At 47.5% G+C, this 72,089-nt stretch overlaps 1 protein-coding gene, 1 long non-coding RNA gene, 1 other non-coding gene and 1 pseudogene across 3 annotated transcripts; 2 read left to right on the plus strand and 2 right to left on the minus strand.

Annotated features, from left to right (window-relative positions):
• The first annotated feature begins 23,132 nt into the window (after nt 1-23,132).
• Nucleotides 23,133-25,536, plus strand: LOC125511193 (L-type lectin-domain containing receptor kinase SIT2 pseudogene; annotated as a pseudogene).
• Nucleotides 25,537-25,629: 93 nt separating this feature from the next.
• LOC125511194 (D-xylose-proton symporter-like 3, chloroplastic) lies at nt 25,630-30,455 on the minus strand. Its single transcript, XM_048676497.2, has 14 exons — nt 29,876-30,455; nt 29,662-29,759; nt 29,030-29,108; nt 28,893-28,952; nt 28,691-28,757; nt 28,475-28,599; nt 28,175-28,276; nt 27,695-28,069; nt 27,116-27,163; nt 26,927-26,989; nt 26,775-26,855; nt 26,371-26,469; nt 26,153-26,290; nt 25,630-25,993 (listed from the first exon to the last, which is right to left on the minus strand). The coding sequence occupies exons 1-14, from the start codon at nt 30,104-30,106 to the stop codon at nt 25,856-25,858; spliced, it is 1,704 nt and encodes a 567-aa protein (XP_048532454.1). The 5' UTR covers nt 30,107-30,455; the 3' UTR covers nt 25,630-25,855.
• On the minus strand, nt 30,303-30,462 carry LOC125511929 (U1 spliceosomal RNA). The gene has a single exon (XR_007285197.2). It is a non-coding gene; the product is annotated as a U1 spliceosomal RNA (small nuclear RNA).
• Nucleotides 30,463-30,464: 2 nt separating this feature from the next.
• On the plus strand, nt 30,465-32,447 carry LOC147973557 (uncharacterized). Its single transcript, XR_015602953.1, has 3 exons — nt 30,465-30,752; nt 31,290-32,058; nt 32,175-32,447. It is a non-coding gene; the product is annotated as an uncharacterized LOC147973557 (long non-coding RNA).
• Nucleotides 32,448-72,089: the final 39,642 nt, after the last annotated feature.

Genomic DNA, 72,089 nt, shown 5'->3' on the forward strand with positions numbered 1-72,089 from the left:
TCCGGGGTGTTACACTATATAAACCGAAGGGGATAGTCCGGAAAGGACACCACATATACTCATTACCATATTCATAGGCTAGACTTCTAGGGTTTAGCCATGACGATCTCGTGGTAGATCAACTCTTGTAATACTCATATTCATCAAGATCAATCAAGCATGAAGTAGGGTATTACCTCCATAGACAGGGCCCGAACCTGGGTAAACATCGTGTCCCCCGTCTCCTGTTACCATCGATCCTAGACGCACAGTTCGGGACCCCCTACCCGAGATCCGCCAGTTTTGACACCGACATTGGTGCTTTCATTGAGAGTTCCACTGTGCCGTCGACAAAATGTTTGATGGCCCCTTCAATCGTCAATAATGACATTGTCCAAAGAGGAACCTTCCTCCCCAGACAGATCTTCGTATTCAGCGGCTTCGTACTACGGGCCAACTCGCTTGGCCATCTGGAGCAGATCGACAGCTACGCCCCTGGCCATCGGGTCAGATTCGGAAGCTTGAATTACGTCGCGGACATCCGTGGAGATTTGATATTTGACGGATTCGAGACCGCGGCAACCGCTTCCCATCGCCTCGATGAACATGGCTTAAACCTGTCATCGGGTCGCATCCAGGAGATAGCTCCTGTAGCAGCTCTGGCCTTAAACCCGGAGCAGATCAAGTCGCCCGAAGATGGGAAGCTCGACTCCATCACAGGGGCTACCGATTCCGTGGCGCTGGAGCCGCACGCAGATTCCACTTCATACGGTATCTGTATCAACGGTACCTCGGACTCGCCTTCGATGTCAAACTCCGAACCCTGCGAGCCTGCGTATACCGAACTCGATCGGTTATCGATCTTCAAGTTCGGCGCGGCGGATGTCTTCCAACACTCGCCCATGGGTGACATACTAAAGTCGCTAAAAAACCTATCCCTGCCAGACGACCCATTGCCGAACTATGTTCGGTTCGAACTTTCGGCGGACGATGGAGAATTCTGTTACCCACCCGCCACCCACTTTGTAGCCACTGTTATAGACCTAACCAACATGCCCGACCCCCTGCTCCGAAGACATCGACGGTATGGACGATGATGAGGAGCAAGGCCAGAGCTTACTACCCGCTCGACCCGGGATGACCACTTCCTGGTATGACGTGTGTATGATAGACACACCTTACGGCGCTCGCGAGGATGACAAGGAGGATCTGGTCGAGAATAAACCGCCTGGTACACAGCCTGGACACCGGTGCCTTAGGTCACATCGCCCAAGAGAAAACACTGCCAGCACCAAAGAAGACGATACTCCGGACAACAAAAACCCTGTTGAGGTAGAATCCGAGCAGGGGGAACAGGAAGGCGGGCAAGACAGCTCTGATGAGCAGACCACATATGGGGACTCGGAGGACAGCAATTATCTCCCACTCTCCGAGGAAGAGGAGATCCTTGGCAACGAGGATTTTATCATGCCCAAGGAACGTCTCGAGCAAGAGCACTTTAAACGCCGGCTTATAGCCACTGCAAGGAGCCTAAGAAAGAAGCAGTTGCAGCTTCAAGCAAGCCAAGATTTGCTCAATGATAGATGGACCAAGGTCTTGGCCACCGAGGAATACGGCCTCAGCAGCCCACTAAAAAGTCACCCCAAGAATAGGTGGCTCCGTCAATATGATGGCAGGGCGATGGAACCCATACCACCATCAAACAATGCGGTGGGCCAACCACAATTCGGTCCAGACAAAGCAGCAGCCCAAGCAGAGCACCATACCAACCCATCCGGACGTCAAAAAACAGCTCGGGGGAATACCCGTGATATCAACCAAGACACGGAGGGTAGAACAGGACGCACAAGATCGATGTACAGATCATGAAGATATACCCCGACCGACGATGATGGTCGCCTATTCGGACGCTATAAAGCCAACCATGCCCAGTCCGAACACCGTAAACGGAGCCCGCCGGAGGTGCTTCATAGTGTGGCCCAACATAGAGGAGCCGCACACCCTCTCCGCTTCACTAACAAAGTAATGAAGCACGAATTTCCAGATGGGTTTAAACCCATTAACATCGAAACATATGATGGAACAACAGATCCCGCGGTATGGATCGAGGATTACCTCCATATTCACATGGCCTGCGGAGACGACCTCCACGCCATTAAATACCTACCTCTCAAACTTAAAGGGACAGCTTGGTACTGGCTAAATAGTTTGCCAGAAAATTCCATTGGCAACTGGGAAGATTTGGAAGACGCCTTTCGAGACAACTTCCAGGGAACATATGTCCGGCCATTATACGCCGATGACTTAAGTCACATTGTCCAGGAGCCCGGCGAGTCAGCTAGGGAGCTCTGGACTAGGTTCTTAGTAAAAAAGAACCAAATTGTCGACTATCTGGACGCAAAAGCCCTTGCGGCCTTCAAACATAGCGTCCGGGATGAATGGCTAGCACGTCACCTCGGCCAGGAAGGACCCAAATCAATGGCAGCCCTTACCGCTCTAATGACCCGCTTCTGCGCGGGAGAAGACAATTGGCTTGCTCGTAAAAGCAACGACGCCAGCGGCCCGGGCACTTCTGAAATCCGAGATGGCAATGGCAAGCCACAACGAACCGAACACAACAGTCGCAGTAATATACGCGACACAGCGGTGAACGCCGGATTTCACAATCCGAAGCCCGGTCAACTGAAGAAGCCACTAAAGGCAAACCAGGATGGACCATCCACCCTTGACAGGATATTGGACTGACCTTGTCAGATTCACGGTCACCCTGATATGCCAGCTAATCATACCAACCGAAACGGTTGGGTCTTCAAGCATGCAGGCAAGCTCAACGCTGATCACAAGGGGAGGAGGCCACCAGGCGATAAAGACGACGGATCGGCTCGCCGGCAGAACGCCGGGGGCCACAAACAGTTTCCCTCCGACGTTAGATCACTCCGGGAACGCGAATAGCAGTTCGTCTTCCGCTACCCACATACTGCACTAGCAAAATTTGCACCACGCGCGCATCACTACGCACTCAAGATACCATGGGCATCGGCGGAAGCACAATACGGACAACCCTACAAGCATTCATGTAACGTTTTTTATCTGTTCACCTTATTTTTCTGTATCATCCATAAAGAACAGGTGACCAGCGGGACAGCATCTACAGCGGACTCTATCGGAGTTCGGATCTGTATGCTCACCTAAGGGGCTACTTCTGTTAAGGATTCCCCTCCCCGAGGACGGGCGACGCAGACGTCCGACAGGAGGTCCAAAATAACTTTTTGTGGACCACACTCTCTATTCCGAGCCTGTACTATTCCCTCTTTCCCCTGATCCCGACCCCGAGCATGTCAAATAGCCGGGTTCACGGTTTCTTTCTTTATATATATACATAAATTTATCAATGGCACATCGCTCCGTTCTCAGTAAGTCTCATCCGAACCGATCTTTCGTACTCTTTCAAACAATAAGTACGCCCTTAACGGCTGCTCTACAGATACACCTCGGCATACCTGCCAGGGGCTCGGCATGGGAACGAATGAGCTGCCAGTAAAAGTTCGAACAGCTCTATAGCGTACTTTGGCGTCGCAAGTTTGGCCTTATATGCATCAGCTCCGAATCATTGTCTCGGGTCAATAGTTGGGTTGCCCGGCTCCTGTGTTTGCTACCCTACGTTCCGCTCTATTGGCTAGGGTAGTAAAGGGAGAACTACTGTGATTGTGCCCTGGCCTAGACCGGATGAGCACCTCAGTAGAGAAAGCCGAAAACTGACTGTCATGATGCGGCGAGAGCTGGTCAACCACTTGTGGACTTATTGGAATCTTTAGTGATTCTCCATGTAACACGAGGGATCTTTTTCAGATCAGATATGTAAGGCACCACACGCCGCATACACACCAGGGGCTATGTCGTAGCCCCACCATAAAACTCCTATGGTTAAGTGAAAGTGTTAACGCCTTATAGTCTGATTGCCTGGTTCGCCGCATTTATCACCTCCTTCATGGACCAAGACGTTGGATAAAGAGTGATTAAATGCTTTTCCGAACACCCCCGTACTTCCTACGAGGGGGCTGAAGCCGACGACTGGAAAACTTTTAGATTATATTAAAATGACCGCACAGGAGGAATTCAAGATTTTCGAGCAAAACATAAATAGACTAACTATAATGTTGTCTTTTACAATCATCATACACCTCACTCGAACATTATGTTTTTTGAGCATTGACCCTCTATCAAGTGGGCGGCCTCCAGGACGTATTCAAAATAACTCTCCGGTTCCGGATGGTCCCTGCCTTCAGGCGGACCCTTTGTGATGGCCTTCATCTTTCCCCAGAATGTCTTGACTCGGGCAAGGGCCATCCGTGCACCTTCAATGCACGCTGATCGCTTCGCAGCATCGATTCGCGGCACCACGTCAACAAGCTTCTACACCAAACCGAAATAGGTACTCGGCGCAGGCTCGGTTGGCCACAGCCGGATTATAACATCCTTCATGGCAGCGCCAGATACCCTATGAAGTTCGGCCCATTGGGACATCTGTTCATTGAGCAGCAGCGGGCGCTTCGACGCACTGAACTATGACCAAAAAAGCTTCTCCCTTGCATATCCAGCTCACGCTTCGTAATACCGCGCTGCATCGGAAGAACTCTTCGGCAAGTCCAAATACTCGTCCGAAGAACTCCACACTTGGTTCAGCTGAGCATAGTCCGGGTCGTCGAACTTAGTCTGCGGCAGAAAAGGCTTTCCAGCCACTATCTCTTTCACCAGCCGAACCTCCTCACAGAGTGCTCTGGACTCTGATCGCGCTTCTCTTGCCTCCTGTCGGGCCTTGTCCAGTTCAGCCGCTAAGGCTTTATTCTCCTTCTCAAGAAATTCACACCGGACAGTAGCATTCTCCAAAGCGAGTGTCATCATAGATACCTTCCCCTCGCCCTGGCATCGCGCAGCTTGTTCGGCCTTCAGTTCAACTGATGCCCCTTCAGCAGCAGCATCACTAAGCCAGGCCCGCTCCTAGGCCTGGACTAGCTCCACCCAGAGAGCCTCCACGGCGGCAGCACCATCTGCATTTCATATAAAGCACTTTCCCGTGTCAAGCACACCGGTGTAAAGAATGCTCGAAATACATACCTTGCGAGTCGTCAAGACGCCTATTGATCAATGCCATGTCATCCTCCGCAATATCCAGCTCTCGCTGCAGTTCGGCCACTTCCGTATTCCGGGCAGCCATAGGAGGGCAAGCAGCTTGTATTTCAAATCAAACCAAGGTTAATACCTGAGCATATCTCTTTGATCCTCCGATCGCTTCCGTCGGAAGACAATCCGAGTCTCAGGGGCTACTGCATATACAATAGGTGCATTCTGTCAATAAAATTCAATTGACAAAAACTACATCACAAACCTCAAAACCTCTTAGAAGGCTCGTGAAGACCTCGTTCAATCCACTCTTCGCGGATAGAACCCTTTTGACCACGTAGCCATCAAGGTACGGTGCTCTTCTGAAATGGATGCTCGTTGTAGCAAGCCTGTTAGCATGTCCGGCGCTCCTGGGTCTTCGGAAACCGCCACCGGAGTATGGCATTCCTGTGAAGGAACCCGCTTACTTGCCTCCAGAATCGTCTCCGGCTGTAAACCGGACGGTTCGGGGATGCCAGTCTTGATCTCGGAACCCTGAGTGACAAAGGCACTGCCTTCGGATAACACCTTCTTTGCTTTCCTGTACTAGTTGGTGTTCAGGAGGAGCCCTTCGGGACGATACCTCGGTATCATCTCCCCTATTGGGTGATGTGGCCGGAGAAGGCGTGTCACTCTCCATCATCTCCGGAAGAAGATCTCCCGAGGAGGAGGACGATTGAGAAGCACCAGGCGTTAACCTGCGTGGATGAACATATATCAGATGATTACTTCACTAATAAGAAAAGAATGAGGTGCATTTAAAGTACCCCAGCCTCGCTTATGGTCTGCCTCGAGGTTTGTCCTCATCATCAAACTCTACGGTAGCCTCGCTCGCCCGGTCCAGGCCGCTCGACGACGGCGTTTTACCTCTCTTGGAAGGCTTCCCCTCCTGATCTTCGGAGGCGACCCTCTTCTTCCCCTGGAGGGCTCCCTCTGCACTCTTGCCCTTGGGTAAAAGGGTTTCAGTTTCCCCGAACGCAGCCACCTGGTACAGTGTCGGAATCAGCATTCTCGTCAACAGGTCGGTCGTAGGGCCTTCGGAAAGAGGCGCCGGAAACCAGATTAACACTGCTTTCTTTATCCAGTCCTGTACAGGGACGGATTGTTCAGTATCTTGTTAAGAGATGCCTGAATGGAAGGTGCTCAGATATCGAGTACTTGCCGAAGTGTCCGGGTGATTGCAGTCAAGGCCAACGTCTTCGGTGGTGTCCGGCCATTGCTCTCGTTCCCCGAAATATAATTTCCACATTCCTTCATGCGTAGTGCCGAAGAAGTGATGTAGAGTCCGCCACCCTTCTGGGTTAAACTCCCACATACGAAGAGGCCGCCGCTGACATGGCCGGATCCGACGGACTAGCATTACTTGAACGACGTTCACAAGATCGATGCCCTTCTCGGTAAGGCTTCGGATGCGACTTTGCAGAGTCTGCACTTCATTGACGGATCCCCAGTCTAATCCCTTGTTGACACATGAAGCGAGCTGAATTGGAGGGCCGGGTCAGAACACAGGTGTGGCCGCCCACTTGGGGCCCCATGGCTCGTTGATATAAAACCACCCCTGCTGCCATAGGTCGGAAGATTTGGCGAAAGATCCTTCGGGCCAAACCGCACCGGCCAGCTTGCCTATTATGACGCTGCCGCACTCTGCCTGCTCCTCCTCTGCCACCTGCGGCCTCACATCAAAGGTCTTGAGCCACAAACCAAAGTGCGGAGGAGTCCAGAGTAAGGCCTCACACCTGACAATAAATGTCGAGATGAGGAGAATAGAGTTCGGGGCCAGATCATGAAAATCTAGTCCATAGTAGAACATGAGCCCCAGGATGAAGGGGTTAAGCGCGAACCCTAGCCCATGAAGAAAGTGGGATACAAATACTACCCTCTCGCCAGATCTAGGGGTCGGTATGACTTGCCCTTATGCCGGAAGCCGATGAAAGATTTCCGAGGTCAAATACCTCGCTACGCGGAGCTTCGCAATATCCTCCTCTGTGACAGAAGAAGCCACCCACCGGCCCTGATGGTTGGATCCGGACATGACTAGGGCTGGTGGCGATTGGAACCCGAGGGTTGGAACTTGGGGTGGCTGGGGTTGAGGAAGAAGCAAGCGCAAGGGAAGAAAACGAGACTGTGTCTCTATATAAAGGCCCCGAATATTGGGCGTCTCCCCCAGGGTCTCTAAACTTACCTATCACCAAGGAGTTGTACCCAGGGGACGATTGGGTTACCCACGCCTGCATTAATGAAAAAACCATAAATAAAGGGACACGATCTCTGCCTTGACGAGACGTGCCAGTAAAACCACACCCCGAGACGTGGGGCAGCTCGCTAGCCGACGGTTGGAAATAGTAACCAGGCAGCCATGATATGATATCATGAACAGTTATCAACAAGTTGGGCTCGTGGGGTATTATATTCTCTGCCATTATATACACAGGTCTGGATATACTTACTTCGTCCGAAGACTATTCTGGAGTTCAGAAGGAGGGAACCCGCCTTGCAATGCCGAATACAAATCTGCGCGCCAGACTCCTCGTCATTGAAGCCAGGTTCAGGGGCTACTGAGGGAGTCCTGGACTAAGGGGTCCTCGGGCGTCCGGCCTGTTATCCTTTGGGCCGGACTAATGGGCTGTGAAGAGATGAAGGCCGAAGACTGCACCGTGTCTGGATTGGGCTCTACTTGGCATGGAAGGCAAGCTTGGCGACCAAATATTCCTTCTTATGTAACCGACTCCATGTAAACTCTAGATCCCCTCGGGGTCTATATAAACTGAAGGCGATAGTCCGGAAAGGACACCACATATACTCATTACCATATTCATAGGCTAGACTTCTAGGGTTTAGCCATTACGATCTCATGGTAGATCAACTCTTGTAATACTCATATTCATCAAGATCAATCAAGCAGGAAGTAGGGTATTACCTCCATAGAGAGGGCCTGAACCTGGGTAAACATCGTGTCCCCCGTCTCCTGTTACCATCGATCCTAGACGCACAGTTCGGGACCCCTTACCCGAGATCCACCGGTTTTGACACCAACAGGCACCCCATAGACACACAAGTTAATCATTGATCTTTAGCCGTGTGCGGTGCCCCCCTCCACTATAATCCACCTCGGTAATATCGTAGCAGTGCTTAGGAGAAGCCCTATTCCGGTAGCAACATCATCACCGTCATCACGCCGTCGTGCTGACAAAGCTCTCCCTCGAAGCTCTACTGGATCGTGAGTTCGTGAGACATCACCGAGCCGAATATGTGCAGATCGCGGAGGTGCCATATCTTCGGTACTAGATCGGTCGATCGTGCAGACGTACGACTACATCAACCGCGTTGTCATAAAGCTTCCACTTACGGTCTACGAGGGTACGCAGATGATACTCTCCCCTCTCGTTGCTATGCATCACCATGATCTTGCGTGTGCGTAGGAATTTTTTTTGAAATTACTACGTTCCCCAACAGCATTTGCCTAGTGTTAGTAGGTGACAACCCCTAAAGTTTTCAAATCATGGCAACTATAGTAAACCAGATCATACATGGCAACAGCTGCAGTTGTCCAAAAATGGCATCTGACACTTGACCTGAGATGGCAACTGCAGTTGAGCAACCATGGAACTGTAGTTGTCCGACGTGGCAACTGTAGTTCAGTGACATGGCAACTGCAGTTAAACAAACATGGAAGAGGGTCCGAACCATGGCAACTGCGGGACGCATGGTGACTGTCACGCGGGGCGTACGGGACCATAGGGTAGGACGCTTGACGTACGAGCGTGTGGGCGTTATCTATTTTGCTCACACGTAGGCGTGTGAGAGAGACCGGGAGAAAAAAAGTGGCATGCGGGCATTACTTGTTTTGTCCACACGTAGGCGTGTGGGCTGATCCCCTTAGAGACCACACAAAATGTGTGGGCAGACCCCTTAACGCCCACACGTGTGGGCGTTATCGGCGTCCTTAATAAAAGGACAACGCTAACCCCACACGTGGGATGGGAGTGAAATCTGGCCACGCGCCTTATAACACACAAATTGCGTCATGTCACCACATGCATGCATGTGGAAATTTTTTTGGACTTTCAGTTCTTAAAATGTTTTATCTTTTAAATAAAAAATCCGATTGAAGATCCGTTTTCACCATTAAATCCCTCACGATGAAATCTTCGAAACTAGATCGCATATCAATATATTTTGACGAATTTTTTTGGGTTAAAAGTTGCCATGTCTATTGCACATGAATTGCCATGATGTTAACACTGAAGTTGCCATGGTATGTTTCAGCTATTTTCTTCTATATTTAAAAGTAAATTTTTACATTTATAAAACGGGGAATTAAGAAATTAGACTTGCCATGAACCATAAACTAAAATTTCCATGATACATGCACTTAAAATTGCCATGGTTCATACAAAAAATAATTTTCATGGTCAAAGTACTCGAATTGCCATCATCAAAATACTAAAATTGTCATGCTCTACAAACTGAAATTGCCACATGGCAACTTTAGTTTAAGCACTATGGTAACTATAGTGTAAACATCATGGCAACTTTTGGGCAAAAAAGAATTTCGTCGAAACATGTCAACATAGGGTCTAGTTTTGAAGATCTCATCGAGACGGATTTAATGGTGAAAACGGAATTTTAATTCGATTTTTTAATTAGGAGATAAAACATTTTTAAGCCGAAAACCAAAAAGATTCCTGCTGATGTCATCTATTCACATGTGGCAAAATGAGTGGTAAAGGAAGCGCGTGGGCGATGTGCAAGATGCCACGCATGTGAGCGTTAGTTTTTCCTTAATAAAATATGTGGGTTCAAAAAAAGAAGAAGAAGGTGGCAGGTTCAAAGGTTATCCTAGGCGCGGGACAATGTGGTAAGGGGGATTTGGACGATAGTGTTCCGGATCCAGGTGTGTCGTACATTGTGTCGGGTACACCAACTTATTTTAACCTTTAACAATTTACATACTAAAGGGCCATGCGTGTGAAGGAAATATGCCCTAGAGGCAATAATAAAGTTATTATTTATTTCCTTATATCATGATAAATGTTTATTATTCATGCTAGAATTGTATTAACCGGAAACATAATACATATGTGAATACATAGACAAACAGAGTGTCACTAGTATGCCTCTACTTGACTAGCTCGTTAATCAAAGATGGTTATGTTTCCTGACCATGAACAAAAGAGTTGTTATTTGATTAACGGGATCACATCATTAGTTGAATGATCTGATTGACATGACCCATTACATTAGCTTAGCACCCGATCGTTTAGTATGTTGCTATTGCTTTCTTCATGACTTATACATGTTCCTATGACTATGAGATTATGTAACTCCCGTGTGCCGGAGGAACACTTTGTGTGCTACCAAACGTCACAACGTAAATGGGTGATTATAAAGGTGCTCTACAGGTGTCTCCAAAGGTACATGTTGGGTTGATGTATTTCGAGATTAGGATTTGTCACTCCGATCGTCGGAGAGGTATCTCTGGGCCCTCTCGGTAATACACATCACTTAAGCCTTGCAAGCATTGCAACTAATGAGTTAAGTTGCGGGATGATGTATTACAGAACGAGTAAAGAGACTTGCCGGTAACGAGATTGAACTAGGTATTGGATACCGACGATCGAATCTCGGGAAAGTAACATACCGATGACAAAGGGAACAACGTATGTTGTTATGCGGTCTGACCGATAAAGATCTTCGTAGAATATGTAGGAGCCAATATGGGCATCCAGGTCCCGCTACTGGTTATTCACCGGAGACGTGTCTCGCTCATGTCTACATTGTTCTCGAACCGTAGGGTCCGCACGCTTAAAGTTACGATGACAGTTTCATTATGAGTTTATGTATTTTGATGTACCAAAGGTTGTTCGAAGTCCCGGACGTGATCACGGACATGACGAGGAGTCTCAAAATGGTCGAGACATAAAGATTGATATATTGGACGACTATATTCGGACACCGGAAGTGTTCCGGGGAAGTTTCGGATAAAACCGGAGCACCGGGGGGTTACCGGAACCCCCCGGGGGGTTAATGGGCCTCATGGGCCTAAAGTGGAGAAGAGGAAGGGGCTGCCAGGGCAGGCCGCGCGCCCCCTCTCCCCCTAGTCCGAATTGGACAAGGAGGGAGGGGCGGCGCCCCCCCTTTCCTTCTCTCCTTCCACCTCTCCTACTTGGACAAGGAAAGGGAGGGGAGTCCTACTCCCGGTAGGAGTAGGACTCCTCCTGCGCGCCTCCTCTAGGGCCGGCCGCACCCCCCCCCCCTTGGATCCTTTATATATGGGGGCAAGGGGGCACCCCAAGACACACAAGTTGATCTTCGTGATCGTTCCTTAGCCGTGTGCGGTGCCCCCCTCCACCATATTCCACCTCGGTCATATCGTTGCGGTGATTAGGCGAAGCCCTGCGATGGTAGAACATCAAGATCGTCACCACGCCGTCGTGCTGACGGAACTCCTCCCCGAAGCTTTGCTGGATCGGAGCCCGGGGAACGTCATCGAGCTGAACGTGTGCCAAGAACTCGGAGGTGCCGGAGTAACGGTGCTTGGATCGGTCGGATCGTGAAGACGTACGACTACATCAACCGCGTTGTGCTAACGCTTCCGCAGTCGATCTACAAGGGTACGTAGATCACACTCTCCCCTCTCATTGCTATGCATCACCATGATCTTGCGTGTGCGTAGGAAAATTTTTGAAATTACTACGTTCCCCAACAGTGGTATCAGAGCCTAGGTTTTATGTGTTGATGTTATATGCACGAGTAGAACACAAGTGAGTTGTGGGCGATATAAGTCATACTGCTTACCAGCATGTCATACTTTGGTTCGGCGGTATTGTTGGACAAAGCGTCCCAGACCGACATTACGCGTACGCTTACGCGAGACCGGTTCTCCCGACGTGCTTTGCACAGAGGTGGCTTGCGGGTGACAGTTTCTCCAACTTTAGTTGAACCGAGTGTGGCTACGCCCGGTCCTTGCGAAGGTTAAAATAGCACCAACTTGACAAACTATCGTTGTGGTTTGGATGCGTAGGTAAGATTGGTTCTTGCTTAAGCCCATAGCAGCCACGTAAAACTTGCAACAACAAAGTAGAGGACGTCTAACTTGTTTTTGCAGGGCATGTTGTGATGTGATATGGTCAAGACATGATGCTAAATTTTATTGTATGAGATGATCATGTTTTGTAACTGAGTTATCGGCAACTGGCAGGAGCCATATGGTTGTCGCTTTATTGTATGCAATGCAATCGCCCTGTAATGCTTTACTTTATCACTAAGCGGTAGCGATAGTCGTAGAAGCATAAGATTGGCGAGACGACAACGATGCTACGATGGAGATCAAGGTGTCGCGCCGGTGACGATGGTGATCATGACGGTGCTTCGAAGATGGATATCACAGGCACAAGATGATGATGGCCATATCACATCACTTATATTGATTGCATGTGATGTTTATATTTTATGCATGTTATCTTGCTTTGATTGACGGTAGCATTATAAGATGATCTCTCACTAAATTATCAAGAAGTGTTCTCCCTGAGTATGCACCGTTGCCAAAGTTCGTCGTGCCCAGACACCACGTGATGATCGGGTGTGATAAGCTCTACGTCCATCTACAACGGGTGCAAGCCAGTTTTTGCACACGCAGAATACTCAGGTTAAACTTGACGAGCCTAGCATATGCAGATATGGCCTCGGAACACGGAGACCGAAAGGTCGAGCGTGAATCATATAGTAGATATGATCAACATAATGATGTTCACCATTGAAAACTAATCCATTTCACGTGATGATCGGTTATGGTTTAGTTGATTTGGATCACGTGATCACTTAGAGGATTAGAGGGATGTCTGCCTAAGTGGGAGTTCTTAAGTAATATGATTAATTGAACTTAAATTTATCATGAACTTAGTACCTGATAGTATCTTGCTTATGTATGTTTTATTGTAGATAGATGGCCCGTGCTATTGTTCCGTTGAATTTTAATGCGTTCCTTGAGAAAGCAAAGTTGAAAGATGATGGTAGCAATTACACGGACTGGGTCCGTAACTTGAGGATTATCCTCATTGCTGCACAGAAGAATTACGTCCTGGAAGCACCGCTAGGTGCCAGGCCTGCTGCTGGAGCAACACCAGATGTTATGAACGTCTCGCAGAGCAAAGCTGATGACTAATCGATAGTTCAGTGTGCCATGCTTTACGGCTTAGAATCGGGACTTCAACGACGTTTTGAACGTCATGGAGCATATGAGATGTTCCAGGAGTTGAAGTTAATATTTCAAGCAAATGCCCGGATGAGAGATATAAAGTCTCCAATAAATTCTATAGCTGCAAGATGGAGGAGAATAGTTCTGTCAGTGAGCATATACTCAAAATGTCTGGGTATAATAATCACTTGATTCAAATGGGAGTTAATCTTCCAGATGATTGCGTCATTGACAGAATTCTCCAATCACTGCCACCAAGCTACAAGAGCTTCGTGATGAACTATAATATGCAAGGGATGAATAAGACTATTCCCGAGCTCTTCGCAATGCTGAAAGCTGCAGAGGTAGAAATCAAAAAGGAGCATCAAGTGTTGATGGTCAACAAGACCACTAGTTTCAAGAAAAGGGGCGAAGGGAAGAAGAAGGGGAACTTCAAGAAGAACAGCAAGCAAGTTGCTGCTCAAGAGAAGAAACCCAAGTCTGGACCTAAGCCTGAAACTGAGTGCTTCTACTGCAAGCAGACTGGTCACTGGAAGCGGAACTGCCCCAAGTATTTGGCGGATAAGAAGGATGGCAAGGTGAACAAAGGTATATGTGATATACATGTTATTGATGTGTACCTTACTAGAGCTCGCAGTAGCACCTGGGTATTTGATACTGGTTCTGTTGCTAATATTTGCAACTCGAAGCAGGGACTACGGATTAAGCGAACACTGGCAAAGGACGAGGTGACGATGCGCGTAGGAAATGGTTCCAAAGTTGATGTGATCGCGGTCGGCACGCTACCTCTACATCTACCTTCGGGATTAGCATTAGACCTAAATAATTGTTATTTGGTGCCAGCGTTGAGCATGAACATTATATCTGGATCTTGTTTAATGCGAGACGGTTATTCATTTAAATCAGAGAATAATGGTTGTTCTATTTATATGAGTAATATCTTTTATGGTCATGCACCTTTGAAGAGTGGTCTATTTTTGATGAATCTCGATAGTAGTGACACACATATTCATAATGTTGAAGCCAAAAGATACAGAGTTGATAATGATAGTGCAACTTATTTGTGGCACTGCCGTTTAGGTCATATCGGTATAAAGCGCATGAAGAAACTCCATATTGATGGACTTTTGGAACCACTTGATTATGAATCACTTGGTACTTGCGAACCGTGCCTCATGGGCAAGATGACTAAAACACCGTTCTCCGGAACTATGGAGAGAGCAACAGATTTGTTGGAAATCATACATACAGATGTATGTGGTCCGATGAATATTGAGGCTCGTGGCGGATATCGTTATTTTCTCACCTTCACAGATGACTTAAGCAGATATGGGTATATCTACTTAATGAAACACAAGTCTGAAACATTTGAAAAGTTCAAAGAATTTCAGAGTGAAGTTGAAAATCATCGTAATAAGAAAATAAAGTTTCTACGATCTGATCGTGGAGGAGAATATTTGAGTTATGAGTTTGGTGTACATTTGAAACAATGCGGAATAGTTTCGCAACTCATGCCACCCGGAACACCACAGCGTAATGGTGTGTCCGAACGTCGTAATCGTACTTTACTAGATATGGTGTGATCTATGATGTCCCTTACTGATTTACCGCTATCGTTTTGGGGTTATGCTTTAGAGACGGCCGCATTCACGTTAAATAGGGCACCATCAAAATCAGTTGAGACGACGCCTTATGAACTATGGTTTGGCAAGAAACCAAAGTTGTCGTTTCTTAAAATTTGGGGCTGCGATGCTTATGTGAAAAAGCTTCAACCTGATAAGCTCGAACCCAAATCGGAGAAATGTGTCTTCATAGGATACCCAAAGGAGACTGTTGGGTACACCTTCTATCACAAATCCGAAGGCAAGACATTCGTTGCTAAGAATGGATCCTTTCTAGAGAAGGAGTTTCTTTCGAAAGAAGTGAGTGGGAGGAAAGTGGAACTTGACGAGGTAACTGTACCTGCTCCCTTATTGGAAAGTAGTACATCACAGAAACCTGTTTCTGCGACACCTACACCAATTAGTGAGGAAGCTAATGATGATGATCATGAAACTTCAGAACAAGATACCACTGAACCTCGTAGATCAACCAGAGTGAGATCCGCGCCAGAGTGGTATGGTAATCCTGTTCTGGAAGTCATGCTACTAGATCATGATGAACCTACGAACTATGAAGAAGCGATGGTGAGCCCAGATTCCGCAAAATGTCTTGAAGCCATGAAATCTGAGATGGGATCCATGTATGAGAACAAAGTATGGACTTTGGTTGACTTGCCCGATGATCGGCAAGCAATTGAGAATAAATGGATCTTCAAGAAGAAGACTGACGCTGACGGTAATGTTACTGTCTACAAAGCTTGACTTGTCGCAAAAGGTTTTCGACAAGTTCAAGGGGTTGACTACGATGAGACCTTCTCACCCGTAGCGATGCTTAAGTCTGTCCGAATCATGTTAGCAATTGCCGCATTTTATGATTATGAAATTTGGCAGATGGATGTCAAAACTGCATTCCTGAATGGATTTCTGGAAGAAGAGTTGTATATGATGCAACCGGAAGGTTTTTTTGATCCAAAGGGAGCTAACAAAGTGTGCAAGCTCCAGCGATCCATTTATGGACTGGTGCAAGCCTCTCGGAGTTGGAATAAACGCTTTGATAGTGTGATCAAAGCATTTGGTTTTATACAGACTTTCGGAGAAGCATGTATTTACAAGAAAGTGAGTGGGAGCTCTGTAGCATTTCTGATATTATATGTGGATGACATATTACTGATTGGAAATGAGATAGAATTTCTGGATAGCATAAAGGGATACTTGAATAAGAGTTTTTCAATGAAAGACCTCGGTGAAGCTGCTTACATATTAGGCATAAAGATCTATAGAGATAGATCAAGACGCTTAATTGGACTTTCATAAAGCACATACCTTGACAAGATTTTGAAGAAGTTCAAAATGGATCAAGCAAAGAAAGGGTTCTTGCATGTGTTATAAGGTGTGAAGTTGAGTCAGACTCAATGCCCGACCACTGCGGAAGATAGAGAGAAAATGAAAGATGTTCCCTATGCTTCAGCTATAGGATCTATCATGTATGCAATGCTGTGTACCAGACCTGATGTGTGCCTTGCTATAAGTTTAGCAGGGAGGTACCAAAGTAATCCAGGAGTGGATCACTGGACAGCGGTCAAGAACATCCTGAAGTACCTAAAGAGGACTAAGGATATGTTTCTCGTATATGGAGGTGACAAAGAGCTCATCGTAAACGGTTACGTTGATGCAAGCTTTGACACTGATCCGGACGATTCTAAATCGCAAACCGGATACGTATTTACATTAAATGGTGGAGTTGTCAGTTGGTGCAGTTCTAAACAAAGTGTCATGGCGGGATCTACATGTGAAGCGGAGTACATAGCTGCTTCGGAAGCAGCAAATGAAGGAGTCTGGATGAAGGAGTTCATATCCGATCTAGGTGTCATACCTAGTGCATCGGGTCCAATGAAAATCTTTTGTGACAATACTGGTGCAATTGCCTTGGCAAAGGAATCCAGATTTCACAAGAGAACCAAGCACATCAAGAGACGCTTCAATTCCATCCGGGATCTAGTCCAGGTGGGAGACATAGAGATTTGCAAGATACATACGGATCTGAATGTTGTAGACCCGTTGACTGAGCCTCTTCCATGAGCAAAACATGATCAGCACCAAAGCTCCATGGGTGTTAGGATCATTACTGTGTAATCTAGATTATTGACTCTAGTGCAAGTGGGAGACTGAAGGAAATATGCCCTAGAGGCAATAATAAAGTTATTATTTATTTCCTTATATCATGATAAATGTTTATTATTCATGCTAGAATTGTATTAACCGGAAACATAATACATGTGTGAATACATAGACAAACAGAGTGTCACTAGTATGCCTCTACTTGACTAGCTCGTTAATCAAAGATGGTTATGTTTCCTGACCATGAACAAAAGAGTTGTTATTTGATTAACGGGATCACATCATTAGTTGAATGATCTGATTGACATGACCCATTACATTAGCTTAGCACCCGATCGTTTAGTATGTTGCTATTGCTTTCTTCATGACTTATACATGTTCCTATGACTATGAGATTATGTAACTCCCGTGTGTCGGAGGAACACTTTGTGTGCTACCAAACGTCACAACATAAATGGGTGATTATAAAGGTGCTCTACAGGTGTCTCCAAAGGTACATGTTGGGTTGACGTATTTCGAGATTAGGATTTGTCACTCCGATCGTCGGAGAGGTATCTCTGGGCCCTCTCGGTAATACACATCACTTAAGCCTTGCAAGCATTGCAACTAATGAGTTAAGTTGCGGGATGATGTATTACAGAACGAGTAAAGAGACTTGCCGGTAACGAGATTGAACTAGGTATTGGATACCGACGATCGAATCTCGGGAAAGTAACATACCGATGACAAAGGGAACAACGTATGTTGTTATGCGGTCTGACCGATAAAGATCTTCGTAGAATATGTAGGAGCCAATATGGGCATCCAGGTCCCGCTATTGGTTATTGACCGGAGATGTGTCTCGGTCATGTCTACATTGTTCTCGAACCGTAGGGTCCGCACGCTTAAAGTTACGATGACAGTTTCATTATGAGTTTATGTATTTTGATGTACCAAAGGTTGTTCGGAGTCCCGGACGTGATCACGGACATGACGAGGAGTCTCAAAATGGTCGAGACATAAAGATTGATATATTGGACGACTATATTCAGACACCGGAAGTGTTCCGGGAAAGTTTCGGATAAAACCGGAGCACCGGGGGGTTACCGGAACCCCCCGGGGGGTTAATGGGCCTCATGGGCCTAAAGTGGAGAAGAGGAAGGGGCTGCCAGGGCAGGCCGCGCGCCCCCTCTCCCCCTAGTCCGAATTGGACAAGGAGGGAGGGGCGGCGCCCCCCCTTTCCTTCTCTCCTTCCACCTCTCCTACTTGGACAAGGAAAGGGAGGGGAGTCCTACTCCCGGTAGGAGTAGGACTCCTCCTGTGCGCCTCCTCTAGGGCCGGCCGCACCCCCCCCCTTGGATCCTTTATATATGGGGGCAGGGGGGCACCCCAAGACACACAAGTTGATCTTTGTGATCGTTCCTTAGCCGTGTGCGGTGCCCCCCTCCACCATATTCCACCTCGATCATATCGTTGCGGTGCTTAGGTGAAGCCCTGCGACGGTAGAACATCAAGATCGTCACCACGCCGTCGTGCTGACGGAACTCCTCCCCGAAGCTTTGCTGGATCGGAGCCCGGGGAACGTCATCGAGCTGAACGTGTGCCAAGAACTCGGAGGTGCCGGAGTAACGGTGCTTGGGTCGGTCGGATCGTGAAGACGTACGACTACATCAACCGCGTTGTGCTAACGCTTCCGCAGTCGATCTACAAGGGTACGTAGATCACACTCTCCCCTCTCGTTGCTATGCATCACCATGATCTTGCGTGTGCGTAGGAAATTTTTTGAAATTACTACGTTCCCCAACAGCGTGATGGTATGGGTCAAAACTGAATTGTATGGATGTGCGTGAGAATTCACAGACCTTTAACGTGAGCATGAGAATATGGCCTCTTCTCGCTCCAACGCATGGGAATTGGACTCATCCTCAACATTCTCTCAATAGTTGTCACCGTAATCGTGGGACTCCCGCGTGAACGAGGATACCGAACTCAAGCCAACTGTGTTTTGCTAGTTCCACAGCTTGTGGTGCATTGCAGAGTGCAGACGACACATTTGCCTACACAGGCAAGTTGGAGTTCTTCATTCACAATCTGTCGAACGCAAGACTGGACCCGCCATTTGGAGGCCCTAGTACTAATTGGGTGGACCTAACTATAGTCAAGGAAGTACGTACACTGGTATATATTACATATCACAAAAGTCATTATAAAGGCATAAACATCCCAAATGTAATTTTAATTATAAAATTATGTCATAATACATCATTTATATGTGATTACATGATACAAATGATGATTATAACATGGATGCTCTCCAACACAAAAATAATAATTAATAAATATAGTGTGGTGGGACGTGGGGGGGAGGGGGCCAGTGCCCCCCCCCCCAACCCGCGCAGAGTTATCATGTTCTTACAAGCCTTACTAATGTGTGCCGATGGCTCGACAAAGCCAGCATTGTGGTTGACACCCCTGCATTTGCATCGATTGTCATGGAGGTGGAAGGAGCAAAACTTCTGGTGAGGCTCTTGCCCTTCTGGCTGCTTTTTGGACGTATGGCCAAAAAACCACTTTTGTCATCCTGCCGATAGGCTACTCGAACTTGGATGTCAACTCCATCTTTGAGATGCACTCTTTTTACATACCCAGTTTTGCCATGTCTCGATAGTTCACGTCAGTTTCATGTACAAGTACATTGTTGTGTCGCTGGTCGGGCTTATCAAGAAGAACTCGTGTGGCCTTTCCTCGCTCAACGCAGGGGCATTGGACTCGCTCTCAACATCCTCTTAATGGATGTCGCCGCGCTCATAGAGAAGAAGTGTCACATGAATGAGGATGCCGACTTCAAGTCAATTATGTGCTTTCTAGTTTCATAGCTTGTGTTGCAGGGCATGGGTGACACGTTTGCCGATATTGGCGAGGACTTCTTCATTCACAAAGGTGCCGAGCCCAAGGCCGACCTTGGCATTTCGTAGGTGTAGGCCCTAGTGTGAACTAGGTACATGGAGCTAATTAGAGTCAAAGTCTCAGAGAAGTACTTATACCGGTATATAATGCATATCAAAGTAACTATAAAGACAAATACCAAAAAATGTAATTTATATTATAAATAATGTTTTAATACATCATGGGAAAAAACGTAAATCTTATAGAATCTCTTTTGCATATGATTGTGAAATCCATGATCCTCAATATTTGCTTGTTGTTGTGGGGATTCAGGGATGAACATGCAGTAGAAAAATAATGGTAGCATGCAACACAATATTTTAAGTTCACATCATCCTCACCGGCACTTCAAAAAAAAATCACGACTCTCTCATACTAGTGTTTTGCTTGAACCGGGCGCCATGTTGAGGTCGTCCTGCAGCAGGAATCTGGTCAAAGCAACCGAGCTACCAAAGCAGAGGAACACCTGAAAATCAGTAAAGTAAAGAGTGCCCGTTTGATCAGAGCTGAACATGAAGAGGAGCTAAACATGAAGTGGACCACAAAAGAGAGGTGTACCAGCTCAAACCGAAAGGAAAAAAGAACAAGACTTAAACTCTACCTTGCCACTACCCGAGAAGAAGGAGGTAGCGGCGGCAGCACAGCAGGGAGGGATCGATTCATATCTGTATTGAAGAGATATAAATCCAGGCCCTTGGATAAAGATCTAAAGGTCTAGAAAAATCCTAGCTTCATCCATTTAGAAAACCGTTTTGCTGCTATCTGTCAGTCAAAATGAAGCCATGGACAAAGATCTAACTGGAGCAGGACGCGTTTGGCCCTAGACTTGCTTAACTTGACCTAGACAATAACACATATACTGAAATGACTCCATACATACACTATATACTGTATAATACTGTTACAAGTCAATGAAGTCGTCTAAGTGAAAACGAGACATGCATATACATAGGCGCCACAATTATTGCCGTCAATCAACGTTTAAAATAAGCAGGTGTGTCGTTCCAGTATTTGGCGCTTGTACCTGTTCCCGTCGAGACGATCCATCCGATGTACCTAGCCCGTATTTCGTCCGCGTACTTGTGGTGTATCAGGGCTGATTGCACCTGGCCTGGGAGATCCACGACGATTCCACAATGCTTTTTTTTTTTTGCGGGTAATTCCACAATGCTAACTGCCAGAGAAAAGGACTTTTTTGGCCACACAGTGGTGTGCACTAACCAGTACACTAGTTTGAACATTTCAAAAAAAAGGCAATGCATGGTATACCTCATCGATTTGACCAACAAAATGCCAATTATATATCATAAGAATATACTACTGGTGTATTAGAACTATAATCGAATAAAAAATTCAATGGTATAAATTTATTACTCAAAATTTGGAACGGAGGGAGTAGCATATAACTCAAATTTTGTTGGCCAAATTGATGACAGAAGAGAGATAGTAGTTTGTGTAGGGTGTCCACCACGTATAGTTAATTGCTGATTCTCCGCTCTCTTCCCATGATCTAGAGACTGTAAAAAAATAGTTTGGACGATAAATCGTTAGTAACTAATTTTGATGGAAATATATTCCTCCAGTAAAAATAGTCACACCATAAAAGTGTATCCCCCATCACTTACTACATCGAATAATGTCATGAAATACATGGTTAAGAGAAATACATGATTAAGAGAAATCCTAAAAAGATCTACATTTGCAATAGATTGGGTAGTGCTCCTATATGTAGTATTGAATGTGTAACTTATGAGAATTTAATTTGAGAATGTAATGTTAAAGAATGTCCATATGTTGGTCGTTTGGTGCATAGGTCATTACATAAATTCAGCATGGCCTTTCTTAGTTACAAGGGTTTTCGCTATCTCGAAGAAAAATCCCATTGATTAAAACCTCTTGAATTGATCTCTTGAAATGCTTTTCTTCTCGGTCAAAACAAAATTAGATTCTTCCACAAAAGAAAATAGATTGTTGATTCGTTCGTTGGCAGCGCCTCCAACCTTGATCTCCATCTCCCTCGTCTTTGTCAGCTTGCGGAGCAACCTCACCTTGAATGTTGTCCACTTCCCTTGGCAAATACTTCCGAACTTTTTATGTTTGGAGATGTAATAGCAGCCAGATGACTCGTCATATTTTTATGTTTACTTTTTTTATAGAAAAACATTTTGACATAGTTTCTGAATTTAATGTTCATCCCGGGAGAGAAAGAGAGTGTGCCTCCAAGAGTTCGCTGCTCTTGGAAATACAACCCAATTTGAAAGCGAAAAAGGTGTGTCTGATGGATACTTCTCGGGGATAACACGCGATTTGTGTCTTTGCTTTTATGGGATAGGGCATAGGTCATTTCAAGCAATCTTCTGCCTTTCCCCTGGCTTTCTAATACTTCCCATTTTTATAGATTTGGAATCCGCTTCTAACAGCTCTCTTTGGTCATTATTGTCTTTTAGATCCAACTCTGTGTGAGTGACACCAATTCAAAGCATTATCATAGGAAATTTGAGGATAGTAATACTAACTAATTTTTGTAAGTTGGTTGTTCGACCCACATGATCGACATGCGGCAACTTGTTGGGCGTTGTCTTTCAACATTTTTGAACCTTTTCTTTTTAGGGTTCTTTTTTCATTTTGCATGTTATTTTCTGATAGTGGATGCAAAGTTTAAAATCATGGGAGGAACAATTGGCGGCGGCCTCTCCCAACATCTATAGCGGCCGTCGTAGCGGGTCACATGGTAGAGATGATTTCTAGAGATTTTTACTGATTTTGGAGCTGTTTAGAGGGACTTGTGAAGGATTTCGTGGTGGCAGCCATAGCGTAGCGGCGAGGCTCCCAAGCACTATAGTGCAGCTATTGCGGCTATTTTGCGGGAGATTTAATTTTATGGAGGAACCCAATCCAATTTGAACCGAATGAGAAAAAATACTCTCTCCGTTTAATAATGTAGTGTATATAATTTTTTCGAAAATCCAACATCACAAATTCTGACCAAGTTTGTACAGAAAAATATTTACATCTAGAATGTCAAACATATATCACTTGTTTCATCATAAGATATAGTTTTATATTTATTATATTTGGTATTTTAGATATAAACAATTTTCTATACAAACTTGGCCAAAGTTTGCAAACTTTTTTTTTAATCTATATGGAACGGAGGGAGTATATAGGAGTAACTTTTGTTAGTTACAAGGTATTTTGACACAACCTCTTGGATTGATTTCAACGTTTCTCTACTCTACACTTCATTCATTTAAAAAATTCGATCGTTGGTTCTTTCGTTGCCAAAACACCTCCGGCGGGCCTCCATCTCCATCTTCCCCGTCCTTGTCAGCTCGGCGGAGGCAACCTTGACCTCGCGCTCCCCTCCAATGCCGTCCACTTCCCCGACGACTACTTCCCCACCATACCCCACCGCGACGGAGCGCGCACGCTCAATTGCTCCCATTGCTCGCGCCGGTCGTCGCCGGGATGATTGCGCTGGCCGCGTTAACCTCGCTCCTCCTCCTCCTCCTCCAGGCTCAGGACGCCGCCGGCGCCAACGAGTTTGTGTACGCCGGCTTCGCCGTAGGCAGCGTGGCGACCACCGGAGCGGCCGCCGTGCTCGCCTCCTCCGGCCTCCTGCGGCTCACCAACGACACCAAGGAGGCGTTCGGCCACGGCTTCCACCCGGCGCCCCTCCGCTTCCGTGACGCCGCCACCGGCGCGCCCATCTCCTTCTCCACCACCTTCGTGGTCGCCATCGCGCCGCGGTACCCGGACGCGCACGGCCACGGCATCGCCTTCGCGCTCGCGCCGTCGATTGTTGTCCCTGGCGCCGTCGCCGGCAAGTACCTCGGCCTGTTCAACACGTCGGACAGCCTGGGCAACGGCACGAGCCTGATCGTCGCCGTCGAGCTGGATACTGCCATGGACGCTGAGTTCGACGACGCCGACGAAAACCACGTCGGCATCGACGTCAACGGCCTCCGCTCTGTTAGCTCGACCCCGGCCGGGTACTGGCACGACGACGGATTCGGTGGAACGAAGTTCGACAACATCAGCCTGACTGGCGGTGGCGACGCTCCTCTGCAGGTGTGGATCGAGTACGATGGCGAAAGCTCGCGCCTCGAGGTGACGGTGTCCCCGGCCGGCGCGCCCAGGCCGGCCGTTCCGCTCGTGTCATGCAACGTCAACCTCTCGAGGGCCGTGGCTGATGACACCTATGTCGGCTTCTCGGCGGCCAACGGCGCGGCTGCGAGCTCGCACTACGTCCTCGGCTGGAGCTTTCGCCTGGGTGGCGGCCGCGCGCAGGACCTCGATCTCTCCAAACTCCCGAGGCTCCCGTCGTCAGGATCATCGCCATCATCCAAGAGAACGATGCCGCCACTGCTACTCCCGATGACGCTGCTCGTCCTGGTCGTCGTGATCCTGCTCCTGGCCTCCGCGGCCGTCGCGGCGCTCGTGGTGCGGCGGCGCCGGCAGTTCGCCGAGGAGGAAGAAGACTGGGAGGTAGAATACGGCCCTCACAGGATCAGCTATAAAGACCTGCACGACGCCACGAATGGTTTCCGCGACCTCATCGGCGCCGGAGGCTTCGGCCGCGTGTACCATGGTGTGCTCCCGAGGTCCGGCGCCGAGGTCGCCGTCAAGGTGGTGTCGCACGGGTCGCGCCAGGGGCTGCAGGAGTTCGTGTCGGAGATCGTGAGCATGAGCCGGCTGCGCCACCGCAACCTGGTGCAGCTCCTTCACTACTGCCGGCGGCGCGGGGAGCTGTTGCTCGTCTACGACTACATGCCCAACGGCAGCCTGGACCAACACCTGTTCGGCCATCCATCGTCGGAGCTGAGCTGGGAGCAGCGCGCCAAGATCGTCCGGGGGGTCGCGGCCGGGCTGCTGTACCTGCACGAGGGGTGGGAGCAGGTGGTGGTGCACCGGGACATCAAGTCCGGCAACGTGCTCCTCGACGCCGACATGAACGGCAAGCTCAGCGACTTCGGGCTCGCGCGGCTCTACGACCACGGCGGCGACCCGCAGACGACGCGCGTCGTGGGCACGCTCGGGTACATCGCGCCGGAGATGAGCAAGACCGGCAAGGCCACCACGAGCTCCGACGTCTTCGCCTTCGGAGCCTTCCTGCTCGAGGTGGCGTGCGGCCGGAGGCCCGTGGTATTCAGCAACAACGATTCCGAAGACTCGCCGCCGTCGCCGGGGCTCGTGGAGCTCGTCCTGGGGCACTGGAAGGCCGGGAAGATCACGGAGGCGAGGGACCCGAGGATGGGCAAGTGCGACGAGGACGATCTCGAGCTGGTCCTCAAGCTCGGGCTGCTCTGCTCGCACCCCGACCCGCCGCGCAGGCCGAGCATGAGGCAGGTGGTGCAGATGCTGGAAGGCGCTGCACCGGCGCCGGAGACTTCGCCGGAGGATCTTGGAAACAGCATGACGCTGTTCGAGCACAGCGAGGCGTTCGACGGGTTCGTCGGAGTGTCGTTCCCGTCGACGTCAGGGTTCACCACCGCCACGATGCGGACGTCGGCGTCAAACTCCCCTGACGAGAAACGGCAGCTCCTCTTCAGCTGAAAGTTCTTTCCAATGTGGCAGCTAGTTTGCAACCGGGCTTTCCCATAGATACACACACATACACTGTTAACAGTAACATCAGAATTGCAGGCATCGACAGAAAATGACAGCTGATTCAGAAAAGAGGCAGTGAAAGCGTGGTCACGAGTGTCGGTACAACTACAGATCGATGCATGTACAGCTATATCAACTACACAGGCAAAATCGGGAGGAGGAGCTTTACAGGGAGACGCGCTAACGGTGTCGTGGCACGCTCCGATCCGATCCGTGGAGCGGACAGGGAAGAGGCTAGAGGATGAATATCAGCAGGCATTTCCATTCACTTCTTCAGGATCTTGGATTCGATTTCCTCCAGGCTCAGCCCTTTGGTCTCTGGGACGTTGAGGATGACAAACAAGAGGGCAAGCAGCGATATGGCTGCGAAAAGAAGGAAGACGTTGGCCGGTCCGAGGTACCCCTGTAGACATGAAGAAAGCAATATGGTTAAATTGGTTGGCGCCACTGTTCAGTTTGTTCATACATCTGTCAAACGGTTGTTCTGACGTGTTGTCCAGGCGAATAGGCTGGAACTTCAAGGGATACATAAACAAGGAGATAACAATTCTAGTACCATTACCTGCAAGGGCGAGAATGCGAATGTCACTAGCGCATTTGATCCAAAATTTGTGAGTACTGCGAGGCTGATTCCCCGTCCCCTTGTTCGGAGTGGGAAGATCTCAGAGACCATTAGCCAGCTTATCGGACCAAATGAAAGCTGAAACACAAGGCATGTTAATTTCTCGTACCACTCGGTACTCATTATAAATACCCCATATACACAAGTAAAGCACCAACCTGGTAACATCCAACATAAAGAAGTAAAGCACCGACAGCAACATAAGGGAAGCCACTGAGAACCTTGTAATAAGCTGCTAGCAGGAAGAGTGCAACGGTCTGCATTTCCAGGTTGAAGAAGAAAACAAAAGGATTACTCTTTCAGAACCTAATTATATCAATATAATACAACATGTACAGCTGTTTAGATGCCTGATGAAAATTACTAAAGATGCAAAGGTTTTTTAAGCCTCTAATCATAATTAGAGATTTCCCTTTATAATACTATCGCTTACATCATTAGCATATATGCCTAGTTGCCTGGTACGACTATCAATTCAAATAGGTGGCGAGGAATGAGGGTCACACTTTCGGCAGCAAACATATAACTTAAATAAGTTGTAGGAAAGGGTAAAGTTACTCACAATTCCACTAACACCTCCTATCATTAACGGCCGTCTTCCAAGATCGTCGACTTTAAGCACCGCGACACCTGTCATCACAAACTGCAAAAAGATTGAACTATTACACTTTATGCCCAGCAGAGTACAGTAGTGATCTAGCTCCGCGGTATTACCTTGAACAGCCCGATCAGAATTGACACTTTTGCAGCATCAGATGCAGTTGTAAACCCAGCAGTCTACAGAAGACGGACATAAACAAATTATATTGTAAGCAGCAATATGAAAAGATGTATTGACTTCCATCTGTTCTAATTTCTAAATCAAACGAACCAATTGAACAGCTCAAAGCAAAACTGAGGTACCTGCAGAATGGAGGTTGCATAGTATAGAACACTTGGCTGGCCTGTTATCTGACAAATAAAAAAGTTTAGCACTTTAGCTGACTTGATAACTACTAAAAAAATGTCCAAATTAGGATGAAATGAATTACTAAATAGTGCTGGAAATTTTTCAATATGGATTCAACTTCCCAAGCCAAAAATAATACTCCCTCCGTCCGAAAATACTGTCATCAAAATGGACAAAAATGGATGTATCTAGAACTAAAATACATCTAGATACATTCTCTTTTATTCATTTTGATGACAAGTATTTCCGGACGGAGGGAGTACTACATAATATAAATAGTTTAGAATAGAAAGTACTCCCTCCGTAAAGAAATATAAGAGCGTTTAGAGTAGTGATCTAAACGCTCTTATATTTCTTTACAGAGGGAGATCTAAACGCTCTTATATTTCTTTACGGAGGGAGTACATGCAAACGACATTTGAATTTTAACTTAACCGGGCAGAGAATTTCAAATCTAAAAGGATGGTGGAAAGGGTGGTAAGATTTTAAATTCAGTTAAGCTGCGTATTAGTGGGACTGAAGAGGATAAAAACCTGCTGGAAGAGAACCAGTCCTCCTCCAATAGTGAAGGCTTTCAAGCTTGCTCCCTCGAATACTTGAAAAATGCTTCCTTCAGCTTGATCTGCGTAAGCAGCCTTAATTGAGGAAAGATTATTTTCAATCTCATCTGTCAAAACCTTGTCGCTTGCTGAAGGGCCCTTCAGTCTTCTCAGGGCATTCATTGCCTTCTTTTTGTTGTCTTCCACAGGGCCTTTTCCCTGCACTGCCCTGAGAAGTAGCCATCTAGGTGAAGGTGGTAGACTCCACATACCAACAGCCATTATAGCAGCCAGTGGAGCACTAAAACCAAACATGTACCGCCATCCTCCTACAACATCGATTTCATAGCTCCCTACGAGGTATCCAAACTGTAAATTGTTAAAATAATAAATGGTCAGCCGGCATCAGATCATGCATTTTATTGTACGAGAATATAGTGTGTTTAGGCAAATACTATATGACAAGATAGTTACCAGTATTCCTCCTACAATAAACAGCTCCTTAAAAGATATCAATGTCCCACGTATTTGTGAAGGACAAGTCTCTGCAATATAAAGGGGAGCACCATGCATTGCCTGGAACAGAGCATCATGGTAGTTCAGTGGCATGACTGAAAGGTAGAGAACACAAACAGACACTTCTATCCATTCAAGCTTTTAGTTGATCACAAATATGTTCCTTTGACTCGTGTTCCTCCCAGTTTCCCCTTTTTGGGAGTTTTGGGGTGGTAAAAAGGGTGTTTGATAGAAATACTTGTGCTTGCAGCTACTCACCAAACCAATGCCAACGCCATAAAGGAGACGACCTATGATCAGGACTACAAAATTAGGAGCTAATCCAGTGGTCAAAGCACCAGAAATATATAATGCAGCTGCTGTCATCAACTCTATTCTTCTTCCTGCAACAAGATGGGTAGTAGCAGTTATTTCGCTTCATCTTCAAAGAATACATAATAAGGAATACTGAAGCACACTGTCGTTTCAAATCACCTAGAAAATCTGCAATGCGGTATGCAAGAATGGACCCACCAAGAGCACCATAAAGTGAACCACTGGCCTAAATAACATGACAATAAAGCTCATTAAAGCACAACATTTTTCCTGACTACATGGTAAAAACAATGTTCTTGATTAATGATTAGGAATGTGGGGCGTAAGCTTATAAAACACAGGGATCTCCCAAAAGGCTTACCACAAGCCCTAGCTGCAGAGAAGAGAGGTTGAACCAGGTGGTGCCACTGAGCTCAGCAGACTGAAGAATGAGGAAGAAACCATGTGAGGGCAAACATCAACTATAGGAAATAGTGGAACAATCAAATTGGGACTTACGTGCACAGATATGGTCGCTCCAGAAGTTGCGCCGATGTCATAACCGAAAAGGAGGCCACCCAATGCAGGGAACACGAACCTAGGTTCCAAACATTGGCTCATTAGTACTAAAAAAGCTCGACATACTTTCGTGCCGACCCTATATATGTTGTATCTTCCAATTGATAAACCAAACAGAATTGCAACGACAAGTAACACTGGACCAAACCCAGATGCAACAGTTGTCTGCAGTCGATCTGGTATGCAAATCTAACATATCCTTAACTATATGACGCATTTGTATGACCGCTTTAAACGCAACTGCGCAAGGATCACGGTTTGGAACAAAATTCCTGACAGTCTAGTACGGAGTATCTAGGCAGCATACATAGCATAAGACGATGTTAAATCAGGTTGCACATTTCTTACAGTGCACTACATCATTGCTAATTCCACGCTAAGCTGCAGCCCAAATTCAACACGGCGGACAAAGCAGAACTACTAAGCAATGTATCCATGATGCACAGAAGCAGTAGGTTCGATTCTTCCCCAGATGGTTGATTTGCGCGATCTGGAACGCTTGATTCGAGCTAGAAATGCATTTATCCCCAAATGCCACTAAAGGATGGGGGGGCGAGGGGTTATAAGCTCACGGGAGGATGACGGCCGCCAGCGAGTAGTCCGCTCCCGCCGCCGCGCCATCGCCGGCGTCCTTCGCCGACTCGTCGGCGCCCTGCGCGTGCGTCCGCACCTGCACATCACCGCCCATGTCGTCAAAAGACCGCCGCGCCCGGATTCCGCCCAAGAATAGAAGGCGCGGGGATTCGCTATATTTGGGGCGGCGAGGACTGGGGTCGTGCGCAGTACGCGGAGCCGACGGTGCGCAGTGGCGGCGGCGGCGGCCGACACGGGGCGGAGGAGCGGCTCCGCGTCCCGCGAGGACACGTGGAGGGCATCCATCCCCACGGCGGCGCCGCCGAGACGGTGGGGTCTGCGCTGTGGGCGAGGTAGGCGGCGGGGGCGGGCGGGGAGAGAGATGGAGGCGCGCGCGCCGGTTGCTAGTGGCCGGGGGAGGCAGACACTCGTCGCCATGGCCATGCTTCCAGGCTTAGCTTTGGCACGTTGAGCCTAGCGCATATATTATAAAATATAAAATAAATGACAGATTTTACAATAGTGCTGATATTTTCTTAGCCCTTGTGAATTTTAATGGACAGGTGAGGGATTAGAACGAAAATTAAACACAGGACACCGTAAGCAGGCGAGGGACCAAAATTTAATTTTAAAGAATTGGCAGGGGCCGCGCGAACGCGTACCCCCTCTACCACAAATTATGACGTTCACTCTCCCACTTGGGGAGATGATAGGCCAGCGCACCCACCACGTGCAATGTGGGCCACTAACCTAGGCCACGAGCCTTCTTGATCGCTCGTCGACCCCGTCCAGGTAAGTATGGAACAAGGTGGCACCACGCGCTCATTATATAACGAGCTCTCGCGCCCGACGCTCCTGCTAGGCGAGGTGGTACTAAAAACTGAGAGCGCAGCGGCAGCGGAGGCGTGGTTCAGTGGGCTGGTGTTTGCTGTATCTGGGCCTCAGCAAAGGATAGACGGACTTGGGCTTTGAGAGCCGTACAGCAGCTTTGTGCTGGTTGTTCACTCAAATCCCTGTTCTCGAAAAAAAAAGTCCACTGCTTTTCAAGAAAAAATGGGGTACCACTCAAACTGCACTCAGGAAAGAAAAGGTACTACTCGAACCCATGGCAAAATTTTCATTCCCTGAAAGAAGAGACGGAATCACAGCAACATACATGTACATGTATCGATAATCCCATTTTGGAAGAGTATCATGAATTGGATGCCACCTTTCCTCGAGATGTTGCAATATAGATTAGCAAATCACTCTTGCTCTGTTCAAAACTGATCTGATTCTTCTCATTCAAGATAGACATAGTAGAAAATATGTCATTATGTTTCTCCATTATACTACCTCCGTTCCGAATTACTTGTTTTGAATTTGTCTAGATACGGATACCTTCGTATCTAGACAAATCTAAGACAAGTACTTCCTCCGTTCTGAATTACTTGTCTTGGATTTGTCTAGATACGGATGTATCTAGACTCATTTTAGTGCTAGATACCTTCGTATCTAGACAAATCTAAGATAAGTAATTCGGAACGAAGGGAGTAATTCGAAACGGAGGGAGTACTATATTGCACACTCCCTGTGTTGAGCCATCTCTGATTTTTCCTATTCTTCAACTTATGTTTTTTTTTATCAGATTGTGCTACGGATCGTATGGTGCTCGGCATTTTGCTCCATAGGTCTCTTGCTGCTCGGATTGGCTTCATTGCTTCATATGTCTCTTTATACTCACATTGGTACGGAAGTTGTCATCTTTAAATCTTAAATATTTACACCATTGTCTTGGAGAATGGTTTCATACAATATGCAGCATCATTGATAAAAGATCTATTGTTCATCACAACCTCTACTTGATGGTTAAATACCAAGCTCAAGTAGAGCAAAGGTCAATCATATGGTTTGTACAAAAATATTTTCAAGTATATGAAAAAAGGATGTGATTGTGCTAGATTTTGAATATAGTCTAATGATGGAACATATGATACATAAAGTGAAATAATCAGTCAAATAGATAATAATCTAGAATGTCGCTATATTACACCAAATGAGGTTGCTTGGCGCTCGCTAGACTATGATCTTCATGATGCATGCCCTTCCATGGGAAGACTCGATGCTATATTTGGTTTCTCAGTCGACAATGAACAAAATGTTGCCCTAAAAAAGGTTAGGAAATATCACTCAGAAAGTATCTTCTTGGGCCTAATTTTAACCATATTTTCCTAGAAAAAAGAATATCTTGAGCTATGAAATACTTGTGTCCAATGTGGGCCGGTCTGTGTCCCATGTCTTATTCTTCCTCGCCGGCAACCCACAACTTCACTTCTCGGTGCTCATGGTCATCGAGGACACCAGACATGGAAACAACGAGGACTTGAAGGACAGCCGCCACCGAAGATTTATACTAGGTTAACTTCTGGACGCTTTTGTTTAATGGATTATGTTGAAAATGTAATGAGTGTGTTTCAATTTAAATGAAAATCATCCGATCAATTTGTTCATATTCTATTTGAAATATATGCAGACATGGTTGGACGGCCAGCTCCCATATAACTTTCCACGGACGGATACATTGGCCTTTTTAGGAGTCCGTGTTGAAGATGCCCTTATGCTGCAACTCTCATGGATGATATAATTATGGTTTGATGCCAATAAAACTACCTATGATGGTTTGTCGAATTCATGTCAAAAAAATTGAGCAAACGGCACGAGCTCTACCTTTTCATATAGAAGAAGATAATTGACCAGTTTATCTATAAAATTAGTCAAAAACCGATACATAGCCAATTGCGCTGGCCTCGAGCCTGCAATCCATGTGAGACAGTGACTCTGCCGCACAAGCAACCAGAGTCGACACTCCACCACATGATCCGGAGTCGTTGCTCCGGCACACACACCGGCCCCGAGGCGCGTACTGGGCGAGTAGACAACTCCGCCGCCCAAGCAGCCAGAGACGACACTCCATAACACGACCCAGAGCCGCCGCTTCGCCATACAACCTAAAACGATTTCCCTATTCCCCCACCTCTTTGAAAGATTTTGCCCTCCCTCCTTTGTGAGGAAGATTTGTTTACCTTTTTAGCTGCCAGTGGTGGTTTTTGGCGGTCTAGGTGTGCGTGTTGGTGCATTTTTTTCATAGCTAGCTCAAAGTGATTCATTTCGGGATAATGTACATATATGACGTGTTTGGTTGTCTGCACCATTTTTTGCCCCTTTGCACATTCATCTCGGGTCAGCATGATTGAGCTAATGTAGGCAAATAACCAACATATACATATTGATTGATTGCCTGCATCCCCTCTAGCCTGCATGTGACAGAATGGAAGGCAAGCTATTTGGTCTCAGGCTTGCTTTGGAAGAAACACAAGTCCGGTTGTTTGGTTACATGCAACACAATTGTCTGGTAACCTCCTCGATGAGTTGGTGAGGTTACCAGAGACACACGTATATAGCATAAGATGAAACTAGAGCAGGTAGAACAAACCAGAGACACACATAACCAGCATAAGAACAAGTTTAACATAATACGAGCCATTTTAAACCAAATCAACAACACATAATAGTCTTAAAACCAAACCAGGCAAAATGACCTCTCTAGACGCTCACTGCGAAGACGTCACCGTGCTTCTTGCACTTGGTGACCACCTCCATGCCATCGTCACTGAAGACGATCACCTTCAGTGTGTCGGGGGTCAGCAGCTTGAAGGTGGCCGTGTAGCCGATCCTAATTTGGTGGACAACGGTGAAGGGAGGCAAACCCTCATCAAGTGTGACCCTCCCATTAATAACCCGGACCGTGACCCTTCACGTGCAGCCAGTGTTCATTTTCAGCTAGAACTCATGAGGGACGGGGACATGCTTCATGAAGTCTAAATGACGGTATCCTGGACTAGGGAGTGCCAACCTAGTCGGCCCATAGTCCTCGAGTGGGCATGTAGGCCTTCATTCTCCATCAGGTGGACTCTGGAAGCTACACGCCTGGACGTGATCAAGATCGCATCTACCGAAGACTTGGCGTATACTCCAAGATATCTCATGCCGCCTCCATGCGTACCCCTGGATACCGACCATGTAACCCTAGATGTCCTACCCAGCGTGTATATAAACCAGATGGTTTAGCCCGTAGAGGGGACCCTTATCGCAATCACATCCATCTAGCCCTAGAGTAAGGTCTCTCATCACGATCTCGAGGTAGATCAAGCTTGTACCCAATACATCATCATCATCATCATCAGTACAATCAAAGCAAGACGTAGAGTATTACCTCTTCGAGAGGGCCCGAACATAGGTAAACATTGTCTCCTTCATCCCGGTTACTATCGATCCAAGATCCATAGCTCGAGACCGCCTGCTCCGAGGTCTGTCATTTTTACCACTGACACTAGGGGTATAGACAGGCACTCCAACTTCGGGGCAATGATCACCTTACAAAGTGGGCTGGCCTTGCCTCATTGGGATAGTGGTCGTAGTCCCCCCCCCTTGCCGCTAGGGTGCTCCTACAACACCATGTCGTCCTCCAAGGGCGACACCACCTCCTTGCCCCTGGTCCAAGGGCAACACAACATCCTTGCCCCTGTCCAAGGGTGACACCACCTCCTTGCCCTTCTCTCTAGGCGCCACCACCTCCATGTTGAATTGCATTATGAACATCATGAAGTTTAGAGATCAGCATTCATGCCTATCGTCCAGAGCTCCTATATTTACACACCCTACTGTTGGGGAACGTAGTAATTTCAAATTTTCCTACGCACACGCAAGATCATGGTGATGCATAGCAACGAGAGGGAAGAGTGTGTCCACGTACCCTCGTAGACCGAAAACGGAAGCGTTAGCACAACTCGGTTGATGTAGTCGTACGTCTTCACGATCCGACCGATCAAGTACCGAACGCACGGCACCTCCGAGTTCAGCACACGTTCAGCCCGATGACGTCCCTCGAACTCCGATCCAGCCGAGTGTTGAGGGAGAGTTTCGTCAGCACAACGGCGTGGTGACGATGATGATGTTCTACCAACGCAGGGCTTTGCCTAAGCACCGCTACAGTATTATCGAGGTGGACTATGGTGGAGGGGGCACCGCACACGGCTAAAAGATCAAACGATCAATTGTTGTGTCTCTAGGGTGCCCCCCTGCCCCTATATATAAAGGAGCAAGGGGGGAGGTGCGGCCGGCCTAGAGGGGGCGCGCCAGGAGGAGTCCTACTCCTACCGGGAGTAGGACACCCTCCCTTTTCCTTGTTGGACTAGGAGTGGAGGGGGAAAGAGGAGGGAGAGAGGAAGGAAAGGGGGGGCGCCGCCCCCCTCTCCTTGTCCTATTCGGACTAGGGGGGAGGGGCGCGCGGCCCTGCCCTGGCCGCCTCTCCTCTTCTCCACAAGGCCCACTATGGCCCATTAAGCTCCCGGGGGGTTCCGGTAACCTCCCGGTACTCCGGTAAAATCCCGATTTCACCCGGAACACTTCTTATATCCAAACATAGGCTTCCAGTATATCAATCTTCATGTCTCGACCATTTCGGGACTCCTCGTCATGTCCGTGATCTCATCCGGGACCCCGAGCAACCTTCGGTACATCAAAACATATAAACTCATAATATAACTGTCATCGAAACCTTAAGCGTGCGGACCCTACGGGTCCGAGAACTATGTAGACATGGCCAAGACACGTCTCTGGTCAATAACCAATAGCGGAACCTGGATGCTCATATTGGCTCCCACATATTCTATGAAGATCTTTATCGGTCAGACCGCATAACAACATACGTTGTTCCCTTTGTCATTGGTGTGTTACTTGCCCGAGATTCGATCGTCGGTATCTCAATACCTAGTTCAATCTCGTTACTGGCAAGTCTCTTTACTCGTTCCGTAATACATCATCCCGCAACTAACTCATTAGTTGCAATGCTTAAGTGATGTGCATTACTGAGAGGGCCCAGAGATACCTCTCCGACAATCGGAGTGACAAATCCTAATCTCGAAATACGCCAACCCAACAAGTACCTTCGGAGACACCTGTAGAGCACCTTTATAATCACCCAGTTACATTGTGACATTTGGTAGCACACAAAGTGTTCCTCCGGTAAACGGGAGTTGCATAATCTCATAGTCATAGGAACATGTATAAGTCATGAAGAAAGCAATATCAACAAACTAAACGATCAAGTGCTAAGCTAACGGAATGGGTCAAGTCAATCACATCATTCTTCTAATGATGTGATCCCGTTAATCAAATGACAACTCATGTCTATGGTTTAGGAAACATAACCATCTTTGATCAACGAGCTAGTCAAGTAGAGGCATACTAGTGACACTCCATTTGTCTATGCATTCACACATGTATTATGTTTCCGGTTAATACAATTCTAGCATGAATAATAAACATTTATCATGATATAAGGAAATAAATAATAACTTTATTATTGCCTCTAGGGCATATTTCCTTCAGTCTCCCACTTGCACTAGAGTCAATAATCTAGTTCACATCGCCATGTGATTTAATACCAATAGTTCACATCACCATGTGATTAACACAACCATAGTTCACATCGACATGTGACCAACACCAAAAGGGTTTACTAGAGTCAATAATCTAGTTCACATCTCTATGTGATTAACACCCAAAGAGTACTAAGGTGTGATTATGTTTTGCTTGAGAGAGAAGTTTAGTCAACGGATCTGCCACATTCAGATCCGTAAGTATTTTGCAAATTTCTATGTCAACAATGCTCTGCACGGAGCTACTCTAGCTAATTGCTCCCACTTCCAATATGTATCCAGATTGAGATTTAGAGTCATCTGGATCAGTGTCAAAATTTGCATCGACGTAACCCTTTACGACAAACCTTTTTGTCACCTCCATAATCGAGAAACATATCCTTATTCCACTAAGGATAATTTTGACCGATGTCCAGTGATCTACTCCTAGATCACTATTGTACTCCCTTGCCAAAATCAGTGTAGGGTATACAATAGATCTGGTACACAGCATGGCATATTTTATAGAACCTATGGCCAAGGCATAGGGAATGACTTTCATTCTCTTTCTATCTTCTGCCGTGGTCGGGCTTTGAGTCTTGCTCAGTTTCACACCTTGTAACACAGGCAAGAACTCTTTCTTTGACTGTTCCATTTTGAACTACTTCAAAATCTTGTCAAGGTATGTACTCACTGAAAAACTTATCAAGCGTCTTGATCTATCTCTGTAGATCTTGATGTTTAATATGTAAGCAGCTTCATTGAGGTCTTTCTTTGAAAAACTCCTTTCAAACACTCCTTTATGATTTGCAGAATAATTCTACATTATCTCCGATCAACAATATGTCATTCACATATACTTATCAGAAATGTTGTAGTGTTCCCACTCACTTTCTTGTAAATTCAGGCTTCACCGCAAGTCTGTATAAAACTATATGCTTTGATCAACTTATCAAAGCGTATATTCCAACTCCGAGATGCTTGCACCAGTCCATAGATGGATCGCTGGAGCTTGCATATTTTGTTAGCACCTTTAGGATTGACAAAACTTTCTTGTTGCATCATTGTAAGAACATGCGGTGCCCCCATGTTTGGTTTTGGTAATTGATGACAATCTCTATGGACTAATGGTTGCCTTGAGTTATATTTGAAGGTTTTGTCCATAGGCTTTTCTTGGAGTACATGTGTTGGTTTCAAGGAGAGTTTGTGTCTACCAAGGTGCTATTCAAGGAATTACCTAAAGATTGGTCTTGTGAGAGGTTGATCAAGACTAAGCCAAAGAGTGAAACAAGTTGATCAACCCACAAAGCATAGAAGATGTACCGAGAGGGATCAAGTGATCCCATGGTATGGTAAGCATTGTCAATTACGCTTTGTGTACTAACCCATGGTCTTCGTGAGGGTTCTTTGTGGGGTTAGGTTGCGGTGTGCAAAGTTCAAGTGGAGCATCACGAAGAGATCAAATGCTTGAAGCTTGTTGTCCTTTGTGGTGACAATGGACCTGTGAAGATGTGCGGAAGAGTAGCTCACCCATAGTAGAGTATGGGGGAGCAATCAACTAGTCTTCATCGACTCAACACAATCAAGAAAGGTTGCGGTGTGCAAGTTCAAGTGGAGCATCACGAAGAGATCAAATGCTTGAAGCTTGCCGTCCATTGTGGTGACAATGGACTTGTGAAGATGTGCGGAAGAAAGGCTCACCCATAGTGGAGTATGGGGGAGCAATCAACTAGTCTTCATCGAGCCAACACAATCAAGAAAGGTGGTCCAACTTGAGGAAGTCAAGATCGTCTTCATCTAGCTCAAGTGGACCATGTGCAAGGCAAAGGTTTGCGCTTGATAGGTTTTCTATTTTACCGGTCTCATGTTAGTAGTTGGGAGACCGGGTTATAGGATCGATTGCCATACTATCAAGGGGGGCTCTCAATGAGTAGCTTGATCGTATCGTTCATTGAGAGCTCAAACCATTGCATCCTTGCATCATCTTTCTTGGTTCTTGTTTGGTTCTCTTTGTGAGTCTTAGAGCTTACGGTCATCTTGATGACAAGCTTGAGTTCATCGAAAACGGAGTTCGCATGCTTCTTCTATGATGTTTTCGATGTTGGAGGTTTTGCCGATTCTTCTCGGTTGGAGGTTCCACTCCTCTTTTTGTTAGGCATACCTCCCCTGCCTCTTCTTACTATAACCAGTCGCTGTTTTGATGCTACTCGTCGTCTTGTTTCCAACAAGCTTGAGTTTGCTCAATTCGGAGCTCATATGCAGAAGTTATGGCAGTTCTTGTTTTCTTGAGTGTGATTTTTGTCAGGGTCCCAGCGGTAGTACCGTGGTACCCAGCGGTAGTACCGCTGAGGGGTCACAAGCGGCAGTACCGCTCCGCAGCGGTAGTACCGGCGGTGACTCCGCAGCGGTACTACCACTGGCTTACCAGGTCCCTACCGCGTTGATTCGAGGGGTCTTTTTCTGTGTCGGATTGTGCGGTACCTCGCTGCGGCAATAGTGCGGCAGTACCGCTCCTTAGCGGCAGTGCCGCCCTTCCTCCGCGGTAGTACCGCCCGATTCCCTCTTTCCCTTTCCCCTTCGTTCTGCGCGGCAGTACCGCCGAAGGGAGCGGTAGTACCGCTTAACCCAGCAGTAGCACCGCTGTCTCCTGCGGTACTACCGCCCCAAGGTTCATGTTTTGTTGCTCCTTTTCTCTGTTTCTTCTGCCTGAGCGGTAGTACCGCTCGTGAAGCGGTAGTACCGCTCGTGTGCGGGCTGAGCACATAACGGTTGGATTTTCCCCCTCCTATAAAGGGGGTCTTCTTCCCCAATGAACCTTATCCTTGGAGCTCGTGTTCTTCCCCCATTGTTGACCTTCTTTGAGCTTGCTAACTCTCAATCCCTCCATGGATTCTTGCTAGTTTTTGAGGGACAAGAGAGAGGAGATCTAGATCCACATTTCCACCAATCACTTTCTCCTCTATGTGAGGGGAACCCCTTGGATCTAGATCTTGGAGTTCTTTGTGTTCTCTTTCTTGTTCTTCCTCTCATTTTCCTCCCTAGCATTAGTTGCTTCGGTGGGATTTGAGAGAGAAGGACTTGGGCACTCCGTGTGCCCTTGCCATTGCATTTGGTGCATCGGTTTGAGTTCTCCATGGTGATACGTGGAAGTTACAAGTTGAGAAGCTTATTACTCTTGGGTGCTTGGTACCCTTGAGCTTGTTCCTCTTGGGTGCTTGGGTGCCCTAGATGGTTGGTGGTGTTCGGAGCTCAATGATTGTGGTCTAAAGCTCCGGGCAAGCGTCAGGGTCTCCAATTAGGTTGTGGAGATTGCCCCGAGCAATTTGACGGGTTCCGGTGACCGCCCCCAAGGGTTGCCAAAGTGTACGGGTTCGGTGACCGCCCCCAAGGGTTGCCATTTGTATGGGTTCAGTGACCGCCCTCAAGGGTCCCTTAGTGGAATCACGGCATCTTGCATTGTGCGAGGGCGTGAGGAGATTACGGTGGCCCTAGTGGCTTCTTGGGGAGCATTGTGCCTCCACACCGCTCCAAATGGAGATTAGTATCCGCAAGGGTGTGAACTTCGGGATACATCATCGTATCCGCGTGCCTCGGTTATCTCTTACCCGAGCCCTTTACTTATGCACTTTACTTTGTGATAGCCATATTGTTTCTTGTCATATATCTTGCTATCACATAGTTGCTTATCTTGCTTAGCATAAGTTGTTGGTGCACATAGGTGAGCCTAGTTGTTTTAGGTTTTGTGCTTGACAAATTAACTGCTAGGTTTATTCCGCATTTGTTCAAGCCTAAACCGTAATTATTTTAAAACGCCTATTCACCCCCCTCTAGGCGACATCCACGATCTTTCAATCATATACAACTCTTCTTTAATAAATCCATTAAGGAATGAAGTTTTGTTTATCCATTTGCCAGATTTCATAAAATGCGGCAATTGCTAACATGATTCGGACAGACTTAAGCATAGATACGAGTGAGAAACTCTCATCGTAGTCAATACCTTGAACTTGTCAAAAACCTTTTGCGACAATTCTAGCTTTGTAGATAGTAACACTACTATCAGCGTTCATCTTCCTCTTGAAGATCCATTTAATCTCAATGGCTCGCCGATCATTGGGCAAGTCAATCAAAGTCCATACTTTGTTCTCATACATGGATCTCATCTCAGATTTCATGGTCTCAAGCCATTTCGCGGAATCTGGGCTCATCATCGCTTCCTCATAGTTCGTAGGTTCATCATGGTCAAGTAACATGACCTCCAAAACAGGATTACTGTACCACTCTGGTGCGGACCTCACTCTGGTTTACCTATGAGGTTCGGTAGTAACTTGATCTGAAGTTACATGATCATCATCATTAGCTTCCTCACTAATTGGTGTAGTAGTCACAGGAACAGATTTCTGTGATGAACTACTTTCCAATAAGGGAGCAGGTACAGTTACCTCATCAAGTTCTACTTTCCTCCCACTCACTTCTTTCGAGAGAAACTCCTTCTCTAGAAAGGATCCATTCCTAGCAATGAATATCTTGCCTTCGGATCTGTGATAGAAGGTATACCCAACATTTTCTTTTTGGGTATCCTATGAAGACGCACTTCTCCGATTTGGGTTTGAGCTTATCAGGTTGAAACTTTTTCACATAAGCATTGCAACCTCAAACTTTAAGAAATGACAGCTTAGGTTTCTTGCCAAACCATAGTTCATACGGTGTCTTCTCAACGGATTTAGATGGTGCCCTATTTAACGTGAATGTAGTTGTCTCTAATGCATAACCCCAAAATGATAGTGGTAAATCAGTAAGAGACATCATACATTGCACCATATCTAATAAAGTACGGTTATGACATTCGGACACACCATTACACTGTGGTGTTCTAGGTGGCGTGAGTAGTGAAACTATTTCACATTGTTTTAACTGAAGGCCAAACTCGTAACTCAAATATTTTACTTCTGCGATCATATCGTAGAAACTTTTATTTTTGTTACGATGATTCTCCACTTCACTCTGAAATTCTTTGAACTTTTCAAATGTTTCAGACTTGTGTTTCATCAAGTAGATATACTCATATCTGCTCAAATCATATGTGAAGATCAGAAAATAATGATACCTTTCGCGAGCCTCAATATTCATCGGACCACATACATCAGTATGTATGATTTCCAACAAATCTGTTGCTCACTCCATTGTTTCGGAGAACAGAGTCTTAGTCATCTTGCCCATGAGGCATGGTTCGCAAGCATCAACTGATTCATAACCAAGTGATTCCAAAAGCCCATCAGCATGGATTTTCTTCATGCGCTTTACACCAATATGACCTAAACGGCAGTGCCACAAATAAGTTGCACTATCATTATAAACTTTGCATCTTTTGGCTTCAATGAAAGTGTGTATCACCACGATCGAGATCCAACAAACCATTTTCATTGGGTGTATAACCATAGAAGGTTTTATTCATGTAAACAGAAGAACAATTATTCTCTAACTTACATGAATAACCGTATTGCAATAAACATGATCCAATCATATTCATGCTCAACGCAAACACTAAATAACATTTATTTTAGGTTTAACACTAATCCCGAAAGTATAGGGAGTGTGCGATGATGATCATATCAATCTTGGAACCATTTCCAATACATACCGTCACTTCACCCTTAACTAGTCTCTGTTCATTCTGCAACTCCCGTTTCGAGTTACTATTCTTAGCAACTGAACTAGTATCAAATACTGAGGGGTTGCTATAAACACTAGTAAAGTACACATCAATAACATGTATATCAAATATACCTATGTTCACTTTGCCATCCTTCTTATCCGCCAATTACTTGGGGTAGTTCCGCTTCCAGTGACCAGTCCCTTTGCAGTAGAAGCACTCAGTTTTAGGCTTAGGTCCAGACTTGGGTTTTTTCACTTGAGCAGTAACTTGCTTGCTGTTCTTCTTGAAGTTCCCCTTTCTTCCCTTTGTCCCTTTACTTGAAACTAGTGGTTTTGTTTACCATCAACACTTGATGCTTTTCTTGATTTCTACCTTCGTCAATTTCAGCATCACGAAGAGCTTGGGAATCGTTTCCGTTATCCCTTGCATATTATAGTTTATCACGAAGTTCTACTAACTTGGTGATGGTGACTAGAGAATTCTATCAATCACTATTTTATCTGGAAGATTAACTCCCACTTGATTCAAGCGTAGTACCCAGACAATCTGAGCACATGCTCACTGCTTGAGCTATTCTCCTCCATCTTTTAGCTATAGAACTTGTTGGAGACTTCATATCTCTCAACTCGGGTATTTGCTTGAAATATTAACTTCAGCTCCTGGAACATCTCATATGGTCCATGACGTTCAAAACGTCTTTGAAGTCCCGATTCTGAGCCGTTTAAGCATGGTGCACTAAACTATCAAGTAGTCATCATATTGAGCTAGCCAAACGTTCATAACATCTGCATCTGCTCCTGCAATAGGTTTGTCACCTAGCGGTGCATCAAGGACATAATTCTTCTGTGCAGCAATGAGGATAAACCTCAGATCACGGATCCAATCCGCATCATTGCTACTAACATCTTTCAACTTAGTTTTATCTAGGAACATATCAAAAATAAAACAGGGGAGCTAAACGCGAGCTATTGATCTACAACATAGATATGCTAATACTACCAGGACTAAGTTCATGATAAATTTAAGTTCAATTAATCATATTACTTAAGAACTCCCACTTAGATAGACATTCCTCTAATCCTCTAAGTGATCACGTGATCCATATCAACTAAACCATGCCCGATCATCACGTGAGATGGAGTAGTTTCAACGGTGAACATCACTATGTTGATCATATCTACTATATGATTCACGCTCGACCTTTCGGTCTACGTGTTCCGAGGCCATATCTGTTATATGCTAGGCTCGTCAAGTTTAACCTGAGTATTCCGCGTGTGCAACTGTTTTGCACCCGTTGTATTTGAACGTAGAGCCTATCACACCCGATCATCACGTGGTGTCTCAGCACGAAGAACTTTCGCAATGGTGCATACTCAGGGAGAACACTTATACTTTGATAATTTAGTGAGGGATCATCTTATAATGCTACCGTCAATCAAAGCAAGATAAGATGCATAAAATATAAACATCAGATGCAATCAATATAAGTGATATGATATGGCCATTGTCATCTTGTGCTTGTGATCTCCATCTCCAAAGCACCATCATGATCACCATCGTCACCGGCGCGACACCTTGATCTCCATCGTAGCATCGTTGTCGTCTCGCCAATCTTATGCTTCTACGACTATCGCTACCGCTTAGTGATAAAGTAAAGCATTACAGGGCGATTGCATTGCATACAATAAAGCGACAACCATATGGCTCCTGCCAGTTGCCGATAACTCGGTTACAAAACATGATCATCTCATATAGTAAAATTTAGCATCATGTCTTGACCATATCACATCACAACATGCCCTGCAAAAACAAGTTAGACGTCCTCTACTTTGTTGTTGCAATTTTACGTGGCTGCTACAGGCTTTAGCAAGAACCGTTCTTACCTACGCATCAAAACCACAATGATAGTTTGTCAAGTTGGTGTTGTTTTAACCTTCGCAAGGACCGGGCGTAGCCACACTCGGTTCAACTAAAGTTGGAGAAACTAACACCCGCCAGCCACCTGTGTGCAAAGCACGTCGGTAGAACCAGTCTCGCGTAAGCGTACGCGTAATGTCGGTCCGGGTCGCTTCATCCAACAATACCGCCGAACCAAAGTATGACATGCTGGTAAGCAGTATGACTTATATCGCCCACAACTCACTTGTGTTCTACTCGTGCATATGACATCTACGCATAAAACCTGGCTCGGATGCCACTGTTGGGGAACGTAGTAATTTCAAGATTTCCTACGCACACACAAGATCATGGTGATGCATAGCAACGAGAGGGAAGAGTGTGTCCACGTACCTTCGTAGACCGAGAACGGAAGCGTTAGCACAACGCGGTTGATGTAGTCGTACGTCTTCACGATCCGACCGATCAAGTACCGAACGCACGGCACCTCCGAGTTCAGCACACGTTCAGCCCGATGATGTCCCTCGAACTCCGATCCAGACAAGTGTTGAGGGAGAGTTTCGTCAGCACGACGGTGTGGTGACGATGATGATGTTCTACCGACGCAGGGCTTTGCCTAAGCACCGCTACAGTATTATCGAGGTGGACTATGGTGGAGGGGGCACCGCACACGGCTAAAAGATCAAACGATCAATTGTTGTGTCTCTAGGGTGCCCCCCTGCCCCTGTATATAAAGGAGCAAGGGGGGAGGTGCGGCCGGCCTAGAGGGGGCGCGCCAGGAGGAGTCCTACTCCTACCGGAGGGAGAGAGGAAGGAAAGGGGGGGCCCTCTCCTTGTCCTATTCGGACTAGGGGGAGGGGCGCGCGGCCCTGCCCTGGCCGCCTCTCCTCTTCTCCACAAGGCCCACTATGGCCCATTAAGCTCCCGGGGGGTTCCGGTAACCTCCCGGTACTCCGGTAAAATGCCGATTTCACCCGGAACACCTCCGATATCCAAACATAGGTTTCCAATATATCAATCTTCATGTCTCGAACATTTCGAGACTCCTCGTCATGTCCGTGATCTCATCTGGGACTCCAAACAACCTTCGGTACATCAGAACATATAAACTCATAATATAACTGTCATCGAAACGTTAAGCGTGCGGACCCTATGGGTTCGAGAACTATGTAGACATGACCGAGGCACGTCTCTGGTCAATAACCAATAGCGGAACCTGGATGCTCATATTGGCTCCCACATATTCTACGAAGATCTTTATTGGTCAAACCGCATAACAATATACGTTGTTCCCTTTGTCATCGGTATGTTACTTGCCCGAGATTCGATCGTCGGTATCTCAATACCTAGTTCAATCTCGTTACCGGCAAGTCTCTTTACTCGTTTCGTAATATATCATCCCGCAACTAACTCATTAGTTGCAATGCTTGCAAGGCTTAAGTGATGTGCATTACCGAGAGGGCCCAGAGATACCTCGAAATACGCTAACCCAACAAGTACCTTCGGAGACACCTGTAGAGCACCTTTATAATCACCCAGTTACGTTGTGACGTTTGGTAGCACACAAAGTGTTCCTCCGGTAAACGGGAGTTGCATAATCTCATAGTCATAGGAACATGTATAAGTCATGAAGAAAGCAATAGCAACAAACTAAACGATCAAGTGCTAAGCTAACGGAATGGGTCAAGTCAATCACATCATTCTCCTAATGATGTGATCCCGTTAATCAAATAACAACTCATGTCTATGGTTTAGGAAACATAACCATCTTTGATCAACGAGCTAGTCAAGTAGAGGCATACTAGTGACACTCTGTTTGTCTATGTATTCACACATGTATTATGTTTCCGGTTAATACAATTCTAGCATGCATAATAAACATTTATCATGATATAAGGAAATAAATAATAACTTTATTATTTCCTCTAGGGCATATTTCCTTCACCTATTTACCACACCACCACACTCAAACCCTGTCTCTCTCTCTGTCACTCATCTTCCACCTCTCTTTTTCAACACCTCTCCATCGCCATGAACCACATCCCCAACTCATTCCACCGGGGCATTGGATGGAGGGCTTTCTTCCTCGGGTGCTCTATGGGTGACTGCACCAAGTTTGAAAACACCATGGAAGTGTGCTCGAACTTCACTGGCATCTAGGACACGCACAAGGAGGCTGACGCTGTGGTAAAGAAGGTGACAGTGGAGGAGTTGAAAATGTTGATTCCTGATCCAGTGAAGGGTGCCATGTCAGTCGACATCTTGCGTTGGGTCATGAATCAGGACGACTCCCGCGATGCTGGTCAGATAGCAAGATGGGCCAAATACAGGGGTACGTACATTGCTCCTCAAAACCAGTGTGCCATAACGTTCTGGACTAGGACGTTAGTAGCGCAGGAGGATGACCATGATGTAGTGCAGACGGTGGTCAAGGGACCGGCGGTATGCGACCATGCAAGACCCATCATTTTGGACGAAAACGATGAGGAGAGATTGTTGGGGATCGTAGCAGAAATTTAAAATTTTCTACGCATCACTAAGATCAATCTATGGAGTAATCTGGCAACGAGGGGAAGGGGAGTGCATCTACATACCCTTGTAGATCGCTAAGTGGAAGCGTTACAAGAACGCGGATGAAAGAGTCGTACTCGTAGCGATTCAGATCGCGGTTGATTCCGATCTAAGCGCCGAACAACGGTGCCTCCGCGTTCAACACACGTGCAGCCCGGTGACGTCTCCTACGCCTTGATCCAGCAAGGGGAGAAGGAGAGGTTGGGAAGACTCCGTCCAGCAGCAGCACAACGGCGTGGTTGTGGTGGAGGAGCGCGGGACTCCAGCAGGGCTACGCCAAGCACTACGAGAGACGAGGAGGGAGAGGGGTAGGGGTGCGCCAACAGGGAGATCGAATCGTGTGTTGGGCTGCGCCTTTGCCTCCACTATATATAGGGGGAGAGGGAGGGCTGCGCCCCCACCTAGGGTTCCCACCCCAAGGGGTGCAGCAGCCCTAGATCCCATCTAGGGTGGCGGCCACAAGGGGGAGAGGGGGAGGCGCACGTGGGGTGGGCCTTAGGGCCCATCTGCCCTAGGGTTTGCCCCCTTCCCCTCTTGGAGGCGCCTTGGGCCTTGGTGGGAGGCGCCCCAACCGACCTAGGGGCTGGTCCCTTCCCACTATTGGCCCAAGTAGGCCTCCGGGGCTGGTGGCCCCTCCCGGTGGACCCCCGGGACCCTCCGGTGGTCCCGGTACACTATCGGTGATGCCCAGAACACTTCCGGTGGCCAAAACCATACTTCCTATATATAAATATTTACCTCCGGACCATTCCGGAACTCCTCGTGACGTCCGGGAACTCATCTGGGACTCCGAACAACATTCGGTAACCGCGTACATACTTTCCCTATAACCCTAGCGTCATCGAACCTTAAGTGTGTAGACCCTACGGGTTCGGGAGTCATGCAGACATGGCCGAGACAACTCTCCGGTCAATAACCAACAGCGGGATCTGGATACCCATGTTGGTTCCCACATGCTCCATGATGATCTCATCGGATGAACCACGATGTCAAGGATTCAATCAATCCCGTATACAATTCCCTTTGTCTATCGGTACGGTACTTGCCCGAGATTCGATCGTCGGTATCCCGATACCTTGTTCAATCTCGTTACCGGCAAGTCTCTTTACTCATTCTGTAACACATCATCCCGTGATCAACTCCTTGATCACATTGTGCACATTATGATGATGTCCTACCGAGTGGGCCCAGAGATACCTCTCCGTTTACACGGAGTGACAAATCCCAGTCTTGATTCGTGCCAACCCAACAGACACTTTCGGAGATACCCGTAGTGTACCTTTATAGCCACCCAGTTACGTTGTGACATTTGGCACACCCAAAGCACTCCTACGGTATCCGGGAGTTGCACAATCTCATGGTCTAAGGAAATGATACTTGACATTAGAAAAGCTTTAGCATACAAACTACACGATCTTGTGCTAGGCTTAGGATTGGGTCTTGTCCATCACATCATTCTCCTAATGATGTGATCCCGTTATCAACGACATCCAATGTCCATGGTCAGGAAACCGTAACCATCTATTGATCAACGAGCTAGTCAACTAGAGGCTTACTAGGGACATGGTGTTGTCTATTTATCCACACATGTATCTGAGTTTCCTATCAATACAATTCTAGCATGGATAATAAACAATTATCATGAACAATGAAATATGATATAATAATAACTAATTTATTATTGCCTCTAGGGCATATTTCCAACAGTCTCCCACTTGCACTAGAGTCAATAATCTAGTTCACATCGCCATGTGATTAACACTCACAGGTCACATCGCCATGTGACCAACATCCAAAGAGTTTACTAGACTCAATAATCTAGTTCACATCACTATGTGATTAACACTCAATGAGTTCTGGGTTTGATCATGTTATGCTTGTGAGAGAGGTTGTAGTCAACGGGTCTTGCCATATTCAGATCCCTATGTATTTCGCAAAACTTTATGTCATATCGTAGATGCTTCTACCACGTTCCACTTGGAGCTATTCCAAATTGTTGCTCCATTATATGTATCCGGTATCTCTACTTAGAGCTATCCGGATAGGTGTTAAGCTTGCATCGACGTAACTCTTTACGTCGAACTCTTTATCATCTCCATAACCGAGAAACATTTCCTTATTCCTCTAAGGATAATTTCGACCGCTATCTAGTGATCCACTCCTAGATCACCTTTGTACCCTTTTGCCAGACATGTGGCAAGGCACACATCAGGTGCGGTACTTCAGCATGGCATACCGTATAGATCCTATGACAAAAGCATAGGGGACGACCTTCGTCCTTCCTCTTTCTTCTGCCGTGGTCAATCTTCGAGTCTTACTCAACTTCACACCTTACAACTCAGGTAAGAACCCCTTCTTTGACTAATCTATTTTGAACTCCTTCAAAAACATGTCAAGGTGTGCGTTCTTTGAAAGTACCATCAGGCGTTTTGATCTATCTCTATAGATCTTGATGCCCAATATGTAAGCAGCTTTATCTAGGTCTTCCTTTGAAAAACACTCTTCAAACAACCGTTTATGCTTTCCAGAAATTCTACATCATTTCGAATCAACAATATGTCATCCACATATACTTATCAGAAATGTTGTAGTGCTCCCACTCACTTTCTTGTAAATACAAGTTTCTAGCAAACGTTGTATAAACCTAAAAGCTTTGATCACTCCATCAAAACATATATTCTGATTCCGAGATGCTTGCTCTAGTCCATAGAAGGATTGCTGGAGCCAGCATACCTTTTAGCATCCTTAGGATCGACAAAACCTTTTATTGTATCACATACAACTTTTCTTACGAAAACTGGTAAGAAAACTTGTTTTGACATCCATCTGTAAGATTTCATAATCGAAAAATACAGCTAATGCTAACATGATTCCGACGGACTTAAGCATCTCTACGGGTGAGAAATTCTCATCGTAGTCAACTCCTTGAACTTGTGAAAAGACTCTTTCCCACAAGTCGAGCTTCATAGACGGTAACATTACTGCCCACGTCCGTCTTCTTCTTAAAGATCCATTTATCTTAATGGCTTGCCGATCAACGGGCAAGTCCACCAAAGTCCATACTTTGTTCTGATATATGGATCCTATCTCGGATTTCATGGCTTCTAACCATTTGTCGGAATACAGGCCCACCATCGCTTCTCCATAGCTCGTAGGTTCATTGTTGTCTAACAACATGATATCTAAGACAGGATTACCGTACCACTCACGAGTAGTACATATCCTTGTCGACCTATGAGGTTGGATAGCAACTTGATCCGAAGCTTCATGATCAATATCATTAACTTCCTCTTCAACAGACGTAGGCGCCACAGAAAACATCTTTCTGTGTTGCATCACTCTCTGGTTGAAATAAAGGTTCGACAACCTCATCAAGTTCTATCTTCCTCCCACTCAATTCTTTCGAGAGAAACTCCTTCTCGAGAAAGGACCCGTTCTTAGCGACAAACAATTTGCCCTCGGATCTGAGATAGAAGGTATACCCAACTTTCACCTTTGGGTATCCTATGAAGATGTGTTTGTCCGCTTTTGGGTTCGAGCTTCTTCGGCTGAAGCCTTAAGCATCGCAGCCCCAAACATTAAGAAACGACAACTTTGGTTTCTTGCCAAACCAATGTTCATATGACGTCGTCTCAACGGACTTTAGATGGTGTCCTATCTAAAGTGAATGCAGCTGTCTCTAACGCATAACCTCAAAATTAAAACGGTAGATCGGTAAGAGACATCATAGATCGCACCATATCTCATAGGGTTCGATTACGACGTCCGGACACACCATTACCCTGTGGTGTTCCAGGTGGCTTCAACTGTGAAACAATTCCACAATGTCTTAAGTGATTGCCAAACTCATAACTCAGAAATTCTCATCGATCAGATCATAGGAATTTGATCTTCTTGTTATGATGGTTCTTAACTTCACTCTGAAATCGCTTGAACTTTTCAAACGTTTCAGACTTGTGCTTCATTAAGTAAATATACCTATATCTACTCAAATCGTTAGTGAAGATGAGAAAATAGCAATATCCACCACACGCTTAAATTCTCATTGGATCACACGCATCAGCATGTATGATTTCCAACAAGTCACTTGCCCGTTCCATTGTACCTGAAAACGGGGTCTTAGTCATCCTGCCCATGAGGCATGGCTCGCATGTGTCAAGTGATTCAAAATCAAGTGACTCCAAACATCCATCGACATGGAGTTTCTTCATGCATCTTACGCCAATATGACCTAAGCGGCAGTGCCACAAGAAAGTGGTACTATCATTATTAACTCTACATCTTTTTGCATGAACATGTGTATTACCACGAACGAGATTCAATGAACCATTCACATAGGGTGCATGACCATGAAAGGTATTATTCATGTAAACAGAATAACCATTATTCTCTAACTTAAATGAATAACCGTATTGCAATAACATGATCTAATCATATTCATGCTCAACGTAGACACCTGATAACATTTATCTAGGTTCAATACTAATCCCGAAGGCAGATGGAGCGTGAGGGAGTCCTGGATTAGGGGGTGTTCGGATAGCCGGACTATACCTTCAGCCGGACTCCTGGACTATGAAGATACAAGATTGAAGACTTTGTCCCGTGTCCGGGAGGGACTTTCCTTGGCGTGGAAGGCAAGCTTGGCGATACGGATATGTAGATCTCCTACCATTGTAACCGACTCTATGTAACCCTAACCCTATCCGGTGTCTATATAAACCAGAGGGTTTTAGTCCGTAGGACAACATACACATCAACAATCATACCATAGGCTAGCTTCTAGGGTTTAGCCTCTTCGATCTCGTGGTAGATCTACTCTTGTACTACCCATATCATCAATATTAATCAAGCAAGACGTAGGGTTTTACCTCCATCGAGAGTGCCCGAACCTGGGTAAAACTTCGTGTCCCTTGCCTCCTGTTACCATCCGGCCTAGACGCACAGTTCGGGACCCCCTACCCGAGATCCGCCGGTTTTGACACCGACATTGGTGCTTTCATTGAGAGTCCCTCTGTGTCGTCGCCGTCAGGCTCGATGGCTCCTACGATCATCAATAGCGATGCAGTCCAGGGTGAGACCTTCCTCCCTGGACAGATCTTCGTCTTCGGCGGCTTCGCACTATGGGCCGATTCGCTCGGCCGTCTGGAGCAGATCGAAAGCTACGCCCCTGGCCGTCAGGTCAGATTTGGAAGTTTAAACTACACGGCCGACATCCGCGGGGACTTGATCTTAGACGGATTCGAGCCACTGCCGAGCGCGCCGCACTGTCACGACGAGCATGATCTAGCTCTGCCGCCGAACAGTGCCCTGGAGGCCGCACCCGCATCGGCTCCGACCCTCAATTCGGGGCCAACTGCGCCGATCGAGGATGGGCGGTTGGACGCCACCTCGGGGGCTGCGACCCCAACGGCGATTGAGCCGAACACCAGCCCCGTACTCGGCCAGACTCATGACTCCAAGGAGCCAGACTCTTCTCCGGACTCCGAACCCTCCGCGCCCCTGCCGATCGAATCCGATTGGGCACCGATCATGGAGTTCACTGCCGCAGACATCTTTCAGCACTCGTCTTTCGGCGATATCCTGAAGTCACTAAACTCTCTCTCTTTATCAGGAGAGCCCTGGCCGGACTATGGTCAGCAAGGTTGGGGTACGGACGATGAAGAAATTCAAAGACCACCCACCACCCACTTTGTAGCCACTTTTGACGACTTAACCGACATGCTCGACTTCGACTCCGAAGACATCGACGGTATGGACGCCGATGAAGGAGATGATAAAGAACCAGTGCCTACTAGGCCCTGGAAAGCCACCTCGTCATATGACATATACATGGTGGACACCCCAAAAGAGGGAGATGGCGATAGAACAGCGGAGGATGACCCCTCCAAGAAACAGCCTAAGCGCCGGCGTCAGCGGCGCCACTCAAAATCCCGCCAAAACAAATACGGTGATTCCAGCACGGGAGATAATAGTACTCCGGAAAGTGCCAAAGAAAACCCCCTCCAGCAAGACTTAGCACAGGAGGATGGAGAAACCAGCCCTCATGAGAGAGCGGCAGACAAAGAGGTCGAGGACGATAATTATATGCCTCCCTCCGAAGATGAGGCAAGCCTCGACGACGACGAATTCGTCGTGCCAGAGGATCCCGTCGAGCAAGAGCGTTTTCAATGCAGGCTTATGGCCACGGCAAGAAGCCTCAAGAAAAAACAGCAACAGCTTAGAGCTGATCAAGATTTGCTGGTCGACAGATGGACTAAAGTCCTTGCGGCCGAAGAGCATAAACTCGAACGCCCCTCCAAGAGCTACCCAAAGCGCAGGTTGCTACCCCAATTAGAGGAGGAGGCACTTGATGCGGCCGACCGGCCACCTCGTGGCCGCGACAAAGAGGCCTCCCGGCCCTCCACTCAAGCCGCACCCCGTACCAAGGCACGGGAATATGCGCCGGACTTACGAGACATGTTGGAGGACAAGGCAAGGCAAACACGATCGATCTACGGATCGCGTGGGCGCCCCATGGCTCGAGACGGTAACCGTCACGCCGGCCACAAATTCGGCAGGGCCGAACACAGTAGACAAAGCTCATTGGAGCTACGTCATGATATCGCCCAGTACAGAGGCGCCACACACCCACTATGCTTTACAGACGAAATAATGGATCATCAAATCCCCGAGGGTTTCAAACCCGTGAACATCGAATCATATGATGGCACAACAGATCCTGCAGTATGATCGAGGATTATCTCCTTCATATCCACATGGCCCGCGACGACGATTTCCACGCCATCAAATACCTCCCACTCAAGCTTAAAGGACCAGCTCGGCATTGGCTTAACAGCTTGCCAACAGGATCAATCAGTTGTTGGGAGGACCTGGAAGCCGCATTCCTCGACAATTTCCAGGGCACTTATGTGCGACCCCCAGATGCCGACGACCTAAGTCACGTAATTCAGCAGCCAGAGGAATCGGCCAGGCAATTCTGGACACGGTTCCTAACAAAGCAAAATCAAATAGTCGACTGTCCGGACGCTGAGGCCCTAGCAGCCTTCAAGCACAATATCCGTGACGAGTGGCTGGCCCGGCACCTTGGACAGGAAAAGCCGAAATCTATGGCAGCACTCACGACACTCATGACCCGCTTTTGTGCGGGAGAAGACAACTGGCTTGCTCATAGCAACAATATGACCAAGAACCCTGGTAATTCGGACACCAGGGACAGTAGTGGCAGGTCGCGTCGCAACAAGCAGAAGCGCCGCATTAACGGTGACAATGCTAAGGATACGGCAGTTAATGCCGGATTCAGAGGCTCTAAATCCGGTCAGTGGAAAAAGCCATTCAAAAGGAGTCCTAGGGGCCCGTCCAGTTTGGACCGAATACTCGACCGCTTGTGCCAGATACATGGCACCCCCGAAAAACCGGCCAATCACACCAACAGGGATTGTTGGGTGTTCAAGCAGGCAGGCAAGTTAAACACCGAAAATGAAGACAAGGGGCTGCATAGTGATGACGACGAGGAGCCCCGGCCGCCGAACAACAATGTACAGAAGGGTTTTCCCCCACAAGTGCGGACAGTGAACATGATATACGCAACCCACGTCCCCAAAAGGGAGCGGAAGCGCGCGTTAAGGGACGTATACGCGGTAGAGCCAGTCGCCCCAAAGTTCAACCCATGGTTCTCCTGCCCGATCACCTTTGATCGAAGGGACCATCCCACTAGCATCCGTCATGGCGGATTCGCCGCATTGGTCCTAGACCCATTATTGACGGATTTCATCTCACTAGAGTCCTTATGGACGGCGGCAGCAGCCTGAACCTACTTTACCAGGATATAGTGCGGAAAATGGGCATAGATCCCTCGAGGATTAAGCCCACCAAAACGACCTTTAAAGGCGTAATACCAAGTGTAGAGGCCAACTGTATAGGCTCAGTCACACTTGAAGTGGTCTTCGGATCTTCGGATAATTTCCGAAGCGAGGAGTTAATCTTTGACATAGTCCCGTTTCGCAGTGGTTATCACGCACTGCTCGGGCGAACCGCATTTGCTAAGTTCAAATGCGGTACCGCACTACGCATACCTTAAGCTCAAGATGCCAGGCCCTCGAGGAGTAATTACGGTCAATGGAAACACCGAACGCTCCCTCCGAACAGAGGAGCACACGGCGGCCCTTGCAGCGGAAGTACAAAGCAGCCTCTCCAGGCAGTTCTCCAGTCCGGCCACTAAACGACCGGACACCGTCAAGCGTGCATGGAGTAACCTACAACAAGACCGCCTGGCACGATCCGAGCAGGCGTAGCAACGCGACCCCAACCCTCGCAAAAAGGCGACGCCAGTACTTCGCGTACATAACTATGCTCTAGAGATACCATGGGTACAGGGGGAGGGGCACCATCACGGCACGCCCAAAAATACGGCTTAAACCGTACCAGGGGCTGCCGATTTTTTATATTTTCTCTTACTTTCAAGACTCCATCCTTTGGAAGGCCTGTTCGGCAGTTCAATTGCCGCACAAACGATGCAAGAACCAGGGAAGCAGACAAGCCACGCCGCAGTACGGAACTCCCAGGTGGTCTCTATCACGAGCAGTATACCTGCTCCGCATACTATTCCGCAGCTTGCCCCTGGAACGGACATGTTAACTAGTCCAACCTTCCACTTATCACATTATTTGTATCGTTCTGCTTTGATCGCATCCCTTTTTAATAAAAAATGCATAGCTTTCGTCTATTTTTGCATTACCTTTTTTTCTTTATATATGTTCCTTAACGACATGTTGCACCCGTACACGTTGGTACGGCCAAAATACGCCAGGGGCTTTAGTACCCCTCAATATGGTGTGAGAAGTCCGAACACTTTAACAAGTGCGGCACCCCGAACTTATAGCATTATATGCATCGGCTCCGAATCATGTCTTGGGTCAATAGTTGGGTTTGCCCGGCTCCTATGTTTTGGTGCCTTACGTTCTGCTATATCGGCTAAGGTAGCACTAGGAGAACCACTGCGATTGTGCCCCAGTTGAGCTGGGTCGAGCACCTCAGTGGAGAAAGCTAAAACTGACTGTCATGATGAAGCGAGAGCTGGTCGCTGTTCGAGAGGTTTTTCGAGTCCCTAAAGACTTATGCCGCTTAGGGCGAGGAGCCGGCTCTGTCCGGCCAAGGCGTGGATAGCGCCCCAAACTCGGTCTTCTGAATACCGGGGGCTTCGCCGAAATTTAAAATTATAGAATTATATGGCTAAGTGAGAGTGTTCACGCATTATAGTCCGATTGCCTTGTTCGTTGGGTTGAGCGCCTCCCTCGAAGGACCCAAACATGGGAAAAAGAGCGCTCAAGTTTATCCCCGAGCACCCCAACACTAGTGGCACGGAGGCAGAAGCCGGCGACTCGCCATCTCTCAGAATTGATAAACAGCCGCACAGAAGATAATATTTTAAATTCCAATAGAATTGCTTAGCGCATATGAACAAGTTTTCAGCGCACAGGACAAAACGAGCAAGTTTCACTCAAAAATTACATCCCTAGAACATTCATCCGCCACAAGGCGGGCACCCTTTAGAACATCCTTATAGTAATTCTCGGGCTTGCGATGCTCTTTCCCCGGCGGTGGCCCGTCCTTCACAAGCTTCTCAGCATCCAGCTTGCCCCAGTGCACCTTAGAACGGGCAAGGGCCCTACGGGCACCTTCAATGCAGACGGAGCGCTTGATGACTTCGAGCCTTGGACAGGCCTCCACCAGCCGCTGCACCAGCCCGAAATAGCTCCCAGGCAGAGCCCCTCCAGGCCACAGCCGAACAATGAGGCCCTTCATGGCCTGTTCGGCCGCCTTGTGGAGCTCGACCAGTTGCTTCAGTTGGTCGCTCAGGGGCACGGGGTGTCCGGCCTCAGCATACTGAGACCAGAACGCCTTCTCTGTCGAGTTGCCCTCCTCGGCTCGATAGAATGCGGTGGCATCGGACCCACTCCGCGGAAGATTTGCTAACGCTCCTGGAGAGCTCCGGATTCGGGTAAGTAACAAGTAACTCATGTTTATGTGTTTGCTTTGGATAAAGAATGCCTTACCCGCCGCTATCTTCTTCACCTCATCCAACTCCTGGAGGGTCTTCTGGGATTCGACCTTGGCAGACTTGGCATTTTCAATAGCCACCGCGAGCTCGGACGCTCGCGTCTTTTAGTCAAGCTCCAAACTCTCATGTTTCTCCATGAGAGCCTGGAGCTCTTGCCGCACCTTGCCAACCTCAGCCTCATACTTCTCCCGCTCGGTGCGCTCCGAGGCCGCCCTCCTCTCGGCCTCGACCAGCGCTTGCTTAAGGGTCGCCACTTCAGACGTGGCCCCTACAATAGCCACGATAATCATGTCATTCTTTGCAATTGCACCTTTTTTATATATTTAAAAAAACAAGGTATTTCTTACCTTCATTGTCCTCGAGCTGCTTCTTGGCACGCCCGAGCTCTTGCTCGGACCGCTTGAGGCTCTGCTTTAGCGTGTCCACTTCCGCAGCCAGTGTGGCGGACGCAAGCAGGGAAGCCTGCATATGCATATTGACTCATTTTTGTTAGACTCCTGCGAATTCTATTTGATCCTCTATTCGGCTTTTCTTCCTGAACGCCAAACAGAGCATCAGGGGCTACTGTCTATGCGGTACTATTGTTTACACATTCTTTACTTACCTCAAAGCCTGTCAAAAGGCTAGTACAAGCTTCAGTCAGTCTGCTCTTGGCGGACTGAACCTTCTAGACCACCTCACTCATAATAGTGCGGTGCTCCTCATCGATGGAGGCGCCTTGGAGCGCCTCCAACATATTGTCCGACGCCTCCGGTTGGACGGGGGCCACCGGCACGGTGGACTTACTCCTCTTGGAAGGAGGTCCCCCGCCGGACTCTGGAACCTTTGAAGGTTCCGGAGCGGTGTCCGGCCTAGAGCCAGACTTGGATCCCTGGGGGGTTTCATCCCCTTTACTCCTGGAGTCCGGGAGGTCGCCTTGCGGCGCCTCCAGGACCACCTCCTCCCGGCTTGGAACCTGTTGGGACAACACTTCGGTGTCGTCCGTAGGGCGGGGGGAGGAAGCCGTCGGAAGCGAGTTTACATCCGACGAGTCCAGTGAGCCGCTCGACGATGCGTCGAGCTGGTCTTTGGGTGGGCTGCATAAACATATTCGACGTAAGGGAAAGCTGTGCAATAAACGAATACTATGAATTACTCTGGTATCCGGATACTTACGATTTTGCCAGGGGCTTGGCCCTGGGCTGCCACTCCTCTCCGCCGTCGTCGGCGTCGGTGGAGTAGTCCGTAGGAAGGGTTTTCCACTTCTTGGACCCTCCGGCCTCCCCAGAGAGGGCGGCCTTCCTTTTCTTCTCTCCTCCCGCTGGAGGGGGAGAGGTCTCTTCTTCTTCCTCCCCGTCTTCACGGGAGGAATGCGCCTGGGAACCATCGGATGATGGATCCGACACCTCCTGGCGCCGGGCACTCTTTCGAGTCCCTGCGGCCTTTTTTGCGGCCTTCTTCTCCGGCACCACATAGGGTGCCGGAACCAGCAGCTTCGCCAAGCGAGCATCCGCTGGGCCTTCGGGCAAAGGAGCCGGACAGTTGATCTGTCCGGATGTCACCTGCCAATCCTGTCGAAGGTAAGGGAGTTTAGATCCCGCATGGAGTCAAACTATGAAAAACCGATACCCTGTAAAAGAAAAAAAACAGCTTACCGTGAGAGCGTGACGCTGCACACTGAATCCGCGATCCTCGGTAGCGGATGCGGGAGCCTCGGCGCCCTTGAAAAGCACCTTCCAGGCATCTTCGTACGTCGTGTCGAAGAGCCTGCTCAGAGTTTGGTGTCGTGCCGGGTCGAACTCCCACAGGTTGAAAGCCCGTTGTTGACACGGGAGGATCAAGCGGATGAGCATAACCTGGACTACGTTGACAAGTTTCAGCTTCTTGTCCACCAGGGTTTGGACGCATGTTTGGAGTCCGGTCAGCTCTCCCTTCTTGCCCCATGACAGGCCCGTCTCCTTCCAGGAGGTGAGCCGCGTAGGGGGTCCGGATCGAAACACAGGGGGTGCGACCCATTCGGCGTCGCGCGGCTCGGTGATGTAAAACCACCCCGATTGCCACCCCTTCAGGGTCTCCACAAAGGAGCCCTCGAGCCATAGGACGTTGGCCATCTTGCCCACCATGGCGCCTCCGCACTTCGCCTGGTTGCCGCGCACCACCTTCGGCTTGACGTTGAAAGTCTTGAGCCATAGGCCGAAATGGGGGCGGATGCGGAGGAAGGCCTCGCACACGACGATAAACGCCGAGATGTTGAGGACGAAGTTCGGGGCCAGATCGTGGAAATCCAGGCCGTAGTAGAACATGAGCCCTCGGACAAATGGGTGGAGAGGGAAGCCCAGTCCACGGAGGAAATGAGGGAGTAACACCACCCTCTCATGGGGCCTAGGGGTGGGGATGAGCTGCCCCTTTTCGGGGAGCCGGTACGCGATGTCGTTAGACAGGTATCCGGCCTTCCTCAGCTTTTTGATATGTCCCTCCATGACGGAGGAAACCATCCACTTGCCTCCCGCTCCGGACATGGCTGGAGAAGGTTGAGGTGGGGAGTGCGGACTTGGGCGCTGGAGCTTGAGTGCGCAAGAATGGATAGGCGAAGGAGGAAGAAGGCGTAGGTGAAAAGGTGGATCCTTATCCCCTTATATGGGTGGACGCAACTTCATGTCCCCACCAGCCTGATAAAACTCGCTTATCTCCAAGCGCCGTAATCAATGGCGCGGTTGGGTTACCCACGCCCGTATTGATGAGAATCCCGGGATAAGGGGACACGATCTCTGCTTTAACAAGACGTGCCAAGGAAACTGCCTCGCATAACGCGCTGAGGTGGGATAATGAAACGACTCGGATAAAGGCTTGGCCGTGGTGTGTCACGCTACAGAATACGTTAGTAGATTAGATTGGTGTAAATATTATTCTCTCTGTGGCAATATGTGGAAACTTATTTTGCAGAGCCGGACGCTATCTTTGTGTTCAAAATCTTCTACGAAGTACTTGGAGGAGGAACCCGCCTTGCAATGCCGAAGACAATCTGCGCGCCGGACTCTTCGTCATTAAAGCCTGGTTCAGGGGCTACTGAGGGAGTCCTGGATTAGGGGGTGTTCGGATAGCCGGACTATACCTTCAGCCGGACTCCTGGACTATGAAGATACAAGATTGAAGACTTTGTCCCGTGTCCGGGAGGGACTTTCCTTGGTGTGGAAGGCAAGCTTGGCGATACGGATATGTAGATCTCCTACCATTGTAACCGACTCTATGTAACCCTAACCCTATCTGGTGTCTATATAAACCGGAGGGTTTTAGTCCGTAGGACAACATACACATCAACCATCATACCATAGGCTAGCTTCTAGGGTTTAGCCTCTTCGATCTCGTGGTAGATCTACTCTTGTACTACCCATATCATCAATATTAATCAAGCATGATGTAGGGTTTTACCTCCATCGAGAGGGCCCGAACCTGGGTAAAACTTCGTGTCCCTTGCCTCCTGTTACCATCCGGCCTAGACGCACAGTTCGGGACCCCCTACCCGAGATCCGCCGGTTTTGAAACCGACAGAGCGTGCGATGGTGATCTCATCAACTTTGGAAACACTTCCAACACACATCGTCACCTCGCCCTTAGCCAGTCTCCGTTCAGTCTGTAGCTTTTGCTTCAAGTCACCAATAATAGTAACTGAACCGGTATCCAATACCCAGGTGCTACCAGGAGTACTAGTGAGGTACACATTAATAACACGTATATACTTTGTTGAAGTTGCCAGCCTTCTTATCTACCATGTATTTGGGGTAGTTCCGCTACCAGTGACCGTTCCCCTTACAATAGAAGCACTTAGTCTCGGGTTTGGGTTCAACCTTGGGTTCCTTCACTGGAGCGGCAACTGGTTTGCCATTCATGAAGTCTCCCTTCTAGCCCTTGCCCTTCTTGAAACCAGTGGTCTTGTTAAACCATCAACACTTGATGCTCCTTCTTGGTTTCTATCTTTTGCGGTCTTAAGCACCGCGAACAGCTCCGGGATCAACTTCATCCCTTGCATGTCATAGTTCATCACGAAGATCTAGTAGCTTAGTGATAGTGGCTAGAGAACTCTATCAATCACTATCTTATCTGGAAGTTTAACTCCCACTTGATTTAAGTGATTGTAGCACCCAGACATTCTGAGCACATGCTCACTAGCTGAGCTATTCTCCTCCATCTTGTTGGCAAAAGAACTTGTCAGAGGTCTCATACCTCTCAACATGGGCATGAGCCTGAAATCCCAATTTCAGCTCTTGGAACATCTCATATGTCTTATGGCGTTCAAAACGTCATTGGAATCCCGATTCTAAGCCGTAAAGTATGGTGCACTAAACTATCAAGTAGTCATCAGGATGTGTCCGTCAGGTGTTCACAACATCCACAGACGACGTTCTAGGGGTTTGCACATCGAGCGGTGCATCAAAGACGTAAGCCTTCTGTGTAGCAGTGAGGAAACTCCTCGGACTACGGACCTAGTCCGCATCATTGCTTACAATATCTTTCAACTTAATCTTTCTCTAGGAACGTATTGAAACAGGGAGCTACAACGTGAGCTATTTATCTACAACATATTTGCAAAGACAATTTAGACTATGTTCATGATAATTAGGTTCATCTAATCAAATTATTCAATGAACTCCCACTTAGATAGACATCCCTCTAGTAATCTAAGTGATACATGATCCGAATCGACTAGGCCGTGTCCGATCATCACATGAGACGGACTAGTCATCAACGGTGAACATCTCATGTTGATCGTATCTTCTATACGACTCATGTTCGACCTTTCGGTATTCCGTGTTCCGAGGCCATGTCTGTACATGCTAGGATCGTCAAGTCAACCTAAGTGTTTCGCATGTGTTCTGAGGCCATGTCTGTACATGCTAGGCTCGTCAACACCCGTTGTATTCGAACGTTAGAATCTATCACACCCGATCATCATGTGGTGCTTCGAAACAACGAACCTTCGCAACGGTGCACAGTTAGGGGGAACACTTTTCTTGAAATTTTAGTGAGGGATCATCTTATTTAAGCTACCATCGTTCTAAGCAAATAAGATGTAAAACATGATAAACATCACATGCAATCAAATAATGACATGATATGGCCAATATCATTTTGCTCCTTTTGATCTCCATCTTCAGGGCTCCATGATCATCGTTGTCACCGGCATGACACCATGATCTCCATCATCATGATCTCCATCACCGTGTCTTCTTGAAGTTGTCTCGTCATCTATTACTTCTGCTACTATGGCTAACGCTTTAGCAATAAAGTAAAATAATTACATGACGTTTATGTTGACACGCAGGTCATAAATAAATTAAGACAACTCCTATGGCTCCTGCCGGTTGTCATACTCATCGACATGAAAGTCGTGATTCCTATTACAATAACATGATCAATCTCATACATCACATATATCATTCATCACATCCTTTTGGCCATATCACATCACAAGGCATATGCTGCAAAAACAAGTTAGACGTCCTCTAATTGTTGTTGCAAGTTTTTACGTGGCTGCTATAGGTTTCTAGCAAGAACGTTTCTTACCTACATCTTAACCACAACGTGATATGCCAATTTCTATTTACCCTTCATAAGGACCCTTTTCATCTCATCCGATCCGACTAAAGTGGGAGAGACAGACACCCGCTAGCCACCTTATGAAACTAGTGCATGTCAGTCGGTGGAACCAGTCTCACGTAAGCGTATGTGTAAGATCGGTCCGGGCCGCTTCATCCCACGATGCCGCTGAATCAAGATAAGACTAGTAACAGCAAGTAAATTGACAATATCGACGCCCACAACTGCTTTGTGTTCTACTTGTGCATAGAAACTATGCATAGACCTAGCTCATGATGTCACTGTTGGGGATCGTAGCAGAAATTTAAAATTTTCTACGCATCACCAAGATCAATCTATGGAGTAATATAGCAACGAGGGGAAGGGGGTGCATCTACATACCCTTGTAGATCGCTAAGCGGAAGCGTTACAAGAACGCGGATGAAGGAGTCGTACTCGTAGCAATTCAGATCGTGGTTGATTTCGATCTAAGCGCTGAACAACGGCGCCTCCGCGTTCAACACACGTGCAACCCAGTGACGTCTCCTACGCCTTGATCCAGCAAGGGGAGAAGGAGAGGTTGGGAAGACTCCGTCCAGCAGCAGCACAACGGCGTGGTGGTGGTGGAGGAGCGTGGGACTCCAGCAGGGCTACGCCAAGCACTACGAGAGACGAGGAGGGAGAGGGGTAGGGCTGCACCAACAGGGAGATCGAATCGTGTGTTGGGCTGCGCCTTTGCCTCCACTATATATAGGGGGAGAGGGAGGGCTGCGCCCCCACCTAGGGTTCCCACCCCAAGGGGTGCGGCAACCCTAGATCCCATCTAGGGTGGCAGCCACAAGGGGGAGAGGGGGAGGCGCACCTGGGGTGGGCCTTAAGGCCCATCTGCCCTAGGGTTTGCCCCCTTCCCCTCTTGGAGGCGCCTTGGGCCTTGGTGGGAGGCGCCCCAACCCATCTAGGGGCTGGTCCCTTCCCACTATTGGCCCATGTAGGCCTCCGGGGCTGGTGGCCCCTCCCGGTGGACCCCTGGGACCCTCCGGTGGTCCTGGTACACTACCGGTGATGCCCGGAACACTTTCGGTGGCCAAAGTGTAACGCCCCAAGACCGATGTGCCAGGTGTCGTCCAGTTATTCGCTATTGTTGCCATGTCATTCGCTTGCGTGTTGCATCTTGTCATGTCATCATGTGCATTGCATCATCATGTTTTCAAAACTTGCATCCGTCCGGGTTCCCACAGTTCTCTTCGTTGTCCGTTCTGAGCCCAGACACACTTGCACGCGCCCGCGGCATGTCCGAAATAGTATTTTATAAGTGGCCGGAAAATGTTCTCGGAATGGGATGAGAGTTGACGTGTGGTCTTATTATAGTGTAGATAGACCGCCTGTCAAGTTTCATCGCATTCGGAGCTCGTTTGATAGCCCAACCGTTATATATATAGCGGCACTGTTGCTGGTATTTTCGTCGGACATTTTCGGTCTTCGGAAACCCGTGTCGGGCTGCAGTTCTTTACTCTCCTCTCAGTCCAACCCTCCTACACAGCCCGAGTCCAGCCCACTAAACCCCCCTCCGACCGGAACCGTTCGATTACGATCGAAGGGCTCTGAAACCCCCCTAACCCTAGCCCCTTCTCTATATATATACACCTTCCCTAGCCCATTTTTGGACAAACCTAGCCTAAACCTACCCCCTACCTCTAGCCAGCCGCAATCCCCACCTCCTCCTTGAATTCCGTGCCCCCAATCATCTCCCAACCGCCTCCCACCTTCTTCTCCTCGTTTTCCGGCGAGCCCCAACCCTCCTCCACCACTTGGCAGCGAGCCACAGGCCGCGCCGTCACCGGAAACCACCGTCCTGCCAATCCCCGCCTTCCACGTCGCCTCCGCGCGCCCGCCAGCCAGTCCCGCGCTGCCATGTGGCTTCGCCACGTCGCCCTAGCCGCTCCCAGCCGCGCGGACCCTCCGGGACCCAGATCGGGCCCTGGGAAGCCCATCGGGTCCCGAAACTCCGCCGCCTCGTGCCTGAGGACGCTCGTCCCCGAGCTCCCGCTCGACCCGGAAGCCGGCCGCGCTCACCGCCGCTGCCTCCGGCGACCAGTCCTCCGGATCCGCCGCCGCCAACCCCAGGTCGCTCCGCCCCACTCTCCTTCCTACATCTCAGGGTCCTCTCCTCTCTAATCTCTCTGTCTCTCTCATCTTGCACCTGCCATCCCAAGGGAGGCCGCCATGGACGAGCTCCACTTTGCCGTTTTCCGCGTCCCCAAGTGCCGCCGGCCACGTCCGTCACCGTATCTGGGATCCCCTTCGCCGGATCCATCCATTCCTAACCTCGCCGGAGCTCTTCCCCTCCGCGCCGTCGTTCCACATAGCCGGCAGCAGCCGCCGAGCCATACTCCTGCCTCTGCTTCGAGCAGAGGAGGACGAGCGCCGCACGTGGGTCGCGCCTGGGCCGCCTCTGGACGCAGCACCTGCCCGGCCTCCTCCTCCAGTTGGGCCTTGGCCCATGGGTGAGCCCCAGCGCCCCTCCTTTTTTTCCTACCGCTGACCAACTTGCTTCAGTTTCGACCCATTGGTATTTTTTTCCAGTGCGGCGATTTTCCTTTTATTCCAGCGAATTATAGTTTTATAGAAACCCCCCTGTTGTTCATGCATATTTTATCTCACAAACCGTGCATCGGATTAAAACAAACTTAATATGAGACTTGCTTAGAATTTTGTCTAGTTTCATAATATGTCATTTTCATCCATGTTTAAAATGTTAAAAATGCTGTTTGATTAAATTTGCTCCTATGTCATGTTAAAATGCTTTAATTCATAACTAAATAACCGTAGCTCGGATTTAAACAAACTTTATATGTAAATGGGGTAGAAAAATGCCTAGTTTAACATGGTGGCATCACTTTGCATGTTTAACAACTATAAAATATGGTTTAGGGCAGAACAGTACCAAATCTATAATATGCTCATGAGGAGTTTCCAGATTTGCTGTTCGATGTTCCGACCTCATTTAAACTTGCCTAGATAGGTAGTTTTATTGTGCTTAACCCTCTTGCCATGTTAATAAACATTTAATCTTGTTGGGTACGTAAACGAGAGAGAACTAAATAAGTCATGTGGTGTTTTCTTCAATATGCAACTTCGTTGCATAATGAGCTCCACTTAATTTGTAGGATTGTTTGTGCATTTTGCCATGCCATGCCATGTATCATTAAATCGGACATACACCATACTTGGCTGTGCATCATGCCATGTCCATGTGTGGTTTGTTTACTATGTTGTGTGCTTCTTTCCGGTGTTTGCTTCTTCGGGTTGGTTCCGATAACGTCGCGTTTGTGAGGAACCGTTCGACTACGTCCATTTGTCTTCTTCATGGACTCGTTATTCTTCCTTGCGGGATTTCAGGCAAGATGATCATACCCTCGAAATCACTTCTATCTTTGCTTGCTAGATGCTCGCTCTTTTGCTATGCCTATGCTACGATGCCTACCACTTGCTTATCATGCCTCCTATATTGTTGAACCAAGCCTCTAACCCACCTTGTCCTAGCAAACCGTTGATTGGCTATGTTACCGCTTTGCTCGGCCCCTCTTATAGCGTTGTTAGTTGCAGGTGAAGATTGAAGTTTCGTTCCTTGTTGGAACATGTTTACTTGTTGGGATATCACAATATATCTTATTTAATTAATGCATCTATATACTTGGTAAAGGGTGGAAGGCTCGGCCTTATGCCTGGTGTTTTGTTCCACTCTTGCTGCCCTAGTTTCCGTCATATCGGTGTTATGTTCCCGGATTTTGCGTTCCTTACGCGGTTGGGTAATAATGGGAACCCCTTGATAGTTCACCTTGATTAAAGCTTTTCCAGCAATGCCCAACATTGGTCTTACCTTTCGCCACCTAGCCTTTTCTTTTCCCTTGGGGGTCGCGTGCCCAAGGGTCATCATTATTTTACCCCCCGGGCCAGTGCTCCTCTGAGTGTTGGTCCAACCGAGCGATGTCCGGGGCTATCAGGGGCAACTCTGGGCTGGCCTACCCGACGTCTTGCTCATCCGGTGTGCCCTGAGAACGAGATATGTGCAGCTCCTATCGGAATTTGTCGGCACATCTGGGTGGTGTTGCTGGATTTGTTTTAACTTGTCGAAGTGTCTTGTTGTACCGGGATACCAAGTCTGATCGGAATGTCTCGGGAGGAGGTCTATTCCTTCGTTGACCGTGAGAGCTTGTTATGGGCTAAGTTGGGACACCCCTGCAGGGTTTTGAACTTTCGAAAGCCGTGCCCGTGGTTATGGGCAGATGGGAATTTGTTAATGTCCGGTTGTAGAAAACCTAAAGTTGACCTTAATTAAAATGAACCAACAGCGTGTGTTACCGTGATGGTCTCTTTCCGGCGGAGTCCGGGAAGTGAACACGGTTGTTGGAGTTATGATTGATGTAGGTTGTTCTAGGATCACTTCTTGATCATAGTTTATCGATCGTGCTTTGCCTTCTCTTCTCGCTCTCATTTGCGTATGTTTAGCCACCATATATGCTAGTCGCTTGCTGCAGCTCCACCTCATACCTTTACCTTTCCCATAAGCTTAAATAGTCTTGATCGTGAGGGTGCGAGATTGCTGAGTCCCTGTGGCTCACAGTTACTTCCAAAACCAGCTTGCAGGTGCCGATGAGTCCGTGCAGATGACGCAACCAAGCTCAGGAGGAGCTCGATGAAGATCTTGTCCTTTGTGTTGTTTCGTTCTAGTTGATTAGTAGTGGAGCCTAGTTGGGGTCGATCGGGGACCTTTGTCGCATTTGGGGTTCTTCTTTTATTTTGGCTCCATAGTTGGGCCTTGATTGTACTTGGATGTTGTAATGCTTTATTCATGTAATTGTGTGAAGTGGCGATTGTAAGCCAACTATGTATCTCGGTCCCTTATGTATTACATGGGTTGTGTGAAGATTACCTCACTAGCGACATTGCTTTCAATGCGGTTATGCCTCTAAGTCATGCTTCGACACGTGGGAGATATAGCCGCATCGAGGGCGTTACAAGTTGGTAATCAGATCCTTCCCCGACCTTAGGAGCCCCATTGCTTGATCGTTATTAGCGGCCGAGTTGTGTCTGGAAAAATGTTTTGAGTCATTTAGGAATTATATATCGGAGAGTTTAGGAATTCTTTTTACTTCCCAGTCTCCTCATCGCTCTGGTAAGGCATCCTGACGTAGAGTTTTGACTATTCTCTTCTCAAATTTCACTAATTTTTTTTTAGGATCACGCGGGTATCTTGGAATTGTTCCGATGGTTTTATGATGAGAACATTGTCTTGGTGCCTCCTGTCAGGGGTTTTGTGGAAGTGTCTCGGGGAGTTGAGCTCTAAGGTGTTGTCGTCATAATTTTATCGTTGCAGTTCTGGAATACCTGAGTTTAGTACGCCGACATCGAAAATCTCTTTTATGCAGTTCGTTGGTGAGATAACCTCGACGCCACCCAGTACTGGGGCGGGAGTTCGGGAGTATTGCCATAACTTGTATAACGGATGCTTTTCGAAGGTTGAGGTAGAGGATTTCCGAAGGTTTCTTGGTTATGTGTTGAAGGATGGATACAGCTAGATGTAGGATTTGTTAGTTTTGGGTGAGATATTATGCTTCCCCTGTATCCCCAACACCTGATTGCATAACCGGAAAATTTCGGGAGTTTATAAGTGGAATTCAAGTAGCTCTTAGGATATCTTTCCGACAGATGTATGATATGAAATTGGGGTTCGACGTCTAGTGGTTCTCCTATTCACGGTCGGTTTTACAGTGGTATCGTTGTGTATTAAAGAGTCCTTGGCTATGCCGACTCGGGGACGCTTCGTATGTCATGTGCATTGCCTTGTACATGATGGTGCTGTACGATCGAGCCCGTGTAGGCCCCACCACGAAAACTTCGGACGAAATCTCTATCATATGTTTGTTCCGGCTTATTCTGCAAGCCAATCCTTTGTCTTGTTTTGAGTTGTGGTATTCGAGTTGCTTCAATGTCAAGTGTTGATTCCATACCTTCCCCAAATGGTGTTCTCATACTCCGATGTGGATACCAATCCTTCTTGATCATCAAGATTGTCTTGTCAATCCTTTTCACCGGCGTGTTTTCTCTTCAAGTGGATCCGGTCATTTCAACATCAGCAAGATCAATTATCATTTCTTCTCAACGGTGTTCGTTTCATTCTCAACAGTGTTTTCCCACCCACCCACCCTTGTTTATCCTAGGACTCGGATTTCTTTATCGTGTATCCATCTTATTGATGTGAAGTCTCTCCATTCTTCTCCTTCAATGTTCTTATCCAGTGATTCTCATGAAGATACTAATATTTGCCTTTTCTTCTCCGGTGGATCCAATTCAAGCTTTCGGTGTTGTTCATATTCTTTTCCGTATTTCAAATGTTTTCTCATGCCGGTGCACCTCATATTCATTCCTCTTCTCGCTATTCAATTGTTCCGGAGTGCTCAAGATATCTCGAAGATTCGTGTTTCCACTCTGCAGTTATTCAATATCTTCGAGGACGTTCTCTCTTTCAAGTCTTTTAGTTCAACCGGTGCAACCTCTCTTTGAAATCTTTTCAACGGTGTTCTTTTGAGTGGGCCCTAACCCACAGGTCTTTTCCCAGGATCTTACCTGACTCTTCTTATTTTCCCGGTGCTATTCTCAAATTTCTTTTCGAAGTTTGACGTAAGAATGAATTGTCATCAATCAAATGTCTTTCTCCAAGATCGGTTAAATTCTTTTCATCGTTGGCTCAACCTTTCCATTCTTCATTCCAGAGTGTCTAAATAATTCATGGTGGTGTTTCTCGTCGTCATTCTCGGATTTTGAAGACTGAAGAAGAGTTTCTCTTTAATCTTGCTCCATTCTCTTCAACATCGTGATTCTAGCTTGTTGCCATCCTCTCGTAATTGTTTTGATCGTGAAAAATCTTTTCACCTATCCGGAGCAATTCAAGAGTCTTCTCAGTTTGTTATCCGGAGTCCATCAATTCAGGTTTATTCATTCTCAGCTGTCAGTTATCATTCTCCTATCTTACCAGTGCTTCGTTCAAGTAATCTCTAATCAGTTCGTGATCCCTTCGTTCTCTTGTCTCTAAATTCTCTCAAGCATCTTCATTCATTTGCTAATTCTTCCCGGTGTTTCTTTATCTTCTCTTCGTTCATTTTCAACTCTTACGGTGGTTTGCTCAAGATTCTATTCCATGGTTATCATATCAACTCATTCGTTGTTTTCCAAATCCTACCGATGGTTCGTCGAAGACCTTCCCAAGTTTATGTTATATCTCTCTTAATCTTTTCTACGAGAATAAGTAATATGTCAAATCCGTTGTTTGTCATCAATTTAATTGGTGAAGGATAAGCATAATGTAATTCTTATTCTTGTTTCATCCAAGTGATTAATTCCTTATTCCGGAGCCTCATCAAAATCTTGGTTTCAATTGTTTCATCTTTTCTTTTCCGAAGTTCCAAGCTCTCTCAATTTATTTCATCACGAAGATCCATCTAATCATTGCAAGGATTCACCTTGTGTTTTCAACTTCTCTTTCTTCTCGTTATCCTTTTGTTACCGGAGTTCTTCATGAAGGTTCTACATGATGGTTTCATCAATGATTTAATTTCCTTCTCGAAGTGTTCATCAACATTCTTTTCTAAGGAGCACAAGTATTCTTTTTCGTGCAATCCGGAGTGCAATTCTTTCTACCATATTATTGGAGGTGCTATTTTGTCATTTTTGATAATTTGAGCTCATGTTTCATGATTCACATATTGTTAAGAATGAGGTATTTTAAATCCATCAACCTATTCGTTGGAATTATCTTGGGTTATATTTCACCTAGAGCGTTCCCTAAGGATTGTTGCTACCTATGGTGCTCATAAATGACCCAAGTTCTTATTTCATCCATCCGGTGAAATAAGTTTCTTGTCTCCTTGCTCATACCAATCCAATTCTTTTTCCTGTGAGTGGCAGGTTATCACCTCATAATTTGAGATGTATTCCATAAGACCATATCAAGCTTATTCTTTTCGTTGTTGGTTTCTCCAACAACTCCGTTCGACCCTTCTCCTAAGGATACCTTTTCAAGCTCTTTTGTAGCAGAAGTTGGCATTTTCTTCTACATTCTTTTGTCTCAATTATCTTTATTCTATTCTTTCTCCCGAAGGTCTAGTAATGTTGCTCCTTTCACTCCTCATCTCGGTTTGTCAAGATTATGTTCAATTTCTTCCATTTACAGTCGAAGTGCTGTCCAAATTATATCAGTCTTATTCCTTCTCTATCTTGTTTAACCAGAGTGTCGTGTCCTCTGCTCAAGTTCTTTTCACCGTATCAAGTCTTGCATAACTTCTCAACCGAAGTGCTGCTCGAAGTTGTTCTTCCTTGTCCCTCTTTTCTAACGGAGTGTTTTTAGCTTCGTCATCTCCGTTGTATTCTTTTCTCAAAATGGCTTAACCTTTGCAAGGTTCTTTGGTTTCACTCATTGGACAAAGAAGCAACTTAGTTTTACCTCTTCTCTTTATCTTCCGTCTTCCCTCAGGTGCCATCCTAGATCTCGGGACGAGATCCTCTCGTAGTGGTGGAGTGTTGTAACGCCCCAAGACCGATGTGCCAGGTGTCGTCCAGTTATTCGCTATTGTTGCCATGTCATTCGCTTGCGTGTTGCATCTTGTCATGTCATCATGTGCATTGCATCATCATGTTTTCAAAACTTGCATCCGTCCGGGTTCCCACAGTTCTCTCTGTTGTCCGTTCTGAGCCCAGACACACTTGCACGCGCCCGCGGCATGTCCGAAATAGTATTTTATAAGTGGCCGGAAAATGTTCTCGGAATGGGATGAGAGTTGACGTGTGGTCTTATTATAGTGTAGATAGACCGCCTGTCAAGTTTCATCGCATTCGGAGCTCGTTTGATAGCCCAACCGTTATATATATAGCGGCACCGTTGCCGGTATTTTTGTCGGACGTTTTCGGTCTTCGGAAACCCGTGTCGGGCTGCAGTTCTTTTCTCTCCTCTCAGTCCAACCCTCCTACACAGCCCGAGTCCAGCCCACTAAACCCCTCTTCCGACCGAAATCGTTCGATTACGATCGGAGGGCTCCGAAACCCCCCTAACCCTAGCCCCTTCTCTCTATATATACACCTTCCCTAGCCCATTTTTGGACAAACCTAGCCTAAACCTACCCCCTACCTCTAGCCAGCCGCAATCCCCACCTCCTCCTCGAATTCCGTGCCCCCAATCATCTCCCAACCGCCTCCCACCTTCTTCTCCTCGTTTTCCGGCGAGCCCCAACCCTCCTCCACCACTTGGCAGCGAGCCACAGGCCGCGCCGTCATCGGAAACCACCGTCCTGCCAATCCCCGCCTTCCACGCCGCCTCCGCGCGCCCGCCAGCCAGTCTCGCGCTGCCATGTGGCTTCGCCACGTCGCCCTAGCCGCTCCCAGCCGCGCGGACCCTCCAGGACCCAGATCGGGCCCTAGGAAGCCCATCGGGTCCCGAAACTCCGCCGCCTCATGCCTGAGGACGCTCGTCCCCGAGCTCCCGCTCGACCCGGAAGCCGGTCGCGCTCACCGCCGCTGCCTCCGGCGACCAGTCCTCCGGATCCGCCGCCGCCAACCCCAGGTCGCTTCGCCCCACTCTCCTTCCTACATCTCAGGGTCCTCTCCTCTCTAATCTCTCTGTCTCTCTCATCTTGCACCTGCCATCCCAAGGGAGGCCGCCATGGACGAGCTCCACTTCGCCGTTTTCCGCGTCCCCGAGTGCCGCCGGCCACCTCCGTCACCGGATCTGGGATCCCCTTCGCCGGATCCATCCATTCCTGACCTCGCCAGAGCTCTTCCCTGCCGCGCCGTCGTTCCACATAGCCGGCAGCAGCCGCCGAGCCATACTCCTGCCTCTGCTTCGAGCAGAGGAGGACGAGCACCGCACGTGGGTCGCGCCTGGGCCGCCTTTGGACGCAGCACCTGCCCGGCCTCCTCCTCCAGTTGGGCCTTGGCCCATGGGTGAGCCCCAGCGCCCCTCCTTTTTTTTCCTACCGCTGACCAACTTGCTTCAGTTTCGACCCATTGGTATTTTTTTCCAGTGCGGCGATTTTCCTTTTATTCCAGCGAATTATAGTTTTATAGAAACCCCCCTGTTGTTCATGCATATTTTATCTCACAAACCGTGCATCGGATTAAAACAAACTTAATATGAGACTTGCTTAGAATTTTGTCTAGTTTCATAATATGTCATTTTCATCCATG

This window comes from Triticum urartu, chromosome 5A, assembly GCF_056163025.1.
Source record: "Triticum urartu cultivar PI428250 chromosome 5A, HENAU_Tu73, whole genome shotgun sequence".
NCBI lineage: Eukaryota > Viridiplantae > Streptophyta > Magnoliopsida > Poales > Poaceae > Triticum > Triticum urartu.

Bases quoted from the DNA above. Each gene is read 5' to 3' on its own strand.
- LOC125511194 (XM_048676497.2), bottom strand. From the start codon at position 30,106: ATGGCCATGGCGACGAGTGTCTGCCTCCCCCGGCCACTAGCAACCGGC. The intron at 29,109-29,661 runs GTGAGCTTATAA...TTTGGAACCTAG, and splicing joins CTGGCGGCCGTCATCCTCCC to GTTCGTGTTCCCTGCATTGG. The intron at 26,291-26,370 runs GTTGGTGCTTTA...CTTGTGTTTCAG, and splicing joins TTTATGTTGGATGTTACCAG to CTTTCATTTGGTCCGATAAG.